The sequence below is a fragment of the Natrix helvetica genome, assembly GCF_964273705.1.
Source record: "Natrix helvetica genome assembly, chromosome: 7".
Taxonomy (NCBI): Eukaryota; Metazoa; Chordata; class Lepidosauria; order Squamata; family Natricidae; genus Natrix; species Natrix helvetica.
Genome location: NC_138558.1, coordinates 14,117,084 through 14,187,674, shown reverse-complemented (window position 1 = coordinate 14,187,674; position 70,591 = coordinate 14,117,084). Strand labels below are relative to the sequence as shown.

General features: G+C 40.6%; 1 protein-coding gene across 1 annotated transcript; it reads right to left on the bottom strand.

The window, feature by feature from the left end:
* Nucleotides 1-45,317: 45,317 nt before the first annotated feature.
* Nucleotides 45,318-68,364, bottom strand: LOC309395787 (uncharacterized protein; the record flags this gene model as incomplete). The annotated part of the gene is made up of 8 exons (XM_081960321.1): nt 45,318-48,080; nt 48,718-49,065; nt 50,753-50,800; nt 51,011-51,083; nt 56,595-56,664; nt 57,638-59,309; nt 62,342-63,259; nt 68,356-68,364. 8 exons carry the CDS (start codon nt 68,362-68,364, stop codon nt 46,395-46,397), a joined length of 4,824 nt encoding a protein of 1,607 aa, XP_081816447.1. The 3' UTR covers nt 45,318-46,394.
* Between the last annotated feature and the right edge of the window lie 2,227 nt (nt 68,365-70,591).

Sequence of the window (70,591 nt, the reverse complement as noted above, 5' to 3'; positions counted from 1 at the left end):
CTTCCTATCCAGTGCATGATGATCAGGAAACATTCAAAGTATGTTCTGGCAAAGTCATTTGTCTCCATATGAATCAGTAGGAATGAAGTAGGAACTAATCAAGGAGAGAAGCAACCTAGAACTAAGGAGAAATTTCCTGACACTTAGAATAAATAATCAGTGGAACAACTTGCCTCCAGAAGTTGTGAATGCTCCAAAGCTGAAGTTTTTAAGAAGAGATTGGACAACCATTTGTCTGAAATGCTATAGGGCAGTGATGGCGAACCTATGGCACGCGTGCCACAGGTGGCACGCAGAGCCATTTGTCAGGGCACGCGAGGTGCTGCCCTGTCAGCTGGCCAGCGCGCATGCGCGCACTGGCCAGCTGAGTTCACCTTTTTAAAAGCCATTTTTCGCCCTCCCCAGGCTCCAAAGGCTTTATGGGACCCTGGGGAGGGCGCAAAGAGCCTCCCCCGCCCTCCCAGAGGGCCTCCGGAGGCTTCAGGGACCGTCCGGAGGCTTTCCTGAAGCCTTTGGAACGCTTAAAACAACCCTCCGAGCAAACCGGAAGTCACTTCCGGTTTGCTCGAAGGGTCGTTTTAAGCGTTCCGAAGGCTTCAGAAAGCCTCTGGACGGTCCCTGAAGCTTCCGGAGGGCTCCCGGGCGGGCGGGGGGAGGCTCTTTGCGCCCTCCCCAGGGTCCCATAAAGCCTTTGGAGCCTGGGGAGGGCGAAAAAAGCATGTAAAAATGGGGGGGCGCATTGAATTATTGGTGCGGCATGCCTGCACACGACACCCCCCCCACGCTCCCCCCACTTGTGGCACGCGAGCCAAAAAAGGTTTGCCATCGCTGCTATAGGGTTTCCTGCCCAAGCACGGAGTTGGACTACAAGACCTAAAGGTCCCTTCCAAGTCTGTTATTTCAAGACAGGGATGTCAAACTCAAGGCCCAGGGGCCAGATCTCACCCATGGGGTGTCTAGATCTGGCCCCGTGGGACTGCCCTGAAAACAGAGAAGGACTGGCTTGCAGTGCCTTGGCCAGAGAAAACGGACCTTGGTAAGTCTGCACATGGCCCTTGCGAGCTTCATTTTTGCTGGCAGAGGGTTGCAGGAGGCGGTTGCAGGCAAAAATGGAGCTCGCGAGGGCCACGCGCAGCTCTCCCAAGCTACGTTTTTACTGGCAGAGGGTTGCAGGAGGCCGTTGCAGCTGAAAACAGATCTCGGGAGCCCGTTTTCTCTGGCAGAGTGCTCAGGCCACCGCAGGCACCTCCGACACGAGTGATGTTGAGCTGACCACACCCACCCTGGCCATGCCACCGCGGCTCCCCAAAGTCAAACACAACCCTGATGTGGCTCTCAACGAAATCGAGTTTGACACCCCTGTTCTAAGGGGATGGTTACCATTTGGTAGAAGAATTTTGGCAGTCAATCCTTCGCACCTAGGTTTGGTTATCTGGAAGTAGCCGAATCCAGCTACTACAGTGTCATATGAGGACTGCACGCTGCAGCCTTGGTTTCTCTCCGAAGAAACTCACTTTAAATATCTTGATCTTAAATGAACTACCCTGTCGGCAAAATCCATTTGGGAAAGTCATGACCTGCCAAAGTCTTCACAGTAACCTCTAGTTATACTCATTACAGAGCCCGCTCCATAAAATATTTCTAAAAATATTGCGTTTCTAAAAATAGATTCCTGTTTTTTATAGCGAGCCCAGGATAAAGGAAAGCAATTGCAATGGATGCTAAAAATGTGACTTTCTTTTTTTCCTTGGGATTTAGTGTCCAGTTCAGAGATGGTATTCAACCGGTTCTCTCCAGTTCAGGTGAACTGGTATCGGCGGCTGTGGGAGGTTCTGCCCATCTGCCCCAATGTAATGCGCAACCTTCTGCGCATGCGCACGTATGCTCCTTTTGCGAACCGGTAGGGAAGGTAAGTGAATCCCACCGCTGGTCCAATTGGAATAAAAGAATCTTTATAATAGGATCTTTCGTAAGCATTTTCATCTTGGGTGTTCTTCTCTGAACTAGATATAAAATGATGAGCAAGAAAGATTTCTTTCACACTTGAAGTGTGAAAGCAGCCATGTCCTTAGAAGGCTCTTGTAGAGAGCTCAAGTGCTCTCTTAGTTGACTGCATGTATATGAATGCACACTTAATACTTCTATTAGGATGTTAAGAGTTTATCTTAGTATGGTGCAGAACATAAGACACAAATACTGCATTTGTTTTATCTCTCTCTATATAAATGGCTGTTTGTGTGTGTGTGTGTGTGTGTGTGTTTCAGCATAACTCTGGAACGCCTCAAGCAATTTCAACCAAACTTGGTACACAGATGACTTACTCTCTGGAAACAAATACTGTGGGAGTAAGACACCCCTAACACCCCTCGGGGTGTGTGTTCTGTTACAATGCAGCCTGTTGTGCCTTAAAATGGCTTCTACTGTACAGCGCAGTGGAGTTTTCCATGGTAACGGCTTCACAGTACTCCACAAGGGGCCTCCCTCTGGTAAGGGAGAAAATCCAACATTAAAAATTACATTTGGTCCGGACATTTCCCCTTATAAATAAATAACCGGGCAACGCCAGGTTATCACCTAGTTATAAAATCAATTAAATTCCTGCCTTACTCTGCTATAGTTCAATTATTATAAGTTTACTACTGTAGACATGTACCAGGATAAATAAGTTTACCAACTAGCACAATGAGAAAAATACATATTCAAAACTTTTTAGGCATATGGAATTGGTCACATTATCTGTTAGATCCTGGCTAATGTTCGGTTTAATGGGAGATACAAAGTCAAATGTTCTGTATTCTAGTGAAATAGAGAAAATGATATAAAAGCTGACCCTGAAATCACCAAATGACCCAACAAAATATTAGAAAGAGTTTCTCTTTATTGTTTATGTTATTATGTAGATTCAGGTGTTGCTGGCAATTGGATGGATTTGTTTGTTTGATAGACCAAGGTTTTCTTTGCTTTTTATATTTCTTTCAAAGTTTCACAGAGAAACTTGAATAAAAAATAATTCTCTACATATTCCTTTACTCGTTATAGTAAGAAACATATTTTTGCCTTTTCTATAAACCCACATTGAGTAATCTAATTTTGTCAGCTCTAAACCAATCTGAAGGCAGATGCTAAATACTAAGTAGTCTTCATATAAAATAGCAGCTACTAGTTTACATTAGAATATCAGCTAACATTTTCAAGCATATCCTAGGATAGTTTAAGAGGTTTTTTTTAAAATCTGTCATTTAAGGTTATTGGGATTTTTTATGTACTGACATCATTACAATTTCTGCTTTACAAGAATGAAAAAATGTATTTGATTTGCATCTAATTCCTCCAACCTTCAATTCTTAATTATTGACAGCATTTGCAATACTGGTGGTCCTCATTTAGTGACCACAATTGGGACTGGCAATTTCAGTCTTCAAGTGAATCAGTCACTAAGTAAAACTAGACGGTTGTTATGATCTTACTTCAGTTTTTCTTTGCTTTACAGAACTGCAAAGGTTGTACGGGCAAAGACTGATTGCAAAATTACTATTTCATCACTATTGTAACTGGGAATGATAACCAAAAGAGTCAGTCATTAAATGAAGACTAGGAATAGCAATAGCACTTAGATTTATATACCATTTTCATAGTGCTTTGCTGTCCTCTCTAAGCGGTTTACAGAGTCAGCATATCGCCCCCAACATTCTGGGTCCTCAAAACATATGACCTGTATTTTACCAATTATTTATTTAAAATACATTCTTCTTATATGCAAATTTGTAAAATAAGTGAGAGAAGACTGCAATTATATAATATAATTTACAATTTTGGATAGTTATTTCTGAAGCCTCCAGTAAATTACTTTGACCAAAGGACTGCAGTATCATATGCATATCAGTGTACTAGCTGGATACCCATGCTTCGTGATGAAACTATGTGATTGGGCTATGCAGGAGAAATTCAGTTCACAATCTGTTGGTTCAGTGGTGGTCAGTGATTGAAACACATAAGGGAATATTGCTCCCGCCACCTTGAGTACAGAAGCAGTTCCATAGGTGGCAGGCATAGACATTTTAGTGAGATACTGACGTTTAGTATTGTAAGGAGCCTCAGACTGCTCCTGAGTGAAGGAGTGGAACGTCTGCCAGTTTGAACTGAGGTAACAGAATGTGAGGCAACTGGCAGTTAGAACAGAGTTCTTTTCAGGTGGGGAGGGGAAGTAGAATATCTAACTCCTTAGCATCAGAGCGTGTTAATATAAGGCAACTGGCAGTTAGAACAGAGTTCTTTTCAGGTGAGGAGGGGGAGTAAAACTCCTTCGCATCAGAGTGTGTTAATTACTGTATAAGAAATACTAATGTTCTTATGGTCATTTCAAAAAATCCTTTCTTAGCAAGTACCTAGGAGCCAAGAGGAAGATACGTGCCAAATTTCAAGTTTGTAGGCTTTACGGTTCTGGAGATTTCGTGATGAGTGAATGGCATTTGGCTTTGATAGATGATATAGATAGATAGATAGATAGATAGATAGATAGATAGATAGATAGATAGATAGATAGATAGATAGATAGATAGACAGACAGACAGACAGACCATTTCAAGTAAAATTACTTATCCACATATCCTCACAGAAGCCCTTTGTTGTTGATTAAGAATGATGGGGCCCAGTAGAGCATGGTGGGGATTAAAGAGTCCTCTTTTCAGAAGCTGAGACATCCATTTCCCATGCATGATCTATGACTTAAGGGAATCTGTGCATCCTGTCACTACAGTATTTGCTTCCTTGTTCATTTTTGGTTGCCAATTATTTGCAAGGAAGGCATCATTTCTTATCTTTCCCGCCAAGATAGTAATCTCTTAGTTTAGGTTAAAGTGTGGTTGTTTCCTCAAGATAATTTGCAGTGGAGTTTCCCCATGGTTTCAAAGCTTATTTGATGAATTTTATAAGCTGGGTAAGGGCTGCTTATTGCAATGCGTACAAAACCAAGGCCTGATTCTTTTTCAGAATCCTCTGCCAAGCTGTCTTTGCCATGCTAGTGTTAACAGTGATAATAAAGCTAAACCACTTGGATTTGCCAAGGCATTAACTTCAAAGCTCCTTGTGTTCTTGTGGAGAAATTTAATTACAAAGCAGGCCTGAAGCTCAGTTTGGATTTCGAATGAAGCTCCAGGGCAAAAATACCCAACCAAATCAAAAGTTGACATTGTCATATGATGCCAGCTCAGCACACTTTAAATGAAGATTCAAGTTCAAATTTACCCTGTTTCCCCCAAAATATGACTTCCTCAGATAATAAGCCCAATCAGGCTTTTGAGCACATATGCTAAAATAAGCCCCCCCCCTAAAATATTTAAATGCATGCGCAGCCGGTCCCAACCATTTCCTGGGTGGGAAGGAGGGGAACATGCTCCATGTGTCCCACATGCACCTGCCATCCCCATAGAACGGCCCCACAGAGGCCACTCCCGCAAACCCTAGCTATCGTGCCCCTTCTCTTAGTGGCGGCTGCTAAAAAGAGCAGCAGGCCCAACGAAACTAGGGCTGGCAAGAGTGTGGGCTGGCAAAAAACACAGTGCTCTCTTCGGTGAAATGGGGGATGTCACACAAGAAACAAGGGAGGGAGGGCTGAGGCTCTGCCAGTGGATGGGAGGGAGGATGCAGCAACTAGAAGACTCAGATCACAGAAGTGATTTGAAACATTATTGCAATTGTTGTTATAATGTAACTTTATGGAAGTGATACAAAATAAGATGATTGAAACATACTGATGATCTAGTGCAGTGATGGCGAACCTATGGCATGCATGCCACAAGTGGCACGCGGAGCCATTTGTCAGGGCACGCGAGGCGCTGCCCTGTCAGCTGGCCAGCGCGCATGCGTGCGCTGGCCAGCTGAGTTCAGCTTTTTAAAAGCCATTTTTCGCCCTCCCCAGGCTCCAGAGGCTTTATAGGAGCCTGGGGAGGGCGAAAAGAGCCTCCCCCCCCCCCCCGGAGGCTTCAGGGATCGTCCGGAGGCTTCCCTGAAGCCTTCGGAGCGCTTAAAAAGACCCTCCGAGCAAACCGGAAGTCACTTCCGGTTTGCTCAGAGGGTGGTTTTAAGCACTCCAAAGGCGTCAGAGAAGCCTCTGGACGATCCCTGAAGCCTTCGGAGCGCTTAAAAAGACCCTCCGAGCAAACCGGAAGTCACTTCCGGTTTGCTCAGAGGGTGGTTTTAAGCACTCCAAAGGCGTCAGAGAAGCCTCTGGACGATCCCTGAAGCCTTCGGAGCGCTTAAAAAGACCCTCCGAGCAAACCGGAAGTCACTTCCGGTTTGCTCAGAGGGTGGTTTTAAGCACTCCAAAGGCGTCAGAGAAGCCTCTGGACGATCCCTGAAGCCTTCGGAGCGCTTAAAAAGACCCTCCGAGCAAACCGGAAGTCACTTCCGGTTTGCTCAGAGGGTGGTTTTAAGCACTCCAAAGGCGTCAGAGAAGCCTCTGGACGATCCCTGAAGCCTTCGGAGCGCTTAAAAAGACCCTCCGAGCAAACCGGAAGTCACTTCCGGTTTGCTCAGAGGGTGGTTTTAAGCACTCCAAAGGCGTCAGAGAAGCCTCTGGACGATCCCTGAAGCCTTCGGAGCGCTTAAAAAGACCCTCCGAGCAAACCGGAAGTCACTTCCGGTTTGCTCAGAGGGTGGTTTTAAGCACTCCGAAGGCGTCAGAGAAGCCTCTGGACGATCCCTGAAGCCTTCGGAGCGCTTAAAAAGACCCTCCGAGCAAACCGGAAGTCACTTCCGGTTTGCTCAGAGGGTGGTTTTAAGCACTCCAAAGGCGTCAGAGAAGCCTCTGGACGATCCCTGAAGCCTTCGGAGCGCTTAAAACGACCTTCCGAGCAACCCGAAAGTCACTTCCTGTTTGCTCAGAGGGTGGTTTTAAGCACTCCGAAGGCGTCAGAGAAGCCTCTGGACGATCCCTGAAGCCTTCGGAGCGCTTAAAACGACCTTCCGAGCAACCCGAAAGTCACTTCCTGTTTGCTCAGAGGGTGGTTTTAAGCACTCCGAAGGCTTCAGGGAAGCCTCCGGACGATCCCTGAAGCCTCTGGAGGGCCTCTGGGGGGGTGGGGGAGGCTCTTTTTGCCCTCCCCAGGCTCCTATAAAGCCTCTGGAGCCTGGGGAGGGCGAAAAAAGCATGTAAAAAGGGGGGTGTCGCGTGTTGTGCACGCATGCACACTGGGGGGGGTCACGCGTTGCATTATGGGTGCGGCACGCCCGCACACGATCCCCCTGCGCTCCCCCCACTTGTGGCACGCGAGCCAAAAAAGGTTCGCCATCGCTGATCTAGTATTAAACTTAAAACTGATAATACTTATGCAAATGTTGATATTTTTTATTCTTGTTTGTAAAAGTTGTGAGACTTGGGGGGGCTTCTCCCCCCCGTACAATGTAGCTGTCAAAATGTTCTATAACCTTTTAACCCTTTTCCCTGTAAAATTTGTAAAATCAATAAAATTTGGACAATAAAAAAGAAAATAAGACCCTGTCTTAGTTTCGGGGAAACACAGTATGTTGTTTGTTGTGTAGAACATTGAACAAAGTTTATCACTTTGACAAATGCCCAGGTGATTTTAACTGTATTGTTTTAGGACCTTTGTCCACTTGTACCTAGTCCCAGAACAAACACAACCTGGCAATCTCTTTCTTTGTACCTTATAAGACCACACTTGAAATATTCCATCCAGTTTTGGTCGCCACAATGTAAAAAAAGATGTCGAGTGTCTCTATAAAGAGTGCAGAGAAGAGCACCAAAGATGATTAGGGGACTGGAGGCTAAAATATATGAAGAATTGTTGCAGGGATTGAGTATGTCTAGTTTAATGAAAAGAAGGACTAGCGGAGACATGATAGAAATGTTCCAATATCTAAGTGGTTGCCACAAAGAAGGGGGAGTCAACCTATTCTCCAAAACTTCTCAAGACACAACAAAAAGCAATGTACAGAAACTAATCAAGGAGGGAAGCAATATAGAACTAAGAAGAAATTTCCTGACAAGTACAACAATTAATCAGTAGAATTACTTGCTTCTAGAAGTTGTGGGTGCTCCAACACTGGAGGTTTTTAAGAAAAGATTGGACATCCATTTGTCTGAAATGGTATATGATTTCCTCCTTGAGTAAGGGGTTGGACTAGAAGATCTCCAAGGCCCCTTCCAACTCTGTTATTCCGTTGTCTTCATATCCTCCCCATGCAACAAGGGTGAAACAGTTTGATCTGTTGCTGTGTTTAAGTAGAGTTCCCCCAGAGTCTGACACCATACAGGGGCAGCTTTAAAACATTTTAAATTGGCTAGGTTTTGTCACTCATTACCTTGGAGGAAAATCAGGTGATTAGCAAGGCCTGAGGTGATAGAGACAAGGTGAGTATCCGGGAAGGCCAATTTGATAGGTGTATAGTTTTCTGCAAAATAAAGGATGGCCCTGTAGCACTTTAATTTAGGAGTGGCAATAGGAGCTAAAATGAAATTCACTTTACTACCTTATCCAATGTTTTGCAGCATTTATAAATGTACATGTGGTAGTATTCTGTAAGCATCATGAGCTAGTATTTTGTTGCCTTTGGGATCTTAGCTGCTAAATTCAGATACTTCAAAAATATTTGTTGCCTTTGGGATCTTAGGTTTTTGTGTAAATGTTTTTTAAATGTTTTAAAGGGATCCAGGGTGGGGGCTGGGTCTAGCCAGACCAGGAATAGGAGTAGAGCCAGGCGAACAGGTGGGGCTGAGGAGGAAGGGAGCGGAGCGGGGGAGGGGAGTCAGTATAACGTTCCTTTAGAGGGTTCCTATATTCCAACGGTCGCAGGAAGGGGTGGATGCGAGGACAGAAGAAGATCCTGCAGTCGGTTGGGAGACCGGGGGCGTTGGTTACGCCCGGTCGTTTGTACCAACCCCCGCATCCTAGGTGGTCAGGGTTTACAGAGCCGAGGAATGAGACTGATGTTATGTAACGCAAGGTCCGTTGTTAATAAGGCCCCCCTCATCCATGACCTGGTTTCTGAGGGGGAGCCGGACCTTGCAGGGATCACGGAAACCTGGTTGGGCCACGAGGGGGGTGTGCCCCTCGTGGAAATGTGCCCACCAGGATACCGTGTATTCCATCAGCCTCGTGCCCGGGGTAGGGGTGGTGGGGTAGCGGTCATTATACGGGAAGTCCTGGCACCGAGAGAATTCACCGTACCTCAGATATCCGGATGTGAGACTCTAGGTGTGAGTTGGGGCCCAGGGAGTCAGTTGGGCCTGCTGATTGCATACTTGGCTCCTCGCTATGCTTCAGCGGCCCTGCCAGAGCTCCTCGAGGTGATTGTGGAGGTGGCAGTTGAGACCCCTAGACTATTAGTCATGGGGGACTTCAACTTGCCATCGACGGGTGAATCATCCGAGGTAGCCCAGGAGTTCATGGCTTCCATGACAGCCTTGGACCTGACCCAAATAATTCAGGGCCCCACACACGAGGGAGGACACATGCTGGACCTTGTTTTTATCTCTGGTCGATGGAAGAGTGATCTGGGAATAGGGGATCAGGTGATCACTCCCCTGTCATGGTCAGATCACTCACTTCTCCGGCTGGACTTCCCTGACGCCACCCCCCATCGCGGGGAGGCGGAACCAGAAGATCTTAGATGGTTCTGCCCCAGGCGACTGATGGAACCAGATAGGTTCCAGACGGAGCTTGGGCCACCTCCTGTTGCCCTGACCTGCTCCCGGACGGAGGACCTGGTGGCCGCATGGAACAGTGCGGCGGCCGGGGCCTTGGACCGGGTAGCGCCCTTGTGGCCTCTCCGGTGGCAGCGAACCACCCTGGCCCCTTGGTTTTCCGAGGAGCTGAGGGTGATGAAGCGCCACAAGAGACGCCTAGAGAGCAGATGGAGATCCTCTCGTGCCGAATCTGACCGAACACAGGTAAGAGCCCATTTACGGACCTACCTTGTGGCACTAAGGGTGGCTAAACGTCGATATTATGCCACCCTTATTGTGTCTGCAGAAAACTGCCCTGCCACCCTGTTCCGGGTGACCCGCTCCCTCCTTTCACAGAGGTCGCGGGAAGCCCCTTTACAGGGGAGGGCAGAGGAATTTGGGGAATATCTGCAGGACAAAATCGCTCAGATCCGGAGCGAATGGGTCCCCTTCAGTGATCGTGAGGAGACACCGGAGGCGAGTCTTGAGGTACCTATCTGGGAGGAGTTTGACTCTGTTGCCGCCAAGGATATGGACAGGCTACGCGGGCGACTGCGGGCCACCACATGTTTATTGGACCCGTGCCCCTCCTGGCTTGTACTGGCAACCTGGGAGGTTACACGTGACTGGCTCCTGGGTCTGGTGAACGCCTCGCTGGAGGAGGGGTTCCTGCCAACCGCCTTGAAAGAGGCGGTGGTGAGGCCCCTACTTAAGAGGCCTTCCCTAGACCCAGTTGAGTTAGCCAATTATCGTCCTGTCTCCAACCTTCCCTTCTTAGCGAAGGTTGTTGAGAGTGTGGTGGCGCAGCAGTTCCCTCGACACCTGGAGGAAATTACTTATCTAGACCCGCGCCAGTCCGGTTTCCGACCGGGTCACAGCACAGAGACGGCTTTGGTCGCATTGGTGGATGATCTCTGGAGGGCGAAAGATGGGGGCTGTTCCTCCATCTTAGTCCTGTTAGACCTCTCAGCGGCTTTCGATACCATCGACCATGGTATCCTATTGGGTCGTCTGGAGGGGATGGGGGTGAGGGGCACCGTTTTGCGGTGGTTCTCCTCCTTCCTCTCTGGTCGGATGCAATGTGTGTTGGCGGGAGAGCAGAGATCGACCCTGAGACCGCTCACGTGTGGAGTGCCACAGGGGTCGGTCCTCTCCCCTCTCCTGTTCAACACATACATGAAACCGCTGGGCGAGATCATTCGAAGATTTGGGGTTGAGTGCCATCTGTATGCAGATGACACTCAGTTGTACATTTCTACCCCGAACCACCCCAACGAAGCCGTCGAGGTGATGTCCCGGTGTCTGGAAGCCGTGCGGGTCTGGATGGGCGACAACAGACTCAAACTCAACCCTTCCAAGACGGAGTGGCTGTGGCTACCGGCGCCCCGCTTTAGCCAATGTGTTCCATCTCTGGCCATTGGGGGGGAACAACTGCCCCCAGTGGATAGGGTACGCAATTTGGGCATCCTCCTAGATTCCCGGCTGTCGCTAGATGATCATGTGACGGCCGTGGCTAGGGGGACGTTCCACCAGGTTCGCCTGATGCGCCAATTGCGTCCCTTACTGGAGCGGGACACCCTTTGCACAGTCACCCATGCCCTAGTGACTTCTCGCCTTGATTACTGTAACGCTCTCTACATGGGGCTCCCCTTGAGATGCACCCGAAGGCTCCAGCTGGTCCAGAATGCAGCTGCGCGGGTTATTATGGGGAGTACTAGGTACTCCCATGTAACACCTTTCCTGCGCGAGCTGCACTGGCTACCTGTGGCCTTTCGGGTGCGTTTCAAGGTGTTGATCGTCATCTTCAAAGCGCTCCATGGCTCGGGACCTAGTTATTTGTGGGATCGCATTCTACCCCATACATCCCTGCGACCAATCCGCTCTCACAGAGAGGGCTTCCTCCGGGTACCATCCGCTAAACAGTGCGGGCGGGCGGTGCCTAGGAGTAGGGCCTTCTCTGTGATGGGCCCAACCCTCTGGAACGACCTCCCCCCCGATATTAGAACCACCTCTGATCTCCGCTCCTTCCGCAAGAAACTCAAGACCCACCTGTTTCGAGTAGTTGGTCTGGCCTAATTATAATTATAATCGTAACTGTATTTAACATCTATTACTAACTTTCCTGGATGACTTTTTAAATTTTATATTGGGGTTTTAAACGAGTTTTAAAAATGTTTTTTAATTATTTAAATTGGTTTTGGGGTTTTATATACAGACAGTGTGTGTGTGTTGTTTCTGCTCTGTCTTATGTTATTTTCTGTTGTTTGGATTATGAATGGTCTGTACACCGCCCCGAGTCCCTACGGGGAGAGGGGGCGGTTTATAAATTAAATAAACTATAAACTATAAACTATATTGGCAAATAAGCAAATTTATTGCACTGAGTTTTACTTATATCCAGTGAAACTTTCTTGTAACAACCCTATGGTAAAAACCAGTTACATAAAAGATTCACCAGTAAAGATAACATTAATAAAAATGTGGAAGTAACTATCCATTTTGCAAGAAGATTACAGTGACTTATTTAACTTAATACATTTGATAATGAAAAAATTAGTTCAAGCATATTACAATCTATAATGAAACAAACTAATCGTGGCCAATAACTGAAATGAAATATCTTATTGATTTTGCTGAGTTTAAATAATAAATGTACTCTAATAACACAAAAATGAAAAACCTGGGGAACCTCCAGATCTTACCGGACTACATCTCCCAAAAATTATAACCAGCATTGCATTGGTGAGGATCTGCAGCCCTACTGCATCTACTTTTAGGCTCATTATCTTGATATGCTTCCCAGCCAGTTTTGTTTTAATTACTTGCTTAATCCTAACAAAAACCTTGGGAGTGGGAAGGGATGGATTATGGGGTGAAATGTACAGCAAAGCTAATAGTTAAGAGAAAAACCCAGACAAAAATCCAGCTTGGATGTTTCCAATAATAGTTTAGATCAGATGGTGCAAAAATATCTTTGGACTCTCAAAAGTTGCCAAACCATTGTGCCGCTGGTGGCATTCCCAGAAAACAGACCATTTTTAGCTCCTGCAGGATATGTTCATGTACTCTGCATGTAGCTGTATTCCAGGCTGAAAATGTACAAATTCTGGTTAGCTTGAAGGTAAGAATTTTAGTGTGAATTTTAGGACAGGACAGGAAAGATAAGGAGTTAGTGTTCAAAGTTCATTCTTCTGTACAAGATCAACCGTCTCTAATTTAGTGCCCTCCAGATGTGTGCGATTACAGTTCCCTCTGCAAAATCCAATTTAGAATCCTTCAATGAGAATCAGTTCAAAATCTCTAGCCAATCAACACTGTAATATGCCCAGGTTTGCAATATTGATGGTATTTGGTGATAAAGTATATTATGGATGGTTGTAGTTGATGTATTTTATTTAACTATTAGGCTAAAGATTTTTTTTACCATGTTTAATAATGAATGATGGACTTCTGATCCCCATTTAAAGGTTTCTAGAGTAAAAGAATTGTGCACCAGGTAATAAAGTTATTTCTTTTCCACTAAGCATTCCCAATGGATGTTCTGTACTGCGAACAGAGATAGAAACATATTTTCTTCATGATTTTGCAGAAGTTTGTAATTTGGAAACCTTTCATCGTGACCTCTTTTAGTTCCTTTTTTTTAAAAGGAATTTTGCCTCCATTCTGTGACATATTGGTCAACTTATCTGTTTCCTGGATCATTTTGTTAGTCAGGTGTACTTTCAGTATGTAGCTTTTGATTTGTTTTGACATTTAGTGTTTCAGCATAGATCAGCATGTGTTTAATCGTAGCTGGGATTTCACTGTATAACTAGAATTAGGACTAGAATTTATGTTGTTAAGCGAGGCAGTCATTAAGTGAGCCTCCCCCAATTTTGCATCCTTTTATGCCACACTGGTTAAGCAAATCACCGTCATCATTGAGTGAATTACACAGTCATTAAGCAAGTCTGGATTCCTTTGTTGTCTTTGCTGGTTGGAAACGGGCTGAAAAGATTGCAAATGGTAACCACGTGACTCTGGCATGCTGCAACCATCCAATACCCTACTTGCCAATTGTCAAATGTCCAAATTTTGATCACATGGCCACAGGGATGCTGTGGTGGTCATAAGTGTGAGAACCAGTTGTAAGTCACTTTTTTCAATACTGCTGTGACTTTAAACAGTCGTTAAATGAATGATTGTAATTCAAGGACTACTTGTAATGCAACGATTAGCAGGCACTTAAGTGAGCTGGTTACTACTTATAGTCTATAACAGGGCTGTCAAACTCAAGGCCTAGATCTGGCCTGCGGGGCCACCCTGTAAATAGCAAAGGACTGGCCTGCGATGCCTTTGCCAGTGAAAACGGAGCTCAGGAGGGCCACCCGCGGCCCTCCCAGACTCTATTTTCGGCCGCAACGGCCTCCTGCAACACTTTGCCAATGAAAATGGAGCTCGGGGAGGCCGTGCACTGGGAGGTCTGGGCTCTGTTTTCACTGGCAGAGAACTGCAGGAGGCCATTGCGGCCGAAAACGGAGCTTGGGCAGGAAGTGCACGGCCTCCCCAAGCTCCGTTTTCGCTGGCAGAGGGCTGCAGGAGGCAGTCATGGCCAAAAATAGAGCCTCGATGAGTGATGTCGAGCTGGCCATGCCCACCCTGGCCACGCCCTCTCCCCAAGAGGTCAAACACAACCCTGAAGTGGCCCTCAATGAAATTGAGTTTGACTCCCCTGGTCTATAATATGTCCAAGATTTAATAGAATATTTCTTTATTATTAATAATATTGCTATAATATGTATTAAGCACGTTGGAAGAGATGTTGGACCCTGTTCTGCCAGCACATCTACAGCACAGCCTGAGCTTTAAAGAACCTTGACACACTAGCCTTGTGATGCTGTCAAGATTCCACACCCTAGTTCTATAATAAGAAGCCACAATCCCCCAAATTAGAAAATAAAATAAATGTCAAATAAAAGAGGGGAAAATCGCAGAGAACACAAGAAAGGAAAGGTTTATTTACTCTAGCCTTCCTCAACCAAGTGCCCTCTGCACGAGTTAGGACTGCATTTATCAGAATTCCTAGCCCGAGAGCTAAGAATTTTAGCAATTGTCGTTTAGAGACATCTAGAGAACATTAGATGAGTAGAATTGGCCCCACCATTTTCAGTTTTAACTGTACATCACTTTCTGTCTGTAACATTTTTTTTCAATACTTAATTATGTGTCCCTATAGATCTGGTAATGCACCATCTACTTGTGCAATTTTCTTTCTGTATCTAGGGCAGCACATCCTATATTTCTAATTGTTAGATCCAGTGACGTGCGGTGAGGTTTATGGCTGGTGAGGCTGGTGACGTCATCAGGAAGGCGGGGAATGGGACCACGTGTGCTGGAGGCTGAGGCTGCCTCAGCCTCCCGCACACGTGATCCCATTCCCCGTCATCCGGGAGCGCCGACAACATTTCTGCCTCCGCAGCTCGCGGGCGCGGACAGAGGGAGGTAGCCAGAGTGGCGCCGAGGCAGTCCAGCGGTCGAGCGACCGAGGATCAGGCTGCCTGATCCTCCATCGCTCGCTCGCTCACTCGCTCTTTTGTCCGCCCGGACCACCTCGGCGTCGCTCTGGCTACCTCCGTCCGTCCGCGCCCGCGAGCTGCGGAGGCAGAAATGTTGTCGGCGCTCCCGGATGACGAAGCCACGAAAGCGACAACATTTCTGCCTCCGCGGCTCCCGGGCGCGGCCGGACAGATGTATATAATATTATAATACTATATATATATACTATTATATCATGAAGAGAGGTGAGGCTCTGCCTCCCCTGCCTCCCCTGACCGCACGTCCCTGGTTTGTGTTCGTACAATTGTTCAAGCCATACATCCCAAAGTCTGGACTCACATATTATGTTAAGTCAGACATTATGGTAAGTTCATAAAAAATGAGTGCACATTGTGACAGTGAGTGCAAGGGGTGAACAAGCAATTGGTTTAGTGGACCTTAAATATTGCGACACTCTTGAAAGAATCACGAGGCGCTGTATTCACATATGTGCACATGTAGAACTCTAGTTTCCAAATGAATGTCTGGAAAAAGTATACTGTTATTAATTCAAAATGCACCCATTGCTCACAAAACAGTTTAAAACCAGTTGCATTTTTTATTACTGGAGAAATCTGAAACTTGCTTAGGGCTTGTAGTAGGTTCTTTTTAAAAAAAGAACTCTGTATTTTATTGTAATTGTGAATATTTCTTTTCATAGATAGTTATCTTTTTTGCAATAGTGAGGTCAGTACAGCAGCCAAAATAGACACCAAGTGTTGCATAAAAGAATTTTAAGAATTTGTTACTTCATTGAACTTCCCTGCCTAATACAGTGAAGCAGTTATCAAAATAAGAGTGAAATGTACTATTCACACTTTTGCCAACAATGCTACCATTTTGACTTATTATATTCATACGTGCAGCTTTTTCCTACTTTTTCGCCTCTCAAATAGTTTATTTTGAACCACTGGAATTACTAGAATTGCCAGAATCACTGGAGCTGCTATTGCCATTAGAATCATCCGAGGCATCGGAAGCACTGGAGCTGTTGGAATCACTAGAGCTACTGGACTCAGAAGAATCACCAGAATCACTAGAGTCACTGGAATCATTTGAATTACTGGAGCTGTTGGAATCGCTGGAATCACTGGAGCTGCTAGAAGAGTCACTAGAATCACTGCTAGAATCTCCAGAATCACTAGAGGCACTGGAGCTGCTTGACTCACTAGAGGCACTGGAGCTGCTTGACTCACTGGAATCACTAGAACTTTTGGAATCACTGGAGTCACTGGAGCTGCTTGAATCACTGGAGCTGCTTGAATCACTGGAATCACTGGAGCTGCTCGAGTCACTGGAATCACTGGAGCTGCTCGAGTCACTGGAATCACTAGAACTTTTGGAATCACTGGAGTCACTGGAGCTGCTTGAATCACTGGAGCTGCTTGAATCACTGGAATCACTGGAGCTGCTTGAGTCACTGGAATCACTAGAACTTTTGGAATCACTGGAGTCACTGGAGCTGCTTGAGTCGCTGGAATCACTGGAGCCGCTTGAGTCGCTGGAATCACTAGAACTTTTGGAATCACTGGAATCGCTGGAGCTACTTGAGTCACTGGAATCACTGGAACTTTTGGAGTCGCTGGAATCACTGGAGCTGCTTGAGTCACTGGAATCACTAGAACTTTTGGAATCACTGGAGTCACTGGAGCTGCTCGAATCACTGGAACTACTAGAACTATTTGAATCACTGGAGTCACTGGAGCTGCTTGAATCACTGGAGTCACTGGAACTGTTTGAATCACTGGAGCTGCTTGAATCACTGGAGTCACTGGAGCTGCTTGAATCACTAGAGTCACTGGAGCTGCTTGAATCACTGGAGTCACTGGAGCTGCTTGAATCACTGGAGTCACTGGAGCTGCTTGAATCACTAGAGTCACTGGAGCTGCTTGAATCACTAGAGTCACTAGAATCAGTTGAGTCACTTGAGCTACTGGAATCACTAGAGTCACTGGATTCTTGGGCCCCATTGGAACCACCTGGGCTTCCAGGATTTGCTGAGTGGCTTGATTGTTCTGATTCCTCATCATTTGAATCGCTTGAACTACTTGGTGCCCCAGGTTGCTGGTTGGAATTGCTCTCATCGGAATCAGAGTCATCAGCATATCCAGGATCATCTCCTTGCATGTCCTCATCATATAAATTGAAGCTGTCAAAACTGTAATGATCATTAGAGAACACATCAACATCTTTTCTTGACTTAAGACCATTCCTGGTATGAGAGTCCTCGCTATATCGTTTTTCAGCAAAGGAATCTGTCTCGTGAACGTTGGGGCTTCCGTTTGTGGATGCTGGACCTAGAACTGCATTATTCTCTCTCTTATCCTCAATGTAATTTTCTTCCACATGGCTGGTCTTTTTGAGAAGATCCACCTGAGAGCTTTTAAGGTATTGACCCAGATTTTCCTGTGTATTATACTGGCTGTTACTTGTGGTTTGTGCAAGTCCCCCTATGCCGTCCTGAAGCCACTGCCTCTCACCATCTCTGTTTTGCTTCTGCTCAGTTTTATGGGCAGGATTAACTAATATTTTTTGATCTACATTAGTAGAATTAAGATTGTCCCTGGAGCCTCTTCTAAGTACATCACTCCTCTGGATCTGTCATGAAAAAGCATGAAATATTAGCATGTGAATATATTTAGAGACATGTTACACAAAAGTGTGGATTTTGGAGCAAAAAAACCCTTTATTTAATCTGGGCTATATCCAGGGGTGGGATCCAGGGGTGGGTTCCTACAGTCGCTACTGCTGGTTTGCTTGTGGGCATGTCCCGCTTTGTGTGTGCTGCAATAAAAATTGCTCTCTGCATTGCCAGAAGCAAAAAACAAGATGGCGGCGCCTATTGCACCACCCAGAGAACCGGTTCAGGGGGGCAGGCCTGAGTCGCTGTCAGTTCCAGCAACCCAGGACACCAAACCACTACTGGTTCAGCCGAACCAGTCTGAACCGGTAGGAACCCACCACTGGTGGGATCCTGCCGGTTTAACAACCGGTTCAGTGATTGCGTGCTTCACGCATATGCACAGTTTTAACAAAACTTACCTTTACTATTACTGTTTGGGGAGTAACACAGCTGAGACGCAGCAATCCACTCTGCTGCGCTAAACAGCTGAGAGGATATAGGTAAGTAAAGTGCAAAAGCGGGCGGACAGGCCCATCTGATCGTCTGAGCTAACCGGTTTGCTCTCAGCTGATTGTCGGAGCTACCGGTTCGTCCGAACCAGTCCGAACCTGCTGAATCCCACCCCTGGTTATATCATAGGGTATATGTCCATAATTCCCTCGTTCTCTTTAGTACAAAGAGAACAACTATCTGAACAAATTTGTTTTGTGCTGGTGAGTCTCTTTATATCCATACTAAAGAATAGTTGACCTCCTATATTAAGGATCAAAATAAAAACAAACTTGAGAAGGTTGAACAAATGGAGAGAAAAGAAAGAGAAGATTGAGGAGGTCGAAGTTAGATGAAGTTGATGAGATCCTCAGAAAGAGAGAAATTGCAAGAATACAAAGCCATGTCTGACACACTAGATAGAATAGAAAGCTAGTTGACTTGCAATGACTGCAAGTCAATCATTGCAAATCAACTAGCAGAATGTTTTTAGTGTAAACCAGATTTAGTTACATTTCCTTTTCTTATCTCATATTATAATTTCTTTATCTCATTATTTGTTAGACTTCTTTTTTACACTTTGCATAGTGAAAGGAAATAGCATTATGGGAATAAATATAAATATAAAGCACCTTTCGGAAGGCCCTGAAGACCTGGTTTGCCAATGGGTCTGGGGATCCCAGAGTGAGATTGAGCCTATCAACTGGCTTATTTGATTGATTGTTGTCCCCAGGAGGGTGGAGGCTATTGATTTTTTTTTTTTTTTTTACATTGGCTGTGTAAGTTTCTATCTTTGTAAGCTGCCCTGAATTATTGAGAGTGACGGGTGATGCTATAAATTTTCTTAAATAAGTAAGTTTTATTATAGTCATAAACCAGCACATAGTGCACACCAAAATTTGCTATCAATCCAATAAGGGCAATTTTAACTATAAGTAGATAAAACTTTATAAAACCAGAAAACACAAGACTACAACTAAATATAACAACATATAAATGAAATTTAAAATTTCTAGTAATTTAGATAAATAACACAAATAACAAGATTGTTAGAAGGAAATGAAATATTTTTTAAAAAATCAATATGAAATGAATATGAAAACTGTAAGTCCATTGATGTTGCAGGGAAACTCTGCCCACAGCTATGAGTTCGATCCTGACGGGACTCAAGGTTGACTCAGCCTTCCATCTTCTGAGGTCAGTAAAATGAGGACCCAGATTGTTGGGGGCAATATGCTGAGTCTGTAAGCCGCTTAGAGAGGGCTGTAAAGCACTATGAAGTGGTATATAAGTCTAAGGGCTATTGCTATGTAAGGTAGATAGATTTATTAATGCTAATTTACTTCTCATTTCTTTATTCTTTCCAATACTGTGCCACTGATTTTCAGCACAGAGTGATCTGTGAAACTGTCAGAGACTGCCCCACCACAAAGTCTGAGGAACTTCTTATGCCCCAGGGCCACAAGTTGTCCTTTAGGGGAGGGGACAGAAAACATCATTAACCAGTCAACACTGGAGTGGCATAAACCATCTCCATTACTGACAGATTACTTAACATCTGCTGAATGATGATTACTTAACATCTGCTGAATGATGCATGAAACAAACAGCCAATGAAATAAGAAGAAAAGCTGAATTTCCAGTCTTGTATTAGTACTCATGTTTTTTTTTCAAAAATGTCTGCGAAACATAGGACGAGACCTAATCAGTTATTATGTGCCACAAAGCCATCTGTTGTCAATATAGAAATTTCCCACATTTTAGATATATAGTCATTACCATTCCCAGAAGTCCTAGTCAGCATGTCCATAACTACAAAGAACATAAGCAAACATTCCTATTGCAAGACATGTGAATTTTGGGTGACTCAGAATGTGTGAATCAGGATTTCAAATTTGTTTGAGTCTAGAACTAATTGCCTTTGATCTTGCAGAGATTTTATGAATTAACATGGTTTTCACCAATTCCCCAGAAACTTCTTTTCTCCTTTTCAGTGATTTTTTTCTAAACAAGCCATTTTGCAGGTTTGTTCTGGATCTTGATCATCAGGCTTATTTAAACTGTCTACTACATCTAGTAGACCCTTTTAGTTAATTTTTGTTATAGTTCAGTTCACTTACAGGAGAAGCAACAGCTAGCCCAAGAATACTGATAAGGAGAAGCAGAGTCTTCATATTTGGTATTGTTACCTATGAAGAAATCAAAGTACATTTTAGCAATAATACCAAGAAACTCATTTCATAATACAAATGTTGACAGTATTTATTTCACTCTACATAATGTTCCTTCAGAAGCAGAATGTTTACTAAATTCAGTCAGCAATATTATTTGAGCCCCAAGAGTCGTTCATAGAATGAACCTTTGAGGATTGGTGGAGACGCAACTGTGTACAAGACTGAAGTTCCATTTATCATTGTTTCATCCCAGAAATAACTGATGTCTACTGGACTTTTACTCTGAAAAATTCTCTTTTATTTCAATAAATTTACTCATCCCTAAAATATAAACATTGGCTCAATACTTTATTAGAGATGCATACCAGTATATCCTTTCCTGATCTAATATCTTTCAGCTGGGATTTGTATTATTTTATTTGTTATATTTACACACGCACAGAATGACTTACACGGGAGGGAGGGAGAGAGAGGGAGGGAAGGAGAGAGGGAATGAGGGAGGGAGGGAGGGAGGGAGGGAGGGAGAGAGAGAGAGAGAGAGAGAGAGAGAGAGAGAGAGAGAGAGAGAGAGAGAGAGATCTTCACTGTTCCAAAGACATCAATGAATTTTCATGGATGAAGATGGCCTTTAGCATGCATCTCCCTGAATAACCTGTTCCTGTTTACCAAGCACAGTTTCTAATATCTAACACATCCTCCCCCAACCTACTACTCTCCTAGGTTGGGACTGCATTTCCCATAATTCCATAGTCAACATAGGTATCCTAGAACCAAATGTGGGCGTGGTGGGATAGCAGGTTGGGAAAACAATGGCAGAAGTGGCAGTTGTCATTTTGTTCCCCTCAGAAGGCTGAAATTCTCCCCTCAGAAAAGCCTCAAATAGCACATTTGAGACATTTAGGGAAAATAGACAGTTCCTTATGTAATAAACTGTTTATATAAAGTTTATTTTATTTTATTATCATCAGAGAAAAACTTTAAAATTATTAATAAAATAGGTCCTTGGGGATACAGCTAAAATAATATACCAAAGCATATATAAAATTGTATTAAGCTGATATAACAATGCCTCCCTTGAAATTATTTATAATCCATCATAGTCAGGATACTCAGTTTAGCTTTACTTCCTGAAATCTCCACCTCCTGATTAGTTAGTAGGAGACTTAGTCATCCTCAGTGCTCTCTAAATATCATGTTGAAATTGGGACAATACTCATATGGCATGAATAGGTCTATAAAAAGACACTGCAGCAATATATAATAAGGACTTCTTGTTGTTATTTTGGTCTCTCTAGGATAAAGTAAGGCATTTTAAAAGTCAATCACTCAACACATTGTTGAAAGAATTATCTAGCCCAGGGGTGTCCAAGCTTGGGAACTTGGGAGCCATGCTGGCTGGGGAATTCTGGGAGTTGAAGTCCACAAGTCTTAAAGTTCCCAAGTTTGGACCCTCCCCCCCCCCCCCCCATCTAGCCATTGGGTTGGTACAAGTAAGTGAAGGTGGACTTAAGGTGCAATGAAATTACTTTCACTAGGAAGGCTGTTATTTATCTTAGAATCAGAGCAGTCAAACCATTTGATTTGAAAATAATATAAACCAATAGCTAACTGCTATCTGTCCTCCCATCTCAATGCAAAGAATTGTGTTTGGGATGCACAGAGACTCCCAAAATGTCCCATAGAAATCCTGATTGAACAGCTTCTAACGGATCCATGTCCTTATAGGCACATGCTGGTAATTCTTGCTTAACAGACCTAAATAGGACTGGGAACTCCGTTGTTGAGTGAAACGGCCATTAAATGAATTCCCACATGACCGCCCTGCTTAGCAATGGCAGTTCCAGCAGTCCTGGTTGCAGACGTTAAGCAAGACATCATCTGATCACAACTTGTGATGTCCTTCCAGCTTCCTATTTACTTTCCTTGCCGAATGCTGGTTGGGGAGGCTGCAAATGAAAACCTTCATGGCAAACTGTGATGGTCATAAGTGTGAAGACCAATTGTACGTTCCTTTTTCAGTGCCACTGTAACTTCAGTCACTAAATTAATGGTAATTAAGCAAGGACCACCCATAAGAAATGAGGTACTCTAGCTTCAAACACTTTTAGTTCAGCTGGTATACATAATCACCTCCTGTTGTATGGTAAAAAAAAAAAACTTTAACACGGCAGCTGTGGCTTTTTACCAGTTCTTTCAAAGCTGAACTTAAGGCTGTTGCATGAAAAATAATTCCAAGATAATCAATGGCCTTAACCTGTTCAATAACATTCCTGTTATTTTGCCGTATTTTTTTAATGGTTTCTTTGGAAACCCCCCCCCCCACCTAATTTATAGTTAATAACCAGGTCATTATCAGAGCAATGGGAGGCAGACAGACCTAATGCTCTCCTCAGTCCAAGAGCTTAAATTGAGAAATTGATTTCATAATCTGCATATAGAAATAAGAGGTTTGTCCACCAGCCCCTGCAGGAGATGCTCCAGTTTTGTGACTTTTTCCACCATAAAATAGATACAAAAAATTAAATAGGAAATGTTTTAAAATGTACCCTTGTCCAACACTCTGGAAGTAAGGCACTAGAGCAGAAAACTGATCTTAGGTGTCAAACTTAATTTAGATAAAGTTATTATCTTGCAACATTTTAATAAGGAATGTCAGGATATGCACCTATGAATGGATAAGAGCTCCAATTTGTTCCCTAGTTCTCTAGAAAGAGTCAAAAACAGCTTTGAAGTCAACAAATGTCATATGTATACGACTCCTCTGAAGGCTGATAAGTATTTTTTTGTATAATGTATAATGTTGTAAAATCTAACACTGATCCATGATTGATCTCCCCATCCTAAACCCATGTTTTTCTGTTCCCATCCAGTCCACTAGTTTGTAAAATAAGATGACTAATAATATTTGATCTGACAATAGTTAGAATAGCTATCAGAAGGGAATCTAAAGGAGAGTAGAAAGAAGATTCACTGAAGATGCTGAGAATGAATTAAGGTTAAAGGTTAAACTTTAACATTAGACTGTCTACTGTCGACCTCACCCCATTCCTAAGAGGTCTTTAAGAGGCATGCCTAAGCGCACCAAAGTCCTTGTCCTAATGTTCCCTTTTATTTGTATCCATTTCATGTATTAATAATCATGTTTATACTTATATCTGTTATCTAATACATGCTTGATGAAATAAATAAATAAAATTATGAACTCTTGCCACAAAAATTTTGCTGAAGAATTTTGTACTCTCATGACTCAGATCAAGGGGATGTTAGTAGTTCTGGTTCAGTGGTGGGATACAACCAGTACGCCCTGGTACGGGCGTACCGGTGCCTGCTGGGAGCACCAGGTATCGTTCCGGTATGGTGCTCTGGAGGGTCCACCCGGCTGCCTGCCCTCCTTACTGGTATTTGAGCCGATTGGGGCCTCCGCGCATGGAGCGTATGGTGCCTGCGCAACGTGACGCTGAGCAGCTGGAGCGCCACAAGCAGTATGTATGCATGTGTGCACTGCGCGCGTGCTGTGCACATGCATGTGGTGGATGCCCGGCCCCGTTGCACCGTACCAGTTGCACCGGGATCCGGAACCCACCACTGTTCTGGTTTCAAACAAGAATGTTTCTGTTTAGGCAAATTATATTTCTCGTGCAATATTTTTGAACATTGACAGCTTTAAGATATCTGGTTGATTGGAGAATTCTGGGAAACATCTTAAAGCTGTCAAGGTTGTAGGGATAGGATAACAGAGTTCAGAAGGGATCTTGTAGGTCATCTAGTCCAATTTCCTACTCAAGCAGGAGACCCTATACCATTTCTGACAGATGGCTATCCAGTCTCTTCTTGAAAGCTTCGAAGGATGAAGCACCCACAACTTCTGAAGGTTAATAAACACTACTCTATGGAACGACACTTGTTTTAAAACTGTTCAGCTTGACTGAACAGGGGAGAACTACCTGCTATTCTCTTCACAGGTCTTCCATTCATATAAAATTGGCTCAGGGCCATTGCAAGATGCTAATAGTAGACTACCCATGAGAAGTCTAAAAATATATTGGTTTTTGCAAAAAGACAGAAATCTGGGCGTTATGATAGGTTGCTATATTTAACACAAAGCCTTTGCAATTACATAATTGCTTGCTTGTGCAATATAAGGCATATAAAGAACACAACTCCATGCTAGTTTAAATTCTGCTTTGAGTTCCAACAGCTCTAACCTGTTCTCCCCCCCCCCCTTCTTTTGAGGGACTCACTTTATGGATATTGGAGTTAGAATTGACTTTGGATAATGATAGAGTCTTTGTAGGTAATGTTATAAACATCGTATTTGACTAAATAGTCTCAGTAAACCTCCCAAGGAAAAAAACACAATGAAATAAACACACAATTCCTTCCTACCTAATATTGTTTCTTACATTGATGAGGTGGTCATCAAGACAAATAAGTCATATTTACTGATTTGCGCACATAGATTGCATTCTCTCTGCATTCTGTACATTTGAAGAACTTAACAGGAACATCTGGAAGTTATTATTGTGACCACTATAACCGGCTGAGGGTTGTTGGGTTTTTTTATTCTCAAAGGCATGGCAGCAAATATACTCATGTAGGCTTTAATTATCAACACCAGCCCTTGGGCTGATATGCCACCCAAGACCAAAGAAGCCACATGAGTTGTTAATCATCTCCTCTATGCTGGTCAAATGATTCTGTGCTATGAAAAAGCTATCTCAGCGGCTATAAAGGTTCAGGCACTGTAAAACCACTAGAGAGAGGTGAGTACTCATAATAATAAGTTTCTAGCTGTCACAAGATGGGCCATCCCAATTTAGGTGGGGGAAAAAAAGCTTCAAGAGAAACATATAGAATAAATAGATGGGAAAGTCCAGTATATCATAAGGTAATAAACCTCAATGTTCTTTTTTTAAAGTACTTAAGAGTTCATTATTGTGCTTGGTTAAAACCAAGGTATCTATTGAAACATTCTTCTCAAACCACTTGGGTTTTAAGTTTTCCACAGAGAGATGGAACCAAGCAATTGCCAAGAGAATAGAGGAGGTTCTCTCAATTTCAAATATTTTCAGAAAGCATTATTGTAATGGTGAGAGAAATGACCAGAAGTAACTTTCAAATAAGAGCAAGAGATTAAAATATGCCTATTCTTTAAAAAAAAAAGCAATTGAGTCTTTCCCATTAAAAGAAAAAAGTGGTCATCTCAGAGACTTATAAAATTGTACATAGTAATGTGAAGAAGGCAGAGTGGGCTATATTTTTCTCTGCTAAAGTTAGACATTTATTGGCAATAAATTCAGTTCTGGTAAAAGAAAATGCTGCTTTGTGGAATGTGTTAATTGATGGACTCTATTGCTCCAAATGATGCAATGATATTTTTTTTCAAAGTTGATGTCATAAAATTGATCCACCTAGCTAGCACTTCTATTCAAGAACAAAGATGGGGAGTTTAGAGTCATTTAGCTGTTGGCCTTCTCAATAATTTCTGTCAATGGGATAATTCGGGAACACCTGGTTATATAATTTTCCCATAGCTGCTCGAAATGGACATATTGAACCATTAAGCCAGTAGATAATGTGCAACTGAATCCCAGTGAAGACAGAGGAAGAGGCAATGGTAGAAAAAAAAAAAGTTGTAGCCTTCGTACCTTGGTTGTGAGCTATCCAGAAACAAATGTGCTAATGTAGAGGAAGGACTAGATGGTTAGTCTCCTTGAACAGATTTTTACTTCTGTAATTGTTCAAAAAAAGGTATTAACACCAGAAGAGGACAACCAAACCTGATTAAGCTGTGGAAAGAAACCCCAAAAGCACATGAGAGGAATATTAACATCATCATTTTTCTGTTATCTTTTCATCCTAGGTTTCAAAACAAGTAGAAGGGTAAATAATGATAAGGAGAAATGGAACCAAGGCAACCAAACAGAAGTGTACCTAATACTATCTGTCCAAATCAGGGATAACTTCTCCAATAAATAATATTTTAACATGGTTAAAACAAGGAATTCTCCTAACATCTTAATTGCCTTCTAGCAACTTATAGGGATTTCAACCTGTAGCAAGCCAACTTATACATTGTTATTGCTTTTATTACAGTTTCTTTCACTCCATTCTGGGCTAAATGTCATATTATCTTAAAGGAGCAGATCATGTTCTAATTTTTATCTGTCAAATTTTGGAAGAATATTCAGATAGCAATAAAGATGATGATGATCCTTTCCTTGTGCATAAATTCTGTCAAAAATCTGTTCAGCATGTGTCATTTTCCCAAAAAGCTAATTTCATCTAGATATTCCAGAAGAAGAATTAAAACCCCTTTATGAAAGTCCAAGCTCATAGTCTACATTCTAATCCTTTCCAGTTGCTGAAAGAACAACCACAAAGCCATCATTATCTCACCACTAAATTCATACAGCTGCTGAGATAGCATCTCCCCAAATTCAAAATGCAGCTGCTTAAGGATCAGGTTTGACATTAAATTCCCTCTCTGCTGAAGTTCCGGTAATTGCTAGCATTCCCAGCTTAGATTATTCACATTTTGAGAAAAAAACTGCACATTAAAACCAAATATGCATTTCATACCACATTCAGTTTGGTCCTAGCTAGAAGAGTGCCCTATTTAATCCTAAAAGTTTTATTCACACTATGTTATCAGCATGTTAGATTCTGCAGACATAACCATAACTGCTTCAGTTCCCTGAATTTAAAACAGAACATCCTCAGTTTTAAATTTTACGGTACTGTTGAGTACTATACCGAAATTAAATGAAACCATTTGTCTGAAATGGTATAGGGTTTCTTGCTTGAGCAGGGGGTCGTAGCAGGAGATCTTGGTCCCTTCCAACTGTGTTATTCTGTGCTGAATGTGACTATATGCAGCCTATTAATGTTTTCTTCCACCACTTTTGAGAATAATGGAAGGACAAAGATGCACATTGCAACTTCTCATAGTTTCAAATTTTTCCATTCATAAATTCAGTTGCTCCTATTGCTCTGCTTTTTTGAGTTTCGAAATTTACATATTTGCATGCATCATTCTCCATGCTTTTGGTTTGAAAATGTAAAATTGGTTTTGTTCATATTTTGAGATGAACAAGTCAAAATGGAACATTTGTACTTCATCAGGAGTTGAACTCAACTCAACGGTACCTACGGTACTTAAGAAAATTTAACTGTACTCTTGTCCCTACTGAAAACAATGTCATAGAAACTACTCTTTCTATCACAATTATTTAGGTTATTTTGTTTTAGCTTTTTCACAAATGGCAAAAATACAGCAGACAAGATCACAACATTTCTGAATGAAAAAGTGCTCTAGTTATTTAGATTTCCACTTGGAACTCTGTCTATTACATACAAACTTATGACATACAACTCTGCGCAAATACAGAAAGCAGCTTTCGTGCAGCAGAATGATGCTAAATCACTTTTAGTCTTTCTCGCTTAAATTTTCTTATTTGCTTTTAAAATGAACAGCCAGTGCAAGAATTTCAAACAGCCATTTATTTGGAGAAAAGGTATACTCAATAGTCTATATATTCTACCCCTCCATATTTTTTTTAATAAAGCGATTATATGGGAACTTTTGTTTTTCCAATTTAAAAAAATCAACTCACCTTTTTGCTGGACACCTGTGAATAGTTGAAAAATCATTGGGGTACTGGATGCTTTTGTGCCTCGGGTCTTTGAGATGAAGACCCAGAATGGTACCCTGCAAGAATATAAACTGTGGTTTAGTTTCTAAGCAACCAATTGGAGCTTAGCAACTTCGCATGGTCTTAAATGGAAACCCACTAATCCCTCCTTTTGTCCTTGAAATTATTAGGTACCTTTGCACTAAATTGAACTTCTCTTTATCCCACACTCCTGCAAAATACTAGATAAGTATATTTTATGACTTGTTTGTGGAAGATAATATATATTATGAATGCCAGATAAGTTCCTGGTCTGTGATTATAGTTTTATTCTCCTACATTTTCCTTTCGAGATGTTCAGGAGATGCTTTCTAACCAAAAGGTAACATTTTAGTGACACCTAGATCCGGCTATCTGTTACACCAGTTTACTCTTAATAACTATTTTTATGATGCTTCTAATCACATATTCTTGCCTGCCTATTGTCAAAGGCTTCTATTTATTCATACTCAGGTTTTCCTTACAAGCTTCCAAGTACTGATTTTTGCTATAATGAAAAACGTATTTATTCAGCATAGGCATCACATACCTTCTTCTGACTCAGAGATCTGGATCAGATATCACAGTAAGCCTGAATATGAACAAGAAAAATATGGATGTGCTACACTATCTGTTTATATTCTGGCACATTAAACCAAATTTTGTGATGTTCTCTGACATTGAATGTGGCCAAGAGTCTCTGCACATAGACAATGGACATTGTATAGAGGTTTTTTTGCTATGTGTTTTATTATGAACAGGAGTAAAGCTTTTCTGTAGAGGTCCAAACCATAAGGAATAGATTGCATCTTGAAATTTGTACACATCCCCAATTCATAAGGCTATGGCTTTTTTGAAGGATAAAATTGTATCACGTAATTTTTATTCCTTAAAGATTTTTTATGATGTTTTAGTTGCTCAAGCTGTGTTATATGTATGTGGTTCTTCTTTTTGATCATATTTTGAAAACTCTCTGGAGCTTTGGGAATTAGCCAGTTTACCATTTTAGCAAATAAAGAAATCTTAATTTTTGATTTTAAATTAAGTTGTATAGAGTTGGTTTTGTTTTGTTTTGTATTTTGTGCTTTTTAATTGTTCTAAGCTCCCAAATGCTTATAGAAATGTCATGATAACGAAAGGAGATCTAATCTTTTATTATTGAATGATATAAGCTGGCAAACATCTGGAAAACTTTGTATGCTTAGAGGAGTCAACAAACAGTAAAATGTAACTTCAAAATGACCATGTGCTTTATTAATAGGAACTCTTTTATCAATTGCAAAGGATGTCAAATATTTACCGGCCCTCAAAATCTACAAATAGTAGGAATGTGAATGTGAATTCTTCTTTTATCAGTCATTCCCAGAATTCCTCAGCAACTTCAATAAAAATTCTGGAAGCTGATGCTTACTGTTCATTGGATAAGTGTAACATATGTGCTCACTGCATCAATCTATACACCATTGGTCACTATTTCTGAAGAGCTGCTGCTATTCTGCTCCAATTCAGTTCATACTGGTGACTAATTTTCACAGTCATCTGCATCATATCATGTTGCAGGTGGCTGAATGGCAAAGCAATATTTCCTGCTGCCACAAAAGGGAGACTAGGATGTAGTAACTGTTAAAAGGACAAATGTGGAAATTTCTGCTCAACTTCTGCTTTCTGGTTGCTGTACTGTACCTCCTTTTTCGTGAGAAAAAGATTCGTTCGTTTTCCCATCATCTCTGAGATGATGGGAAACCTACTAGAGACTTATTATACAACCTATTGTTGATTTTGCAGGTATACAAATAACTGGCACTTTTGCTTGGCAGCAGTTATTATTGTATTGACCCTATTCATTCAGTTATGTGGCCATTCTAGATTTGCTTTCTGAGATAGAAATAAGCCTCAGGTAAGAAGGGAAGTTTATCACTTGCTCAGTGGACAAGAATGCTTATTCATAAGCATTACTTCTCTAGCAAACAACTATTTTCCATATTCTACCAATATGGAAAGCAATTTGGACTTTGCTTGGTCTAGGATGCCTAGTTTCCAGTTGAAGCTATGGTTAAGTCTGTCCATGTGTTGTGAAATTAAGGAGTTTTCACCATGTCTTCTAACTGCTACTTCATGCTCATGGATACAATCTGCTAGTCTTCTGCCTATTTATCCTACACAATGGCTGTTACAACCCTTACATTGTACATCAGTGGTGGGTTATGACCGGTACACCCTGGTACGGGTGTACCGGTACCTGCCAGGAGCACCAGGTACCGTTCTGGAACAGTGCTTCAGAGGGCCCGCCTACCCACCTGCCCTCCTTACCGGTATTTGGGGCTTCTGCATAGGTGCACGGAGCATACGGCTCCTGCGTGATGCTGTGCCGAGCAGCTGGAGTGTTGCGGAGGCCTCACGGAGCATTGTGGGAGGTAAGTACGCACATTCATGTGGTGGGCGCCCGGCCCCGCTGCACCGTACTGGTTGCAATGGGATCCGGAACCCACCACTGTTGTATATATATTGTAAATGACTTGGTTTTTTCTTCTTCTTCTGGGACTGCTGTATCTTTGGGTTTACTTAGGATGTTTTGGAGGACTTTAGTGGGTATGTGTGCTACAGTGATGCCACACTGTAATAGTCTTTTGTTGGTTTCTGAGATGTTTTTTTAATATATGACAGTGTTGTCCTTTTCATAGCTTCTTGTTAATTGCACTGTAGTGGGTTGAGTGGTCAGGCATTTTTTGATAAAGTTCTGTGGGTATCTATTTTGTTGGAAAATGTTGTTTCCTTTTCCTGATGTTCAGGGTTGCTGCAATGTGTTTGTGCTCAACTAAACAGTATTCTCCCACAGTTTCTCTTGCGGGGAGAGTAGAGTTGGTAATGGGACACTTAGTTGGTGTGAGTAATTTCCATATTCTGTGGTAGCAATGCAAGGCCAACTATTCTAGTCTTCTGCTGTTTTAACTGGGGACACTGGGAACTAATATCATGCCAAATCTGTGGTTCCCCAGATGTTTCTAAATTACAGCTCTGAGCAACTCCACTCAGCAGGGACAAGTACAGAGGGTTCAGCAATCTTTGAAGGCCAACTCTAAGTCCAGATGTTCATCTAATCCAGTATTGTTTTTTCATTCACAGGATTGCTCTTCATGTGTTACTAGCGATGAGTTTTTGGTTTTTTTGGCTTACTTTCTTTCCAGGGTTTCAAGTGAAACAGGATTGTCTGTTTGCATGCATAGATGCCATAGTTTCCTCTAGTCTCCACATTTAGGAGTTTTACTTCTGTATATTAAGAGATTTGTGCAAGGAAATAGAAATAACTCTTCAACTTCTCCCTTAGAGGATGTTCCATTTTTCCCCAGATTTGTATCCATTTATTTGCAGTTTACTCAAATACTTTATAAATGACAAGTGCATTTTCAGGAGTGGTTCACAGTGAAAGAAAAGCTTAGGTCAATCTCACTAATAGAAGTAGTTCTTAGTCTTATACACAGCTTCATAGTGCTTTACAGCCCTCTCTAAGCAGTGTACCGAATCAGCATATTGTTCCCAACAAACTGGATCCTCATTTTACTGACCTCAGAAGGATGGAAGGCTGAGTCAACCTTGAGCTGATCAAGATCAAACTGCCGGCAGTTGGCAGAGTTAGCCTACAATACTGCATTCTAACCACTGTGCCACTATGGCTCTAACCTCGTGAAGTTAGCGAATATATTTGTGTGTGAGAGTGTGTGTGAGAGTGTGTGCGATTAAATAGATTCAGAACTCCAATTCACGCCATATTCCGTTGATTGAAAATGAGACATTAAACTTTTCCCCTTTGCAATTGTGATCTGGTTTATGGGAACTTTCTGTCCCATGAAGAACATTTCTGAACTACTGTAATGGTGTGTGGGAGTGACCTTGGGAAACAGAGGAAGAGGCATAATCAGGGAAGGATTGGACAAGAGGAATCTCAACAGAAGGAATGCGGACATGGTAAATGTCACAGACAGGACCTCCCTAGTTTCTTGGCTTGTAAAGGTGATGGAGGAGAAATCAACTTTCAGACTTGCAAGATTCTGATAATGTAACCATAAAGTAGAAGTAATTCATCTAGATGTGTACTTCCTGTTTGCCCTACCTTGTAAGACTGATAGCAGCTTCATTAAAAGGGGACATGCAGAAGTAAGTCTACTGGAACATCTCTGTGTGATTTGCAGGAAATGAGTAAAAGATAGTGTTAAACAATAGAAGAACCTCCCTCCATTAGGTTTCTGAAATCAGGAAAACTTGGAGACAATAAAAATGGCTTCTCTGTTCTAATTCTGCTACGATGAGCCTTAGCTATGGCAATAGAGTTGGTAGCAGAAACATGACTTTTTTGATTCTCTGCTTGTTTTGTGACTGGCAGTTGTTTGCTACAGAAAACAGCAGCATACAGTTGCAAGAGTTAAGCGTGGAGAATAAAACTGGGGTTGCATGCTAAACCATTACAGCAATGCTGGAAAATAACTAATAAAGAAATCTCATCATGTACTTTCATCTTGAATCAGTTTTGCCTCTTGCCCCAGCAGTGGGTTCAGCAAAGGGCAAACATGGATTCCATAGGTCTAGTCAACCCACTCTTCCTTTAAAGAATTTATCTGATGTGAGACAAGGTAGTGTTTTAGGAGCCGGTGTTAAATTTGCTTAAGCCTTTTAAATATACCTTTCTAAGCTCTAGGTTGTTTCTCCTAGCTGGCAAATATTAATTCAGGATAAGGACTTGCCCAGAAGATGAGTACAGCAGGAATTAAAATATTTGAATAGCCTTGGGGCCAAACCCAAAAGTATATTTTTGTGCGTGTTTAGATGTTCACTGCAGTAGGAAATAGCATTTTATGTAACTGTCCCCTCTTGAAAGTATTTACAAACCAAATACAAGTGATTTTTTTAAAATAGATGTGTCTTAGGGATGGGCATTCATTAGTCACATCTTATTCGAAGCTCCCAGCTTTAGTCCCTAGATTTCCTTTATTTTGTGCTGTTGCAGTTAGGTGTTTATTGAATAATCTAGAAATTATTCTAGAAGTAATTTCAGGCTAGAAAAAAGGAGCAAAACAGGCAAACTTATTCTTCAAATTTTGGAGATTACAGGTAGTCCTCAACTTAAGAGGAAATTGGACCCAAAATTTTCTGTTCTTAGACAGAAAGACAGTTGTTAAGTGAGTTTTGCCCCATTTTATGACCTTTCTTGCAGTTGTTAAGTGAATTACTGCAGTTGTTAAGTTAATAACATAGTTGTTAAGTGGATCTGGCTTTGCTTGTCAGAAGATCAGAAAAGGTGATCACATGAACCTGGGACATTGCGACCGTCATAAATATGAGTTGATTGCCAAGCGTCCAAATCAGTGGTGGGTTCCGGATCCTGTTCCAACCAGTACGGTTGGAACGGGCCCAGCGTCACTCACATGGACGTGCACAGTGTGCGCATGCGTTGTAGCTGCAAATGATGCTTCCGCAAGCCTCTGCGACACTCCAGCTGCTCGGCAGAGCATCGTGCAGGCGCTGTACACAACATGCGCATGCGCAGAAGTGCCGAAAGCTTTAAAACACTTTAAGGAGCTCATGCGGGCAGGTGGGCCCTCCGGAGCATCGTACCAGAACGGTATCTGGGGCTCTGGGCAGGCTCCGGTACGCCTGTACCGGGGCGTACCACCTGCAACCCACCACTGGTTCAAATTTTGATCACATGACCATGGGGATGCTGCAAAAATCATAAGTGTGAGAAATGGTCATAAATCACTTTTTTCCATGCCATTGTAACTTTGAACTGTCATTTTAAAAATGTTGTAACTAGAGGACTACCTGTATTCTTTAACATTTGATCTACTGTAAGAACTCAAACACCAAAAATGTCTACTGCCGTAACCTAAAAATTAATTCTTTCTTTCTTCTGATGTTACAGTGTCACTTCCATTCACCCTTTGGCCCTTGGGATAAAAACAAATTCCCTTTGAGTCGAAGGTGATTCCTCGCGATTTTCCATAATTTTCTTTGCAACTGAATAGAATGGTTTGCTGTTTCCTTTCTATAGTTTTGGGATTTCCTAGATTTTTTTTAATATGACACAATATTTACTTTTGCACCCACCCCACCAAAAGCTACAATGAGGCCAAAGAGCCTCATTTAGAAATAGACATAAAATTTTGCTGCCTCTGTGTTTAGATTGCAAATATATGGGAATCTTCTACAAAGTAAACTCTTTAAAGAGCCAATGCTTAAATGTGACATGGAAAGGCAAGCTGTGGACAAAAATAGAACAGCAAACAAACTTCAGAGAGCACTTGCTCTTTAGATCCAACAGAGGGGACACATTTTTTTTTAATGAAAGCAGTGCAGTTCTGGAAGGAAATAACCTTGCATGGGCAAATAGATGTGCAAACCACCAAAATTGTTGATGGCCATATAATCACAGCTTTGCGATTTGAAAATGTGTGGGTGATTAGCAGGTCAAGCACTATGAAATTGCTTAAAACTCACCAATAATATAGGTGTTGCTTCCCCTTTATACATAATAATTGTCTAGTATAATATAAATGGAAGCATGTTCATCCTCTAGTCTGGCTCCCAACCTCAGCCACGTCTGCAAGGAATAATTTTTGTGTGCATAAAAATGAGCTTGAAGCCTTGTAACCCTTCTTTGATTGTGATTCAACAAAGAAAAAAAGCCAGCTTATACTTAAAAGTGGAAAGAGAAACGGTCATTGTATGTATTTGAAGTACAGATAGTTCTCCACTTGCAATCAATCAATCAATCAAATCAATCAAATTTTATTTGATTAGCCGCACCCTCTCCGGAAGGACTCGGGGCGGCGTACAATTAAAACACATTAAAAAAATACAAATATAAACAATACATAAACATATACATATACATGTGCATGGAGGAGGTAAACAAATGAATAAAACAGCATTAAAATTTCGATTTAAAATCCCCTCAATTACAATACAAAATACACAATTAAAAAACCCGTCAGGAGCGATATGATAAAACTATGATTGAGCCAGGCCAGCTACTTGGAAGAGGTGGGTCTTGAGCTTTACGCGGAAGGAGCGGAGGTCAGAGGTGGTCCTGATATCAGGGGGGAGGTCATTTCACAGGGCTGGGCCCATCACAGAGAAGGCTCTGCTCCTAGGCGTCGCCCCCCGACACTGTCTGGTGGACGGCACCTGGAGAAGTCCCTCTCTGTGTGAGCGAATTGGTCGCAGGGATGTATGGGGCAAGATACGATCCCGCAAGTAACTAGGTCCTGAGCCTGCAACAGTTGGTTTCTTTCAAAGTTACAACAGCACTGAAAAAAGTGACCTAGGAACATTTTTAACACTTGCAACTGTTGCAGCATCCCCAGGGTCATGGGTGGGATTGAAAATTTTTAGCAACTGGTTCTCTGCCTAGGTGAGCATGGCTATGGGGACGTGGCCTAGTCAGCTTCCTGCACCATGGCAGGGGGGGGGCTTTTCTTCCTCCCCAGGCTCCGGCAGCTTTCCTCGAGCTCTGGGAGGGTGAAAATAGCCTCTCCCAGCCTCCGGAGGCCCTCCAGAGGCCGGAAACAGGCCAGTTTCCAAACTTCTGGTACTTCCAGTAGGCCCATTTCTTGCCCTCCCAAAGCCTCTGCGCGGGCCCTGCACTTACCTGGCATCCAAAATGGGCCACGTGGAAATTCCTGAGATGGGAGGGGAGGGGTGGGTGTGGTCAGCCAGTTCTTGTAACTACCGGTTTGGTGAACCAGATTAAAATTAATATTTGGTTTGCCCGAATCAGTCCGAACCAGCTGAATTCCACCCCAGGTCATGGGATCAAAATTCGGACACTTGGCAACTGACTCATATTTATGAGGGTTGCAGTGACCATGGGCTATGTGAACCCCTTTGTGCAACTTTCTGACAAGTAAAGCCAATGGGATTCATTTAACAACTATGTTACTAACTTAAGAACTGAGGTGATTCACTTAACAAGGGCGGCAGGAAAGGTCATAAAATTAGACAAAATTCATTTGACAAATGTTGGGCTCAATTATGATCATAAGTTGAGGACTACCTATACTCGAGAGTGGGAATGGAAGGGAAATGTTCATTGCATAAATTTGAAGTATAAACTGTCAAAACCTGGTCCATTGCAGATTAGGCCCCAGATTGCTTATACTTTACAATGATGTGTATGTTTATCTATACACATTTTCATAGACTTTCCATTTCCTGTGGCACAGAGCGATTTATAATCAAACAATAGGAAGCAATTAAAAAAGAATTATAACAATATCCCCTAACTTAACTAAGGTAAGGTGGTCATGTTCCAAAGAGTGGGCAACTATGAGAAGACACTTCCTCTACTTACATCGGATGTGAAGCCCCATCATGCCTGCTCTCAAACAAAACACACAAAGTAGGTAGAATCTAGTTTGGAAGGCAATCCTACAAGTACCTGGATGCCAACTTTGTAAGGCTTTCAAGATAATCACCAACATTTTGAGTTGGATCCAGAAACTAGAAACTAGAAGATCCAGGCACAAGAGATCTCAGAAGGAGAGGCCAAAGTGGACAAGAGTGACAAACTTCCTACATTTGACATTGTGGATGCATCCACTTGATGTGGGGCTTTCTCTGGGGAGCCATGAGCTTTGTATGTTCTGTATTGTACTGTGTCTTTAATAAGCTCTGACCTTTACATCTGCATTACCTACAGTATAATAAAGGGTGCTGAGAGCTCTAAAGGCAACTCTGGAAAAGGAAGTTAATTGTGACATTGAAAAGGTGAGTTGTTAATCCTGAGCACAAATTTATCTATAGGAAAAAAGGAATTCATGCCTTTGAGTTCAAACCTATTGCTTAAAGGTACTTTTATTCTTGTGTGCCTGTATCATTTTTTTTCCGTTTCACTGATTATACCGTAATTTCTATAAAGTGGTTTTGAATAAGAACAGAATTGGGAGGGACCTTGGAGGTCTTCTAGTGACTCTCTACCATTTCATTTGTTTTTACTTTGGTTATTTGTAATTTTTTATTTTATTTTTATTTAGTTCTCTAAGCTACCCCGAGCCACGTATTTGAGATGGGTGACTATATTAATAGAATAACTAAATCAACATTTCTGAGCTACTGGTTGAACTCAGTAGAGAGACAAATGAAATGCAAACACAAGCAATTGCAGATGTTAAAGTAAGAGCCAACAAAAGTAAATCATCCATTTGTCTGTCCAAAAAGCCAAGTTTCATAGGTGAACTGATGCAGAGTGGAGAAAAGCAAAAGAAACAAAAACATTTGTTCTATTACCTTCAAAGAGAAAATCCATAAGTTGAAAGTGAACATTCAAAATCAAGATGATGCAGAAGATGTCAAAAGCAGTTTTGAATAGTTGTGGCATGTTACTCACAAAAATACAATACAGATGATAATGAGACATGCATTCCAATAGTTAAATACACAACAATCAGAATGCTGCTAAGCCTAACGACAGCAAATGACGCAAATGAAACATCTGGACATGAAAAGGCCACTTCTACATTGTGAGCTAAAAGAAGACATCGTTATGGAAAAAAGCATCAGATTCAAAGACTCAGCAAGAGAAAGTTATGAGTGCAAATTACAAGAGTATATATGGATTTAAACAAGTCACCCAAGCATGGACCACAAAAATTAAACAAAGTACTCCCAAAAGAAATCACTCAAATCAAGGCCAATCCATGTCTATACATAAAGAGATTGAATAACAGATGGAGTTTTATATTACTTTATATTCCTGCCTTTGTGAAGCATCTATGGCCATCTCTGTGAGGGAGAAGGGCAGTTTCTAAATGTGATAAAGAAATAAATTTGTTTTTCAAATTCACAAGACCGAAAAGGATGACTGCCTCAGTCCAGTAGTTCCTGCAAGAATCCTGGAATATTTGGTACCTCCCTCTCTCTCTCTCTTTTTTCTCGGCTACAGAAAACTTTTTTGATAACTGAAGATGAATTAATTTAAAAATAATAATAATAAAGTTGGAAGGGACTTTTGACATTTTCTAATGCAACTCCAGGCATGAAACCCTACACCCGTGATGGCGAACTTGTGACACGCGTGCCCGAAGTGGCACATGGAGCCACTTTGCCTGGCACACATGGCATCACCCGTTCCTCTTCCAGGTTTGTGGCACACATGCACACATGACGATCAGCTGGCCTTCGTCCATGCAGCAGTGCTGGAAACTGGAACATTTTCCACTGCGGGCATGCATGCTGGCCAGCTGATCGTCGTGCATGCGTGCCAGTAACTGAAAGACTAGGTGGCTCATGCGCATGCAAGTGCCGGAAACTGGAAGTTCATTTCCCCCTTTGCATGCCCCCTTTGCAGCTCTCCTTCCGGGTTGTGCGAACGCACACTCCTTTTTGGCATTCGATGCCAAAAAGGTTCGCCATCACTGCCCTATACCATTTCAGACAAATGGTTGTCCAATCTCTTTTTAAGCATTTCCAGTGTTGAAGCACCCCCAACTTCTGGAGGTAAGTCATTCCACTGATTAATTGTTCTAACTGTCATTAAATGATAATAAATAAAAGGTAGTTCTAGGTGGGATCTCTCCTTGATTAGTTTCCTTCCATTACTTCTTGTCCTGCCTTCAGAGGCTTTGGAGAATACATTGACCCCCTCTTCCTTGTGGCAGCCCCTGTGCACATCCCGAAAACAGTACTTGAAATTATATAATGTGCCTGGTTGCCATGATTCCCACATCTTCTCACAAGGTGTAGCAGCAAAGGGAGAGCTTGAGGCTGAAAAAAGTCCCTTTTAAAAATAAGGCCACATTCCTGTGGTGTTCCCAAAATATAGTTCTCAATGAAAGGCCAAATGAAAGAGTGGTCTTTTGTACAGAATGCTTTGAAATCCTTTTTCCTTTTTTTGTTGTTGTTCTTGGTGGTGGTATACTATTATATGAGCGGGGAGGGCAAACAGGCATTAAGGATACATTTGTCTGCATAATTAAGCTTGAAGTTTTAATATTGCATTTTGGTGTCCTAAAAAATACAGTCCTGGTTAAATAAAAAATACGGGAAGGGCCAAAAGCATGTATTTAAAACAAAAACAAAACAAAAAAATGACCGCAGGACTGTGGTGAAAAGCAAGAAAACATATTTAGAACAGCGAGAGCCCTTAGAGAGAATGAACATCAGTGAGATACTGGTATTTTTTTCATCAAAATAATCCAAGAGATAATATTTTGAGGGGTGGGGGAGGAGAGAATAGAAACGGAAGGAGAGGAGAACGTAAGGGTTGCAGAAGTGTGATAATTAAAAGTAGCCTTTTCCGTTTTGACATGTCAAAGTTTGATTTTAAAAAAATCCATGGATGTATTTCTGAAAGACTCTATTGTGCCACTATCATAAGCATCGATAAATATATGATATGATTATTGTTAATCATCAGGAGAGGAAAAATCACCAGGAACCAAAATCCTGGAGAAATTGTTCATGCCTTGCTTTTTCTATCTGTTAAGATAGGGGTGTCCAAACTTGGGAACTTTAAGACTTGTGGACTTCAACTCCCAGAATTCCACAGCCAGCATGGCTGGCTGGGGAATTCTGGGAGTTGAAGTCCACAAGTCTTAAAGTTCCCAAGTTTGGACACCCCTGTGTTAAGATATTGAATTTAGTAGCTGGAACAGAAAAGTGTACAATAGGTCAGAACACACAGTTGTAGTTGATTAGATAGAGAGTGCTGACTCATGCATGAGGCAATAATCAACGCTATGATTGGTTGCCGTAATTATAAAGGGGGCGTTTCCCTTTTTTCCGCCTTTTTCTTTTGCGTGTTCTGCATGCTGTTTAAATTTACCTCATGAAGCTCCTGTGTCCCTAACTATTTTGTGTTCTTTCTTTCTGGATAATGACAAAAAAACTGCTGTAACTTTGAATGTTAAACATATTTATGCATATATAAAAGACCATAAGTTTATATTAGTGGCTCTGACTTCATCCGGACAGCTGCTATGCAATTCCACGACACTATCCAAAGTCCCACATTTTAAAAAGGAACATTTGTTCTCCCAGCAGACGCAGTTCACCTAAACTGAAGAAGAACACGAAATTTGACATAAGGATCCAATTTTGTATTTTACCCATTATATCTTTAAACATGTTTCTTTCTAGTTTTAGAAAGAAGAAAGAAAAGCTTAAGCTTGGAGGTTGTTTTTTCTTGAATAATACAGCAAACCATGGTCTTTTTTTTTTTAATTAACCAAAAATGGTCCCAATTACAAAATGTATCAACTGATAATAATGTCATACTGCTACCTCTGAATTGATATAAATATAACAGTATCTAGGCCCAAATAGTTGGGAAAAAAATTTAGATGACTGAATTCAGCTCCTTGGTCCTTGCTTAAACACAATACAATACAATACAATACAATACAATACGATAGCAGAGTTGGAAGGGACCTTGGAGGTCTTCTAGTCCAACCCCCTGCCTAGGCAGGAAACCCTATACCGTTTCAGACAGATGGCTATCCAACATCTTCTTAAAGACTTCCAGTGTTGGGGCATTCACAACTTCTGGAGACAAGCTGTTCCACTGATTAATTGTTCTAACTGTCAGGAAGTTTCTCCTCAGTTCTAAGTTGCTTCTCTCCTTGATTAATTTCCACCCATTGCTTCTTGTTCTACCCTCAGGTGCCTTGGAGAATAGTTTGACTCCCTCTTCTTTGTGGCAACCCCTGTGATATTGGTATACTGCTATCATGTCTCCCCTAGTCTTTCTTTCTATTAAACTAGACATACCTAGTTCCTGCAACCGTTCTTTCTATGTTTTAGCCTCCAGTCCCCTCATCCTCTTTGTTGCTCTTCTCTGCACTCTTTCTAGAGTCTCCACATCTTTTCTACATCGTGGTGACCAAAACTGAATGCAGTATTCCAAGTGTGGCCTTACCAAGGCATTATAAAGTGGTATTAACACTTCACGTGATCTTGATTCTATCCCTCTGTTGATGCAGCCTAAGACTGTGTTGGCTTTTTGGCAGCTGCTGCACACTGCTGGCTCATATTTAAATGGTTGTCCACTAGGACTCCAAGATCCCTTTCACAGTTACTACTGTTGAGCAAGGTACCACCTATACTGTACCTGTGCATTTCGTTTTTATTGCCTAAATGTAGAACCGTACTCTTGCACAAATTGTGCACAAAACACAAATTAAAGCACTTCTTTTGAAAATATCTTGTGAAGCAGACAGCACCATGTGTGTTACTGAGTAACTGGTTCCCTGACAGTGCTTTTATAGTTTTCAAGATTTTCTACATTTCATTTTAATTTAAGGACATTCGTCCATGTTGCTCATTTTGGAATGACTGAAGATATGCCTCAGCTATCAGTGTGATGTTTTTTTCAGAAATTTGAAGAATACAGTACTATCAAGGAGTCATGTTTGCTCAAGGCTAACTGCATCCAGCTCCTTTGTCTATCCAGTAGGATGGGCATAAATCAGAAATCAATATGGCAGCATTCAAAAACAGGTTCTTATTTTCTCTTGGAGGGTTTTTTTTTGGGGGGGGGAGGTTCCCTTCAAGTCATCTGATGATTGCCTGGACAGCCATGGTGTTTTCTTGGCAATATTTTTCAGAAAGTTTTGCCTTTGCCTTTTTCCTAATATAGCTAGTGACTGAAAAAAAGTAAAGGTTTCCCCTCTTCTGTTGTGCCCGACACTAGGAGACAGTGCTCACCTCTGTTTCCTAGCTGAGAAGCCCAATGTTGTCCAATGAAATCCAAATGACTTCATGGCTAAGACAGGATTTGAACTCATTCTCCAAGTTTCTAGCCCACTGCCATTAACCCTACACCAAACTGGCTCTCTTCAGAAACTGTTCTAAGACATTGTCATTCTAGACTTGGAAGTCCCATGCTTTGGGTGAGGAGAAAAAGAAAGGTTCTCTTGTGAAATTGACAAACTAGAATGCTTTCCCAAATTGATGCTATTGAGTGAGGTCTTAATAGAAACTATACATTCTACCCTGTTACAAATGTTAAACTGATGAATGGCCATAATTAGGGGCATCTGTTTATGGAATGGAACAACTTGTCCTGGCCAACTCGCCCCAGCTGTCCCTCCTTGACTGACTTGCCATGGCTGACTTACTATAACCAACTCACCATGGGATCATTTGCTGCAGGACAATTCAATGCAGGATAACTCAACAGAGGGAAGAGTAAAATTATAGCTGGCTCCAGCGTCAAGGACTTCTAACTTGAGAAGGTTCAAATCTAAAACAAGGCAAGGCCACTGCAATTCACTTGTCCCTTATCTTGAGTTGAATTGTCCCATGATAAGTCAGCCAGGGTGGGATGGCCATAGCAAATCATCCACAACAAGTTGTCCTAGACCCATTTGTCTTGAATACAGTAACTTACAGGTTCTGGCTCTTAGCATTCTTTGAAGAATCTGATGCCAGGATATAGAAAGTTGTCTTGTTTCTGGATACGCTGGAGAGCATGCTGGAGAACGTCTAGTCTGAATAGCTACTTGTAGGATAAATGTACAAATAGCTTAACCCCATTAAGATGTTTTTGATTCTCTACCAGTGTAGCTGAACTACAAATCTAGGAATTTGGTAATATATTGTCATCAAATAGCACAGATATTTTAATCATTATATGGCTACAGTTGACAAGAAAGTTAGAAAGAAAGTTAAGTTGTTACCCTCCAGAAACTGAGGATTTTGATTTCAGCCTACACTATGACTAGTTAGCAAGGCATTATGGGAGCTAAACTCCAAATCTTCTGAAAGGCACCAAATTGTCTCGTTCCTCCCCATTTCCAATTTTACTTTTTATACCAAATGACAGAAGCTTGCACTTCTGACATTTGAAAAAAAATCTCCAAAGTGCATGGTATACATTTGTTTGTCTTTGGGGTTTTTATTTTGCTTTGGGTTCCTTTCAATGTCATATATTATGGAATTGTACTGCAATGACAAATCTTCGACGACATTTTGCATAAGCCACAAAGAAATTCCTAGGTTAAGGATCAGTGAACTGAATTGGACTGCAGGAAAATCTCCTGATTGATTGTCCACATCAGTCATATCCGTATTTATGTGGTTTTGATCCAACTCTAAAAAGAGTCAAAGCATACTCAAGTTCACCAAGGAACTCTGGAAAAGTCTGAGTAAATGGAAGTGTCCTTATTTTAGCAAATTGCTAATAAGTGCCTATGAAACAAGTGGTAAGTTTCCTTTCAGAAAATTCAATGAGACTCTTATTTCATTGATCGGACCAAATTGCCACAACAGCCAGGCATGCCTCAATCATTCAGGAAGAATCCCTGAAGTCATTAATATTATAGCCGACAGCATCCCGAGTATTTAATCTTCTGTGCTTGCCAAAGAAGGTAGAAGAATCCTGCTATATTCATCTGACCGCCATAGAGACCAATCTAGGAAGTTTTCAGGAGTCAGACCTGACTTGAAGGCACCAGAAAACAAACAAGTAAATAAAATCATTAAACTGTGACACAAACTCTAAGATGTATCTTACCACAGATATTTCCTGAGGGATGGCAGTTTTCAAGAAGAGATTGGATAGCCATTTGTCAGGAATGGTATAGGTCGTCTGCTTGAGCAGGGGGCTGGACTAATAGACCTCCAAGGTCTCTTCCGTTATTCTACATTCTAAACTTCTATGGAATGTTTGCCCAGCAAATATTCAAGTCCAGCCAAAAACAGCTGGATAGTTACAATGCTTGATTTACACAGCAGTGCCACTTTCTGGCTGTTTGCAATGTTGCAATTTTTACAAGTTTCTGGTTAAAGTTAAAGTATAGGCTTGTGACAGTGTTGTTGTCCTCTCACAACACTATGACTTTGTGCCTTGCTCTGAGGAAGAATCCATTACTCAGAGTTGAATCCATAAAGGAATACTTGATGGGACTCAAGCACTGTGATAGGAATCGTACTTATATGACAAATATTTTGAAGAACTAAACAATGATTGGGTTCATACAACATACTAAAACTTAAACTCATATTAACTAAATACAGTTGCTCTGCTAATGTAACATGCTATGCCCAAATAAAGAAACATTATTGGGTTTCTACCTGCAAATGTTTCAGGTTTCCTAGACGGGAATCTCTTTTGGCCAAGGGATATTGCCATGTTGCATGGTATAGAAAAAGAAAATGGTGGCAATTAATTTATATGAGCTCAGAAATACACCAGACTGTTTTCAGTGAGTGGGGAGGAAGGGCTAACCCTTTTTGTTTCAGCAGATATCCAGATATTGTGATATAGCAGTTTTCCCCCAACCTGTTCTTCTCCAATGCTGTTCAAAAATTACCACTAGCACAACTAATGATTTGCTGGGAAATTTGGACACTGCTCTCCCAACATATCAGAAAGGTGCCAAATTGAAAAAGAAAAAGCTGTGCTATCACAAAACTTCTAGGTTGATTGATGTCTATGAAGATTCTCAATCATCCAGATCATGGTTGTCCAGGTATTTTTCAAATAGCAACTGGACTTTCTTTGTTTTTCCTTGAAGACGTTTCTCTTCTCATCCATTCGCTTCTTGGATGAGAAGCAAAACGTTTTCAAGGGGAAAACCAAGAAAGTCCAATTGCCTTTTGAAAAGTACTGTTGGAACATTCTACGTTGCTTGTTCCAATAAATTCCAAAATGTTATCTAAGAGAATTAGATCTGGTTGCAGACCTAGTTATGGGTGTATAATTTTTGAAAACCTGTTTCTCTTGAATTTTCATAGAATCATAGAGCTGGAAGGAACCTTGGAGGTCTTCGAGTCCAAGGCAAGAGTCAGGAGTCTTATGCCATCCCAGTCAAATAGTTGCCCTGTCTATTTTTGGAAACCTCCAGTGATGGAGCCCCCGCAATCCTGGAGGCAAGTTATGCCATTGATTAATTACTCTATAAAAAAAATCTCCTTACTTTTTTCCAAATGTTTTTGCTTAAAAACTAGTGTATGAGGATGAAGCATTTCTATTTTTCAAATACCTATGTATTCTGCTATTATTGTGATACACCAGAATTCAAATCTTAATACATATTAAAGTGCCTCTTAGCATAAATATTAAAGCAGGCAATCAATTATTTGGTTTTAAAAATATTTTTATTGCTAAGAAAAGGATTGCTTTATTTTTTTTTTAATTTAAATCCACTTGTACAAAAAGAAGGGATTAAAATATAATATTTTCCAATACAGCTATACATTTATTACAAAATATTACATACATCCCATATTATTATTGATATTTCTAAGGCTGCAGACCAGCTGACGTGAATTGGAATTTAACATAGGACATATATTCTCTTTGTCTCCTTCTGTGCAGTCCCTGTAGTAACTACATTTCTTTAAGTGCCACTTAATCACAAACCATTGAGTCTAATCTTAATACACAAATGTTGTACCTATGTCATTAACATGTTATTCCTCTTCTTCCTCCAAACCCATAGGAAGTGTACTGATAATCAGTTGACATCGTGACAAAGAATTGGGACTTTGTCCCAAAGATTTGTTGTTGGATGGTACCTAGTATGGGAGGGTCTGTATTGTGCCACTAGATTTCAGCAATGCAAATTAGGAGGCAGGGGCATCCATGCATCAAAAAATAACAATAATGATGGGAAACCCTGTGTATTTAAAGGGAAAATTTCCTATTAAATTGATCATAGAAACAATTGAAAACAGCAGTCAACCACATGTCTTTGGATTGTTGTGAACATGTATGTGTGTGTGTTTATAAATTGATTTTTTTAAGTAGGCCTATGTGAAAAAAATGAATATCAGCCTCTAAAAAAGTATTAAATGACAGCTGAAAGAATTTGTGAAGGAAATCATTGGCAGCTGCCACTACTATTCTGTTATAACAGAATAACAATGTTATTCAAAATTCAGTTACTGCAAGATTCCTCAATTGTTTATTCTGAGAAATTGTCACCCAGCTTTTACTGATATTTTTCTTTGAACTTAATTCCACAGTAATCAATGAGCGTCAAATCTTGCAGAAACTGATTTCATCTTCTTTGACATTTCTCAGGTGCATTTGTGCTACATTGGAGCCTCTGGTTCTTCTAGAATTATCATTTCTACTCATCAACTTTCACATTTCTAAAACAATTAAATAAATTAAAAGAAAGAATCCTGACCTCTGACTACTATACAAAATTGAGTTTCTTTGTTTTTTGTGCATTAAGTTAATACCCATCCTGGCAATCGTTATCATCATAATCATTAAAGGGTTTGTTATGGTAAAAGTCAAGCATTAGTTTTCGGCTTTCAAGCTCCTTGCTTCTTGACCAACTGCTATCTTCCATGCTGTCAGATTGGCTCCTAGTATCATCTCTGGATTGACTGGGTCTTTCAATAGAATTGCTCTCTTCCTCTTTGGATTCACTGGACTCTGATGATCTGCTTTGCTGATCTTGCCCTTCATTTGAATTACTGTCATCACTGCTGGCACTTTCTTCAGACACTTTGCTGCTCTCAGATGATGCACTCTGAGACAATCTGCTGTCATCCTCAACGGATTCTTTTGTGTCTTCAGCTGACTCTTCACTCTCTTCCATAGAAGAGCTCTTCTCACTTGATCTGCTGTGATGCCACTTGAATTCTCTGGATTCAGCGGATCTTGGTGGCATGTTTTCTGATTTTTCAACAGAGTGACTCTCCTGAGATTTGCTAGGATTGTGCTCATTTGATTCCTCTTCTGTCTCTTTAGATTTTTGCACAACTTTTTCTTGGGAGCTTCTGGTATTTTCAATGGAGTCACTTTTTACATCTTCTTCAGATACTGTGTCTTCATTCTCTCTTGATTGTCTAGCGAGTTCTATGGACTGACTATGAACATCATGTTCCTGCAATTGGCTATGTTTGTCTTCTCTGGAATGGCTGCTCGTGTTTTCTTTAGACTGGCTCTGACTATGCCCTCTGGTTGCATCTTCTTTGGACCAACTGTGCTTATCTTCTGTGGACTGGCTATTCTTGTCATCTTCCCCGGACCGGCTGTGCTTATCATGTTCCCTAGACTGGCTGTGCTTATCATCTTCTCGGGATTCGCTATGGATATCTTCTCTAGAATGGCTATTGAGGTTCTCTCTAGATTCTACCCTGGATGAGCTCTCTACAGACTTCCCAGAATGACTGGTTTCATCTTCCCTGGATTGACTGGGAACATTTTCTGTTGATTGACTAACATCTTCTACAAGTTGGCTGTCTACCTCAGAATTATCATCATCTTCTTTTGAGGATTTGTTCTGTTCATGCTCAGGGCTGTTATCTTCATCTGAATCACCATCAACATAATAATATGCTTTTCTTTCAGGATGTTCTACTTCTTTGCTACTGCTATGGATTTCTTGGCTGCTTTCTTTTGAATGAATAGCCTCGGGAAGCATGTGGGAATCACTGCCGTGGCTCTCAAAAGTCATTGGCTCGTCTCCTTGCATTTCTTCACTTTGAAAATCGTATCCATCCTCTTGGCTGCTACTGTAACTATCACCTCCATGCCTTCTGCCATAATCAATAACGTGGTTGTCCTCTCTCTCAAGGTTTCTGCTTTCACTGCTGCTACTGCTACTGCTGCTACTATCATCAGAATGTCGACCTCCAGTATGGCCACCATCCTGTTCTTCATGAGTTGCTGGAGGTTGCAGAGCATCTACTTCACTTGGAGATATAGTGTGCCCTGGATCTTCATCATTATTTCCATCTAAAGAGTCATCACCACTGATATCTTCTTCAGCTGTTAGATCACTTCCCCCTTTCTCCATGAAAGAATAAAGGACTTGTTCTGGGGTATAAACCATGCCATCATTCTCAACATCAAACTGTTCTTTTGATATTTTGTTAGCTCCAAAAAGGCGACCTTCACTTTGGTCCTCCTGTGCCAGAAGACAAATAGGGGGGGAGGGGGGAACAACATAGGCTCATTGTAAGACTTTATAGGCTTCATAGAATAATTGTAGCTCCGGCTTCTATCCAGTTTCATTCATAAAAGTGCATCTCATAGCAACGTTTTTTAAATATATAACATTATTTTCTACATTACTGAAGGGCCTTCCTAAAGCAATGGTCATAAAATTTAATTTACGATTTATAGTCATAATAATGTATATTTAATATATTTAATAGTATTTTTATTTCTGAATAGCTGGCAGCTGCTTTCACTTCTGTAATCCATGGTATCCTTGAAATCTATGTTGGCCCTCTAAATCTTTCACAAATCAAAAAATAGGCATTTTAATTTTCTATCATTTAAAGGTAAGAAACACATCCAAGCTGAACTCTGGCCCTTAAATCGGGTTTTAGGCAGTTAAAAATGCAAAGAATCCCTGCAATCATTCATCAGACCTTATAGTCTTCCATAGACCTTTGGTCTCCTTCCCCATGCCCTAAATTAATAGCATTTTGTATTACTAAGCGCTGACTATTCCTAGCTTCCTAATTTTTTTTCCTAATGTCAAAATAAACCCATCCATTGTACTTCGGTGCTTATACAAGAAAGTTTTGAAGACCTACCAATGACGTTCTGCCAGCAGACTCATCATCAGAACTCTCCTTATTTATTTCCTTTCGATGATAGTGAGAATCCTTGTTGTCTGCCCTTTTCCTATAGGCCATCTGATGTCCGAAATAACCTCCATCTTCATTGTCCTGAGTGCTCCGTTCATGATCATCTTCTGAAAAACTCTCAAGGCTACTGCTGGAAACCTCCCTGGGGAAGCTGTTGCTTTCACAACTTTCACAGCTGTTGTCACCAAGATCTCTTCTGTCTTCTGTGCTTGAGCTTAGTCTGTTTCCTGCATCTTCTTCACTAAGATCTGTAGAGTCAGCTCTCCTGTTCAAGCTTTGTTCAACTGAAATAGACTGAAATAGAAATGGAAATAAGAGGATGCGTTGCTAGATATATCTTGCACATATTCATATTATAATATAGAAACAAGATAATCTTATTGTCATCCCAAGAGCAAGTTAATATCAGATGTTTCACGGAATTTAGCATCCAGTGATATTCTATTGGCCAGACAGAACTCAGAAATGAGATGTTTTTGCCATCTTTTCTATGTAAAGAATCTTATCTCATTGCTTACAGTGGGAGGGAATGTATCCATAGTATCTGCAGAGCTGATTAAGAATCTTGACACAGCATAATCCATTGGATTTGCAATGCATCCCCCATGAAGAACAAATCCAGGTCACTGACTCTCCACGTTAGCCTCATTACTACAGTTTGCAGTCCGTGAGCTGGGAGACAGGAGGTGAGGACTCTTTAACAATTTTCCTCTATGTCCACTTGGCTGACCTTACAAGAAGCACTAGTCAGGCACTGTGGGATTTCTGAATCTATTATAATCAATTAATTAACATGCCACCTCTCCCACTATCTCAAATGACTCTGGGCTGCTTATGATAATATAAAAATATAGATATACAAAGATTAAAAGCATTAAAGTTAAGGTTCAAAACAATTAAATAAATAAAAGGTTAAAATCAAGAGCACGAACATTATGGGATGGGTGGACTATTTTATGTCAGTCAATCCATCACCTCCAGCATAGTGTGCCCTCATTGGGGCCCCAGGCCAACCAGCAGAGCCAGATTTGAAGGCCAGAAGGATTGAGGCAGATGTCACCTCAGGAGGTAAAATTTACATGGATTAGATGAATTCTGTTTGATCAGCAGCTTGGACATTGGAGCATCCCTGGCAGAAGTAGGACAGCCCACTCCCTAGCAACTGTCAAAAGGCCCCACTGCAGCTTCAAAAAAAAATGAAGGAAAGCAAGGTAAGGCTGCACGAGAGGAGAGGATGAATTGTTGTGTAACAAAGAGGATGAGTGAGATGTAAGTTGTGGAGTGAGCAACGAAGCAAATAGAGCAGGTGACAGACTGTGGGAATGTGGGAACAAGCAATGGAGCAGATAAGTGACAGAGCAAGAGATAGATCAAGAGCAATAGAATGAGAGCGAGGGAGCAAAAAAGCCCAAGAGAACAGGTGAAGAAGAGAGAAAAAATTATGAGTGAGCATAAGAAAAGTAGCTGAAAGTAGACAAGAAAGAATGAGGGACATGAAGAGTTGTCTATGGAGATTTTCAATCATCAGGTCATGGCTGTTCCAAAGATGTTTTTTTTCCAAAAGGCAACTGGTCTTTCTTGGGGGTGGGGGTGTTTCTCTGAAAATATTTCACCTCTCGTCCAAGAAGTCGCTTCAGTTCTAACTGAGTATAGGAGGAATGGAAGGATTTATATTCTTTGCAATCATTCGGGGGGGTCAGTCGTTAGGTTTCTGAGAGTTGCTGAGGCCATTGAAAGGACTATGTTGTAGAAAGGAGATTGGTTGTGTTGCATCCCTTCCTTTCTGTTGAGGGAGGGCTGTTCAATCCTAATATTGGGGGGGTGGTTGGTGTCAAAGACACCATCTATATTAAAACATGGCGGAGATACAACACCACAAAGGTTCCAAACCTATTTACACTCTGATTTTGCACAGGTGTTATAAGGACAATTTCTAAAATAATCTCAGTTTGAAAACAAATATTGAAGTTGGTTTACTTACCCAGTGTTCTTTGGAGTTGCTGTGGTGTGCACCTGGGTATCTGGATACCTGAAAATATTAGAAAGGGGAATAAGTATTTTTACCATACATCTATTTTGAGCTACTCAGAATCTGGTTTTTAAAAAGGTGGCTGTACAAATGTTATCAATAAATCAATAAACCTCTTAAAAAAGGAACTCTTGGCTTAGAGGGGCAAATGTCATTTCAAGCTTTTGGAAGAATATTTTGAGTCACCTTAAAACATTAAAGACAACTTACAGGACGAGCCCAGCAGAGACTCCATAATGAGATGAGCAAGAGACCAGCTGTCTTCATTTTTATTTTACAATGTCTGTAACAATAAAAGATAGGTGCCCAAATCAGCGACAAACTCTGATTGTTGCTTCCTTTTGATTGTGTTGAGATACATCTTAGCTCATTCATAGCAAAAGGCTATTGATAGGATGGCATAAGTAAATGACAAGATAGATTTGATCCATAGGCTGCCAGATTTAGCTTTCCAGGACACAATTTTCAGAAACAATGTCTAATTTGATATACCATAGTTACCATAGGAAGACAAGGACTTTTCCTTCCAGATCATTATTTGTAAATTGGGAAAGTTGTCTTTTTTTATTTTAAAAAAAACCCTGATTTGAAATAGGCAGAAGGTGCAAATGACTATGACACAGCTATTGAAAATACATCTGTGAGCAAATTTCCATTTGCTCTCATAGACCTAGAAAATATGTAGAACTATCAGAGTACTGATTGTACTGCCATGACCATGGCAACAAAGGAGATACCATCATAAATGCCTATATGTATATACGTTTATATGTACATGGTCTTTTCATAGTGTATTGAGAGCAATGTTTAATGACTGATTATATGCATTCTGATGCCATAAATTAGACCTGCTCTTTCCCTCCACAGTACATATACAACCACAACAATTCAGAATGTTTGGTTTGCTTGAATTTTGCCCAACTAAAATTAATGAATCTACAAGTTTTTTCCTTGTCCAATTAATTGATATCTAGGAATACATTTTCCTGCTTTTGAAAATTTTGTAGAGAAATAATTCGTTAATTAAATCTAAGTAAATCTTATTCACAAAGGTGAAATTAATTTATACTCAAAAATTATTTGCTTTATTTAACATTTTTAGTTTTTTAGAAACACATAATGCATATTTTAATTATTGATTATTTAAAAATATTTTAAATTTTACTCTATTAGAGCACCTTCCTTTAAGGCTCTCATTCTACACTTTTACATGTATACATTTGAAAGATGAAATAATTAAAGCTGATATTTAAGATTTATAGCCTTTACAGGTAATAATAATAATCTTCTTACTCTCTAATTTCTTTCACTATCACTACATATCAGCAGGTGCTTTTTGCATTAGTTTTTCATTCTTAACAATTTCAGAACAAAATAGAGAAATATTTTTTACCTTTACTAATTCCAATGGCTCAATCCAGAAGTCCTTGTCTTAAGAAAAAATAACTCCCCTACAGCATAAAAAAATTGAATCCTACTTTCAAATCCCAGGAATTAGTATCCCCTATGACAGTGCATGAATTTAAACTCTGCCGCAGTAAAGAGAGGACCAATCAGCTGCTTTGGGAAAGAGAGTGATGTCATCACTTGCCACCATCCATCTAGTCTGCCTACGCTTCCCTTCTGCCCCCAGAAGGATAGTTTTCCTAAAAATAAGCTGTGGTTCTCAAAATGACTAGACTGTCTTTTTTTTTTAATGAACGATCTCACTAAGGGTTCATTTGGAATTCTAAAATTATGGTGTTTCACATGAAGGCAGGTTTGTGACTATAAACAATTGCATTATCACCCTTGTATAGTGCCTGGATGCTCTCATACCTGAAACAAGGATGCTTCCTGCTAACATAAGTGTTGTACAAACAATTGGTTTGTCTCAAGAGCTGCTTTCAATGACATTATTTGAAGGCTAATCATGTCTTCTGGTTTGACAGCCATTAGGTAGGAGGTTGCTTGGAATAGCTTTTAAATTAAAAGGCAATTTGCTGGTTTTTTTTTCTTTTTGTGGTATTAATGCAATAAAGCTGTATGTTTGCTGTAGACAGATTTGGAGAAGTGGGAACTTCAGGTGGGATTTTTATCAATATTTCCATTACAGCTGTTTTTATTGCTGAAGACTCAAGCTATTTTGGAAATCTGGCTTTAAGGCTTACTCCAAAAAGTAGCTTACCTTTTTAATCTAGAGGAGACATATTGAATGGCTGAATAATACAGGTAGTTCTCTACTTACGACCACAATTGAACCCAAAATCTCTGTTGCTAAGCAAGACGTTAAGTAAATTTTGCCCATTTTACGACTTTTCTTGTCATATTTGTTAAGTGAATCACTGTAGTTCTGAAGTTAGTAACACGGTTGTTCAATGAATCTGGCTTCCCCATTCACTTTGCTTATTAGAAGGTCAGAAAAGTTGATCACATGATCCCAGAACACTACGACTGCCATAAATATGAATCTATCGCCAAGTGTCTGAACTTGGATCATGTGACCATGGGGATGCTACAATGGTCATAAACGGGAAAAATGATCATAACCCTCTTTTTTTCAGTGCCATTGTAACTTTGAATGGTCACTAAATGAACTGTTGTAAGTTGAGGATTACCTGTATTTGGAAATGAATCTACAACTAAACAAACCCACTCATTAATGAACTCCATATTATTTTTTTAAATTACAGGAGTATCTTGAAATTTATCAGACTACAGGTCCCAGAGCTCTCAGTGTGGTTAGTAGGAACAGGGAGACATCTTGAAGTCATAGATGGGGAAAGGTCACTGCTATAGTTAAAGTGATCTTTATTTTAATTGATCTCCCACATTCTCCAAACGCTCATTCTTAGGTTAATAAGTACACAGTAAAGAATGGTAGTAAGAAACTTCAGGAATTTAAAATGGATGCAATCCCACTTTTATGGCTGAATGAGTTACAATACAATACAATACAATAGTAGAGTTGGAAGGGACCTTGAAGGTCTTCTAGTCCAACCCCCTGCCTAGGCAGGAAACCCTATATCGTTCCAGACAAATGGCTATCCAACATCTTCTTAAAGACTTCCAGTGTTGGGGCATTCACAACTTCTGGAGGCAAGCTGTTCCACTGATTAATTGTTCTAACTGTCAGGAAGTTTCTCCTCAGTTCTAAGTTGCTTCTCTCCTTGATTAGTTTCCACCCATTGCTTCTTGTTCTATCCTCAGGTGCCTTGGAGAATAGCTTGACTCCCTCTTCTTTGTGGCAACCCCTGAGATATTGGAACACTGCTATCATGTCTCCCCTAGTCCTTCTTTCTCTTAAGCTAGACATACCTAGTTCCAGCAACCGTTCTTCATATGTTTTAGTCTCCAGTCCCCTAATCATAATTTTGAGCTGTTTCATTAAAACTAATAAGAATCCACAAATGTTGAATGTCTCCTACTGCTGAGTGTATTTTTAGCTATGTTTAAAGTTTTAAAAAATTAAGAAGTAAAGATTTAATGTGGAAATAGGATGGGAAAGAATGAACTGATGTGAATACGAAAAGACCCTTCCTAGAAGGTTTGCCCATGGTTATGAAGAAACATTAAGAAGCTTCACATCACCAATTGCACTCAACTGGACTGAAATAAAACTTGGCCACATCCTGTTAGTGAGACATGAGCAACTGAGGCAGAGAAGCACTTAACCAAGTAGAAGGAGAACTGTGAAAGGAACAAGCAGTTTCCTCAATTCCCCACGCATAGCTCAGCCACTTCCTTGTAACACCCACAAAGAATGTTAGGAATAGCTTCCAGGAAGGGCTTCTCCCAAGCTCATTTGAAAAGCCAGGTTTTCTGACACAATATGGAGACAAGCTTTCAAAAACACTTTTAAAAAATCACTAATAGACTTCAGAACAGATATTGCCTCCAAAATTGGAAGTGGTTTCTCTTTGGCCAGCTTGCAATTTGAAAGTCCTTCTCCATTACGCTGCTGCTTGGGTTTTTTAAAAATCTTATCCAATTTTATTGACTGTTGGTTCTAATAGGGTAAAAGTTGACTATGCTGCCAGATCTTTTTTGGTTTTTTGTCTTACTGTTTTCATTGTTGGTATATATACAATATTTCATTGTTTCATTGTTGGTAATTTTTGCTTTCATCCTTGGATTGTGAGTTGCCCACAATTTAATTTAAGAAGGGCATGTTAAAATTTAATTTAAGAAGGGGATATTAAAAGTATTGTTTATTATGAGAATAATGCTACAAGGTAGCATTATATGCTACAAGGTAGCAGCTTGATGATTGAACTATGCTTGGCATAATAAATAGCCTTGGTTCAAATCTTAGTATTTCTGGTTTTTGAAGGGCAGATATGAGGGATTGTTGCAGGATGAAATGGACACATGCCTAATACGGCAAGAAGTTAACCATGTTTGCATATTATTCTATGTCATATTGTGGATTGTTTGAAGTTAGCTGTATGAATTTAACTAGTTTATGGCTTAATCTTCTATGTGATCACAACTTTATTGTGGTTCATTGAACGAGACTTGGGTTTACAGATGCTAAATCATGTTTTAATTACGACTTGTTGAATAGTCACAATTGGGCGAAATACTTGTTTAGAAGGCCAGGTTAGAGTCAATTTCAAACCACATTTCATCATGGAATTGGCACCCATGTGATTTATGCTTAGTATCATCAAGATTTCTTCAAACTTGCAGTTTACATATTGTGCCCATTGTAGATCTACTCTGATAAATAAAAGTGGCTTATTGCATGGGTTTGCGTGCCAAAGAGAGCAGACTCATTTCCGCAGTTGTATGTTTATCCGGTTCTGATAATTATGAGGTTCAGAATATAAAAAGAACAAATGCTCTTAAAATATATTTTTCGTATCTTAATGTGGTGCTCAGACACAGACTGTTGAATCATTTTTCTTCAAAATGAATTTCCCAGACACTTCTTTAGGCAATAGCATCAGGAACTATACGTTAGCCAGGCCAGAGTTTCAGAAATATGTTGTACCTATGGCTTGTGGTATTTTTGAAACATATTCCCTGCCCTCCAACTATTTTCAATTTCAGATCAGCTCTGCAGTTCTAGAAAGAAATAGCACATCGTGGAATAATAAACCCAATAAATCAGTGACACCCCCCCCCAACCTTTTGGGCACCAGGGACTGGTTCCGTGGAAAATATTTTTTCCATAGACTAAGGGGGGGGGGCATAGTTTTGCACACTACGTAGATCTGTGCATGTGCAGACACATTTGTGTGGCCAGGTTCCTAATGGGCCATGGGCCAGCTCCTAATGTGCCATGGCCCGGTACTGGTTTGTGGCTCAGGATTGGGGACCCCTGAGACTGATTATGGATGATCAAATCTGCCAATCTGAATTTCTCTATCTAAAAACAGATAGTTTGATTTCTCCCAGACTATATTTGTTCACTGACAATGTGGTTCATTCTATGCCTATATTAGGCTGAAAACTCTATTTTTGTAGCCTTATTTTGAATATTTGTATTTTTGTATACAATAGTGCCCAACATGCACTTTTTACCAAACAAAACCCTCCAACAGGATATATTTTAACATTACTTTCATTTGAGATTGATGCTTCACTCTATATGTATTTTATATTTTTCACAATTTTTGAATATTTTGAATATTAAATATTTTAGAGATGAAATATGTAAGCTTAATGCAAAATACAATATTAGATAAGCTGTATTGAAAAGCAAAATAAGCAAACTGCACCCACCCACCCCCCGTTTAAATGAAGCAGTGTCTGAATTTAATTGTCATCTGAAAATGTTCCTTGTAAACAAAGGGACTATCTAGCAAACGTTTGGGGGATCTTCAGGCAAAAGGCATTTTTCAGCTTTTGTTTCCTTTTTTTCTTCATAAGAGTTTGCCCTAAGAAAAAGAGGAACTCCAGAAAGCTTATAAATAAAAGATTATGCAGTATTGCATGCTAACTCACTGTTCATTGTCAGGAGTTTGATCCTGACCGGCTGAAAATTGACTCAGCCTTCCATCCTTCCAAGGTGGGTAAAATGAGAACCCAGATTGTTGGGGGCAATATGCTGACTCTGTAAACCACTTAGAGAGGGAGGGCTGTAAAATCACGAATTGACAACTTCTATTTAGGATAAAAATCCTGTATGCAGAGAACACATTATAGCCTCTGCCCAAAGATACATGCAGCTTAGGAACATCCTTTATCTATTTTGAATCTGAGAATAAAAATTGGGTGAACTATTCCTAAAAAATATTCCTGAGACGTCATGAAAAATAATAATTTATTTTACAGTTTACGCAGGGGGATTATGTAAACATGTGATATTGGAACCATAATACTAAACAAATAAATAAATCAGATCCACATTGGGTTGCTAAAAGTGGAGATATATCAGTAAAGGCTCATTCACGCTTTCAAGTCATCACTTCATGTTGCAATCAAGTGATAAGTATGCTTATGTAAATCAGCCCCACCCTTTTGGGAGCAGATATGTAATATGAAGAACTGAACCTGAGCTTTGATTTTATTTCCTATTTACTGACAATCAAAATTCCACAGGTGAAGTTACATATTCATGGCAAGCAAAATGGCTCTACTTAGAAACAAAAGCTCTGAGCATTGTTGGCTCATCTCTACCAAAACCTGACATGGTTTTTTCCCCCTCTTAATGGCTTCCTAGTTTGCCTTAACTGCACTTATTCTGAAGTCTGATCTTTAGAAAAAAATAACTGATTTAAGGATTATTGACTTGGCTTCTACAAATAGACTTTGTATTCCACCACCACCACCCCTCTCTGCCATCCCAACAGTTCCCATTACTATAAATGTATTTTCATCTGCTCATTCTTCTCTTGGGTTAGTAATCACTAGTTAAATCATTGCTCTTACTTCCTTGACTTAGAGAGTCACTGTCAGAGGCTGCGCTGTCTGAATGAGTGCTGCTGGTATTATCCTCACTTGCTTCAGATTCAGTTTCATTTGAATCCTCCGTTGTATCTGCAGCACTGTCGCTGCTGGACTGGTTTGCTGAATTGCTCTCATTGTCACTGTTGGATTGGCTGTCACTTTCACTGCTGTCTGCTTGATTGTTATCTTCATTCTCACTGCTATTCTCACTCTCACTGCTGCTGCTGCTTTCACTGCTGCTGTCAGATTTGTTGGCACTCTTGCTGCTGCTGCTGCTTTCACTCTCACTGCTGCTACTGTCACTCTCACTGCTGCTACTGTCACTCTCACTGCTGCTACTGCTATCACTGTCACTTTCACTGCTGCTACTTCTATCACTCTCACTGCTGCTTTTGGATTTACTGTCGCTCTCACTACTACTACTGCTATCACTCTCACTGCTGCTGTCAGATTCACTGTCGCTTTCACTGCTGCTCTTGGATTCACTGTCGCTTTCACTGCTGCTCTTGGATTCACTGTCGCTCTCACTGCTGCTCTTGGATTCACTGTCGCTCTCACTGCTGCTCTTGGATTCACTGTCGCTCTCACTGCTGCTCTTGGATTCATTGTCACTTTCACTGCTGCTCTTGGATTCACTGTCGCTCTCACTGCTGCTCTTGGATTCATTGTCACTTTCACTGCTGCTCTTGGATTCAGTGTCGCTTTCATTGCTCTTGGATTCACTGTCGCTTTCACTGCTACTGTCGGATTCACTGTCGCTTTCACTGCTGCTCTTGGATTCACTGTCACTTTCACTGCTGCTCTTGGATTCACTGTCGCTTTCACTGCTGCTCTTGGATTCACTATCACTTTCACTGCTGCTCTTGGATTCACTGTCGCTTTCACTGCTGCTCTTGGATTCACTGTCACTTTCACTGCTGCTCTTGGATTCACTGTCGCTTTCACTGCTACTGTCGGATTCACTGTTGCTTTCACTGCTGCTCTTGGATTCACTGTTGCTTTCACTGCTGCTCTTGGATTCACTGTCACTTTCACTGCTGCTCTTGGATTCATTGCCACTGTCAATACTGCTTTCAGATTTACTGTCACTTTCACTGATGCTCTCATTCTCACTGTCATTCCCACTGCTGGTCTCAGACTGGCTCTGGCTGCTGTCTGGTTGACTCTCACTTTCGCTGCTGACAGATGGGCCACTATTGTCACTGTCATCACCGCTTGGATGCCTGCTATTTCCGTTGCTTTCCTGTTGGCTTTCATTGTCTTCACCTTTGCTGTCTGATTGCTCACTGCCGGCATTAGTGCTTTGCTCCTCTTCCTCTCCTAAAGATGGGCTTTCCCCATCACTGGCCTGACTGGGGAGATCTTGCTGGCTGCTGTTTTCTGAGCCTTCAGAATCTTGGCTTTGGTTGGGTTCATCCCCTTGCATCAGTTCATCACTGAAGCTGTACACACTGTTGCTCTCATTTTCACTGGTGTCCTCATGGCCACTGCTACCTTCTCCGTCACTTCTCTGTGGAGTCTGGATGGTATCTTGATGGGCGGTTTCATGGTTGGGTATATTCATAACCTTATCATGCATGTTAGCACCATTTGTAGTGCTATTGTTTACAGCTTCAGTGTTATTCTCTGTGTCCTGACAAAAAGTAAAAGAAAGCATAAACTAAGTACATCAAGGAGCAGCCATTCACACAGCCCAGTTTCCTTCTCACCCCCACCCACACAGGCCACCAAGCTGCAAAGGTTGGGGACCATTGCCCTACCATTTCAGACAAATAATCCTCCAACTTTTCTTAAAAACCTCCAGTGTTGGAGCACCCACAACTTTTGAAGGCAAGCTGTTCCATTGGTTAATTGTTCTCACTGTCAGGAAATTTCTCTTTAGTTCTAGGTTGCTTCTCTCCTTGATTAATTTCCATCCATTGCTTCTTGTCCTGCCTTTACGTGCTTTGGAAAATAGGTTGACCTCCCTCTTCTTTGTGGCAGCCCATTAAGCATTGGATATCTTTTCTTCCCCAAGGCTTATTCACTAGATTTGGCATAATACTTTGGCATGGTACTCTTGAGAGATATACTGGCCTTCTATTGTAAATTGCTGTAAGACTTTCAGTTTAATACAATACAATACAATACAATACAATACAATACAATACAATACAATAGTAGAGTTGGAAGTGACCTTGGAGGTCTTCTAGTCCAACCCCTGCCTAGGCAGGAAACCCTATACCGTTTCAGACAAATGGCTATCCAACATCTTCTTAAAGACTTCCGGTGTTGGGGCATTCATAACTTCTGGAGGCAAGCTGTTCCACTGATTAATTGTTCTAACTGTCAGGAAATTTCCCCTCAGTTCTAAGTTGCTTCTCTCCTTGATTAGTTTCCACCCATTGCTTCTTGTTCTACCCTCAGAGGCCTTGGAGAATAGTTTGACTCCCTGTTCTTTGTGGCAACCCCTGAGATATTGGAACACTGCTATCATGTCTCCCCTAGTCCTTCTTTCTCTTAAGCTAAACATACCAGGTCCTGCAACCGTTCTTCATATGTTTTAGTCTCCAGTCCCCTAACTTACTCTGTCTTTTCAGACCTTTTCTTACTCAGCAAAGCAACTAGTGACTATTAAAGATAAACAGATAGGCAGCTGTGGGTAATAATGTTGGAGTTGGAATGAGAGAAAAGTTGGCTTATGTTTGTTTTTTTGAAATAAAGCCCGAAACAGCCTAAGGCAAATAGAAAGAGAGGCTGTTTTCCAACAATAGGACACACAAGAACTGGGGAGGAGTGGTGTAGTGAGCAGTAAGTACTACCCCCTGAGTGCTTGTGTGGTCGTATTGTTTCTCTTGAGTCTGGGTATACTGAAAAGAATGCATGACAAAGTGGTGGCAGAAGTGGGATAAACAACACAAGGGAGAAACCACACAAGTGGGGATGGCTTAAACTCAAGCAGTTTTGTTCACACACTCACAGTATAAAAATCAAACAAGCTTTGGCTTAAAAAGGAGCTATAAAGAAGGAAGGGTCCTTTGCAGAGTTCAGATTTTGCAGGAATTAACCAGCATCCTGGCTGCAGAAACTAGGTCTCTTATCAGAGCTTACACCAAACACACTGAAAAAGGAAAAAGTAACAGATTCTCCCTCAGAAAAGGTGCTTACCTTGATAGAGACAGGTATCTTACCTGTGGTAAAGCCAAAGCAAAAGGTAGACTAGCCAGAAATGGGTCTAGGCCCAGATACTTGGGCTAATATGATTACAGAACTGATAAGGCAGAAGCTGGAAGAAAGGCTGTGGTTAATCAAAGAGGGAGAAGAGCTGCTTTGGAGGGAGAAGGAAAGGAAAGATTGGCTGGAATAGAAAGGAGTGAAATAGAGGTAAGAAGGGAAGAGTTTAAGGGGCTGATGGACCTATTTAAAGGGATACAGTAACCAGAAGAGAGAAATTCAGTTCTGAAGTTTCCAGAACACACACTGAACTGCTTGAATTTAAGCCATCTCTTCTTGTGTGGTTTCCCCTGGAGTTGTATGTCCCACTTATTTTTATGGATATCCGCCAAAACATAAAAATTTCCAAGTTGTCGGAGGAATACAACAGAGAAGCCTATTTCACAATGTTTCAAAGAGTAACTACCTCTTGTAAGTGGCCTGAGAGTGAATGGGTGGTCAGACTAGCTCCATGTTTAATGGGGAAGGCTTTGAGAGTTACAGTCATCTTCCAGCAAGAGAAGTAGATTGCTCTCATATCGAAGAGATAATCCTATACAGATGTCACTCCATCTATAGGATGAGATTTAGGAGTTACATACATACGTGAAGAGATTCATGAATAACAGGCAAGGCTGGAAGACCCAGGAAATGCACTACCATTTGTCTGAAATAGCATAGAATTTCCTGCTTGAGCAGGGGGTTGGACTAGAAGACCTCCAAGGTGTCTCCTAGCTCTGTTATTCTGTATTTTGAAATGGTTGAGGCCAGAGCAAATTTCCCAGAATCCACAGCTTATCACATCCTGAAGATTATGAATATCAAAGAGTTCCAATTTGAATATAGTACTTCTGACAACATCAGAGGGGAGGGAAACTGACTTAACGGTTAAATATCCTTCAAATCGTTGAGACTGTAAGCTAATTTAACCTACGAAATACAGTAACATTGAAGGAAACTTTCCTTTTCTTTATTTCTTCCTCAATCCCTAGTGGCTGTTTACATGTCTGGAAAATTTGTCTGAAGTAGTGTAGGGTTTCCTACCTAAGAAGGAGGTTGGACTAGAAGACCTGAGGAGAACTGAGGAGAAACTTCCTGACAGTTGGAACAATTAATCAGTGGAACAGAAGTTGCCTCCAGAAGTTGTGAATGCCCCAACACTGGAAGTCTTTAAGAAGATGTTGGATAGCCATTTGTCTGGAACGGTATAGGGTTTCCTGCCTAGGCAGGGGGTTGGACTAGAAGACCTCCAAGGTCCCTTCCAACTCTACTATTGTATTATTGTATTACCTCCAAGGTCCCTTCCAACTCTGTTATTCTGTATTCTAAAATCAGTCTGAGGAAAACAAAGTATAGCAAAATTGTATATGCCATGATACAAACACCACTATCATCTGTAAATTGATGATGGTTTGATCTTTTCTAGCCACAAATAGTAGGCATATCTTTTGGATAATTAAATAAATAGCTCACCTTAGTATCGCCATTTGAGTCCAGTCCATCACTTCTTTTCTTTTCAAGGCATGTCACATGCTTAGTTTCAGGGCTTACATCACCACGACCTTGAAAACCTTCTTCATTATCAGTGTTGAGAGAATCATCCACAGTGTCTGCATCACCATCTCCTTCCTTGTTTGGGCTGGTTATTTTTGTATCACAACCCTGAGTGTTCTTCCCATCGTTATGGGTTTCTGTCTCATTTTCTCCAAGTTTTGTTGTGCTTTCTGAGGTTCCATCTCCCCAACCATCACTAGAACCTTCTTCATTGGGATCTCCACCAGTACCACTTCCACCTTCATCAATGTATGCCCAATGAATACTTTCCCCCTGGGCCTCACTTTCCATCAGTACATTTGCTGTGTTATCTCCGGGCCCATAAATTGCATATCTATGTCCGTCCATGTCAATAAAGCTTTGGATGTGATCGCCCTGGAGTCCTCTACGGTCTCTGAATTCTTCTCCAGTTTGATCATTAATTTGATCTTCGGTGCCATGCTGCTTATCATTTGGATCACTCTCAAAAAGTTCTCCTGGTGCTCTGTAGTTAATATTCTCTTCTGCAATTCCATAATTGGAATCACTGAAATATTCACCTTCTAGAGTAACTTCTTTTCTTTCAGTAGCATTTGCTTCTGAGGGTATATGTTCTTTGTTTTCATTTATTCTCAGATTATCTTCAGGTTTTCCACCTTCATTTTCACTGACAAAATCAACAGCTCCTTTAACTCTATCTGTATCTGTAATAGATTCTTCTGTTTTGCATTCTTCATGTCCAGGGCCGATACTCCTTCCATATACACAATTAATATTTCCATTGGTATATCCTAGGTTGTTGAGTAAAACTCTGAGGTCTTCTCCGCCGTTGTCATGATGAACGGCGTTTGATGTATCCTATAAAGGAGTGCAATATTAAGAACAGGAGTAAAAAGAGAGAAATGAAAAGCGTGACATTTTAAAGGTGAACTTAAAGGTTGAATTTGTGTTCCATTGCTATCTCTGGTGGTAGCATAAAAACCTAAGAAACGGGTGAAATCCAGTAGGTTCTGACAGGTTCTGGAGAACTGGTAGCACAAATTTTGAGTAGTTCAGAGAATTGGCAAATGCCACCTCTGGCTGGCCCCAGAGTAGGATGGGAATGGAGATTTTGCAGTATCATTCTCCTACCACGCCCACCAAGCCATGCCCACCAAGCCACACCATGCCCATCAAGCCACGCCAACAGAACCGGTAGTAAAAAAAAAACCAATGTCACCACTGCTAAGAAGAGTCTTGAAGAGTCAACTCAAAGCTGAGCTAACCAGGTTTCTGCTCTCAGAGTAGCAACATATGAGCCTCCCATACACCAATTTGTAGTTGATGCATAAAAGAGATTCAAAACAGGACCACAAATTAAGTAGCTGAGAAATCTCAAACAAAATATATGTTTCCTGATAATAACTATCTGATTAATCTGAATAAAATAAAATACTAATAAAAATAATAAAATACTAACAAAAAAATCATCCTCTCCCCCCATAGCACCTATTGTTATGTAGCCAAATCAGCATTATCCATGTTCAGGAAAGAGATATTATGAAGCTTGGGAGGACCCTAATATTTGCAAACATTTGAAATATTTTTTAGAAAGGAAGGAAAAGGGGAGAGAAGGCAAAACTATTAAATGGGAAATGAACATAGCTTAGAATACTAATTAACTATAGGAAGAAAAGACAGAAAAATGAATAGAGGGCCAATTCAATTTTTTTTTACTACCGGTTCTGTGGGCGTGGCTTGGTGGACATGGCAGGGGAAGGATAGTGCAAAATCTCCATTCCCTCCCCATTCCTGGGGGAAAGATCTTGCAAAATCTCCATTCCCACCCCACTCTGGGGCCAGCCAGAGGTGGTATTTGTCAGTTCTCCGAACTACTCAAAATTTCTGCTACCGGTTTCCCAAAACCTGTCAGAACCTGCTGAATTTCACCTCTGGCCTCTAGGATGAAATATTAAGAGAGTGAAAGAATGATTGAAAGATTAAACATGAACATCTATCCTGAGTAGGGGTATCTGCAAGGTATGGTTGAAAAAGCAAGTTGATGGCTGCTACTGCAATTGAAGCTCTACCTTGTTCTTTTTTTAAATATGTGAATCGAAACATTTTGCTATAGTCTTGCTTACATTCTGTTGTTATCAGGTTTCTAATCTGCAAACTATACCTCAATTCTGGCACAAAGAGCTAAGTAGAAGAGCTAATCAGATCATGTTTACTTACTGACCTGAACAATTAATTGTCTTTTGTCTTTGCTTGTTTTAGTCAGAGGGGTTGATGGCACTATTAAATTGCATGTGGACAATTCCCCACTTATAGGTTGGCTTTGAGATCTTGCTGTCCCATGGATGTTTAGTTTTCCAGTGAGAAGTTTTCCAGGGCTTCACATTACTAGCAGCGTATAACAATTGTATGAAAGAAAAGTTGTTTTGCTCACTTTTTACAAATTAGTACCTCACTTTTTAATAAAACCTGCTCACAAGAGGATATATATATATATATATATATATATATATATATATATATATATATATATATATATATATATATATATATATATATATATATATATATATATATATATATATATATATATATATATATATTGTATGCCAAAATCAATAATAACTCAAACACAAAAGAGCACAACTGTCTTGACTGACTTAAAAAGAAGAATATTTTAAAGAAAAGCTTGGCAGGCTTCCTAAATTAAAATTATCTGCAAGGAAGGATGATCATGAGTTCCCATAGAAAGGGAGATGCTGTAATTGAAACTCGTGACAAAAAGTCCCCCATCTCAGCTACTAAATATTTTTGTTTAAGGCATAAGAAGCATTCTGGCCTGGATTTTATTCCCTCTGCGTGACAAAGGGAAAGTCACAAACAGGACCCAAGTCTGAGATAAAGAATATTGGGGAGCAGGGACTGAAATGACAAATATAAGCAATTCACCTTTTTAAACAACAACAGATCCAAACAATTATAATTAAGACCCTATTTTATTAATCATGGTGATTCTCTCTGCCACATTCTTTACTTTTCAATATAATCATTACATTGCTTTTTAAGAAAAGTCTCTTTAATAATATCTTTACTAACACTTTTTAAAACACTTGTAAAGTTCATTCTCCGTTAAAAGGATTTCCCATCTTCCAACTGATAGGGCTCTCTTGCTTGATCTGAAGGCTGACAATGGCAGATGGGCAGAGTGCTGTTGTTAGGTTTGAGCCAAATATTGACACCTGTGTTAGAAACTAAAAACAGGAGCTTAATTTGGCACAGACAGGAAAACCACTGTTCCTTAAATATTAGTTTGTCAGGAAGTACCAAGTTAAACCTGGACAGAATGTCAGAATTCAAAGGCGTGCAGGATCAAAACGACGCAGTTGGGTGTAAAGATAGCATCACCTGTTCCTTCTATTTCTGTCATGAAGAAAAATGCCAGAAGAATCATTGCATTATTTGCTGACCTTTCCCCACCCACCCAATCCGCTTCTCTTATGCTACAGATATAGCCCAGCTAAGAAGCCTTTGATTCTGAAAAGGCATTACACAATAATCAGTTTCTACAGTGAATGGAGAAAATAGTATTATGGTATAGTGGTACTATGAGCCTCAAGGTTGGAAACCATTGGTGGTCCCTGAAAACCTAAACCTAGCCATGTTTATGTTTGTCACCAAACTGCATGAATTCTGATGACAATTATTAAATATACAGGGAGAACGAATGTTGTACCCTTAGCAGTGACGTGCAGTCAGGGGAGGCAGGGGAGGCGGAGCCTCACTGCTCTCATCATGAAAAAAAAAATACTCCAGGAAGCCGTGAAAGTGGCTGGGAGAGGCGCGCGGCTTGGTTTAGCCTCCCTGGACATCTCAGCAGCAGCCCCAAGTGTGCCGATCTCGCCATTTTTTGCATCGGGCGAGCCTGGGATCCTTGCAAGGGGAATGGGACCACATGTGCAGGAGGCTCCTCAGCTCCAGCCTCAATCAGTGCTGCCGTGGTCCCCTTCATGTTGGCTCAGGAAGGAGGGGAATGGGAACACGTGTGCAGAGGAAGGGGATCGCGGCTCTGCTAATCTGAGGCTGTGCGCTGAGGAGCCGCCTGCACACGTGGTCCCATTCCCCTTGCAAGGATCCCGGGCTCACCCGATGCAAAAATGCCTAGGTAACATCATCAGTGCTAGAAGGGGTGGGGAAGGAGGAGAAAAGAGAAGTTTCTCTTCTCAGAAATGTTCTCTCAGTGGAGCTGCGGCAGCCTGTCTGTCCCTTTCTGACATTTCTGAGAAGAGAACCTTCTCCATTTGGGCTGCGCCCGTGCGATCGGAGCAACCACGTGGTTTGATGACATCACCAGCCTCACCAGTCATAAACCTCACCGCACGTCACAGACCCTTAGCATTTAATGAACGTAAAACCATTTGAAAATATGGAAGAAACCATAAAACAAATACACTTTTTGTCCTTGTCCCACTCATTTTCTTGACTTGTCCTGCTTACTTTTGGATATTTCACCCTTAACATACCACTCAAAGGCCAAGATTTTTGAACAAATAATTTGACCTTATCCTGGTAGCAAACTCCTGTTTTTTAACATGTAACATGTCATATTAGGAGGTTTGCTGTCCCTCTTCCATCTTATGTATCACAATAATTCCTACTTTGTCATCAAGAAATTTTTGGTATTTGTTCCTATTCTTATGCCAGTCACCTCAGGATAAAAATTTTGTGGTTTTGTTGAATTATACAAATTATACTGCATAAACTATCCTGGATAGCACAAAGATAGTTTCTTTCTCAAGATTAGGAGTTATATGATGCCCAAGACTGAAAAAATTCAAAATGTCTTTCTACCAACCTATTAAATTTAAGTGACTGTCCTTTCATCAAATGACTGTCCTTTCATTATGATACTCCACATTCAGAGAATGTTATCTCACCCTTCATAATGGTTTTGTGCGAGAATATATTTTGTGCTATAGAAGATATTAGTGGAACAGAACTCCCAGTTTAATAAATGCAGTCCAAAAACTGTTATGTTTATTAAGCTGTTCCTCCCCTACTCTTAACCATATCTCCATTGTAATGTGACATGGCTAACTCTATTTCTTTTTAATCTGCTGAATTATTTGATAAATTGTATTCTGGAGAAAGGCATGAAAACAAATGATTCTAAACTATATTGGAATTCTTAGCAATGAGAAAAGCTGTATAGAAATAATGTCCAAAACCAATTAACTGTACACATATTTTAAAGGAAATCTGATATTATCATTGTTTAATTAGGTCACATACACATGCTGAAATTTTATAGAGATGTACTCACCACATTTTCCACAGTGCTAATAATATTCCTTTGTTCATGTTGAAGGAGCTTGTAAATCAGAAAAACAATTGAAACAGCAATTAAATTTTATTGAAAATAATAATCAGTGTAGAACACCCAGAATATTTATCCTTGATTTGTAAATGGCATTGCAGTTTATGCGATATGACATGACAATCTGGCAAAGAATGGAGAGGAAAAGCTTAAACAAAAGAGGTTGTGAGCACTCCATAGAAGTAATCTGTTTAATTTGTACATGCTCCAAGAAAGTTATTTGATTTGTCACTTGAATGAATTCTTTTTGCACTTTGTCATCAATTCTTTGAATATTTATTTTTGCCTCTTTCTGATATGATAATGATTGACAGAGTACTAACTTTCAAAATGGAGTACTCACCCAATATGAATAGTAAAGTAAATAAATAGCACACTACTGAATAATAAATTACCAGATAATTAATTGCTTCTGAGCAGGAGTTACGGTATGTTCTCTTTGACCACATGTGGCATGATAAAATCATTGCTTAACAATTGATTATGGAACATTTTCATCAAGAGATTGATGTGATCCATGAGAGCATAATGGAAATTCTGGGCCACATTGTAGTTTACAGAGTTGTGTATTTGTATGGTGTACCTTTGGCATGTTACGGAATTAATTATCAGACAACATCCTGGAGCCTTCTAAGCGTATTCATGATGGATGTCTACCTAACTATAGTTACAGCAATGGATTGTCAGGTTTTATATAAAAATATCCAATTTGCGTCTTGAGCAAAACACAAATTAGCACAACTTCCTTGGATTGGGCAATGTCAAATTTTATTGCAAATAAATAAGAGGACAAACTGGTGTTTTAAATCTGCAATTTTCGGAATTTCACTGTGCTGTTTGCAACTTGAATAAATGCACGTACAAGAGTGCAACATCAACAGAGAATTCACTTGAAAAATGGGAGCACGCTAGGAAAAGTAGTTTTAAAAGTGATTTTTTCAAAGAATTGCCTTAAAATATGCAAGCATCCTATGGAGTTTTTTTTTAATGAATTCTGAGAGTGATGTAGAATTAAACCAAAATGGGAATACCTACATCCTCTGTTCTATGTAAGAACAGTTGCAGGAATTGGATATATCAAGTTTAATGAAAATAAGAACTAAGGGTGATATGATAGCAGTGTTCCAATATCTAAAAGCTTCCCCAAGAAAGAGAAGTTAAGCACTTGAAGGCAGAAAAAGAAGCAATGGATGAAAACTAGTAAAGGATAGAACCAACCTAGAACTAAGGAAAAGTTTCCGGACAGTTAGAACAATTAATCAGTGGAATGGCTTGTCTTTGTCACTGGAGGTTTTTAAGAAGAGACTGAACAGCTATTTCTCTGAAATGGTGTATGGTTTTCTGCTTAATCATGGGGTTGGACTAGAAGACCTCCAAAGTCTCTTCCAACTCTATTATTCTGTTCTGTTCTAATAATCTTGCTTTCCTGTAGAAGAATATTCATTTCCCCCCATAAACTATGCAGTTCCAAATGTAAAGGTCTGTCATTAATTCTATGAAGCGATAAAAATGACTTACCGGGAGTGCCCAAGCTGTTACAACAATACAAAGAAACACAATTGTTTTCTTCATCCTCACCGACAGGCACAGCCTGACCTTGGAAACAAACTGCAAATAAAGAGATAATTCAATGAACTTGAAATCCAAATACACTGTAGAAAGGTATATAGTAATATATACTTGTTTCACAGCATGTGCTGTTCTGTACTATTCAGGACACAAAGGAAAATTGAACATTAAAGAAACAGTGAATGCATGTTTACTATGTCAATGCTCCGCAGTTCTTCTCTGGATAGAAATGAAATAAATAAAAATAAATAATACTCTATCCCGGGCTTTCCCTTCCCCAACAGCGGACCGGCAGTATTTGTTCATAGAACATGCTCTGAACTCTGGGACTTTTGTTGGATCTCTCCTCACCAACCGTTAACCCAAAGATTTTTTTTTAAAAGACCAAATCTATTTTATACTTTGCAAAGTTGGGGTGCCTATAGGTATGCTGATAACTACCCGTGTGGGAGGAGGACCTTATGGTTGTGGCTACATAGGAAATATGTTTACGCAGGCAAGCAACATTTGGTTAATGATGGGTACGTACTCTATATGAGTCTAATGATGCAAACTGGTTGTGGCCACCTCACCTATGTGGGATTAGCAATTTTTCTTGTTGGCTTCCACCATCTTCCCTCCCCCCTCCTCCCATTTTAAAATGCTGATATAGTTTATTTCAAAATATTCTGGTTTAGAGAACTGACTTTTACTGAGTCAAACTTCTGTTTGGTCTCTCTTTAATATATATAGGCTAACAATAGTTTGTTTTTTAAAAAATGGTAGTGAAGATAGATTATTAAAGGTAAAGATAAGAGACTAAATTACAAATCCAGTGTTGTTCCCTCTATAAACTGTTCAAGAGTACCGATTTACAGCAGATTTTTCTCAGTTGTATTGTGACCTAATCATTTCCATTTTCATAATCTCAGCAACCCCTTCTCAATTAGTTCTGTTACCCCTCAATTTCTGTCAACAACTTCTGAAAACACATTTGTCTTTTTTCTATTTATAAATGTGAAATTGATCAAAATAGCCATTTTGCTGTTGCTTATGCTCTAGCTGAACTAAAGCTTTAACATGAATCACAATTAATTAACTAAAACACTGTATTATATTATTGGGGTGCATTTTATGTGTTAACCTCTTTAGAAACATATTGGGTATAGAGGACAGATTGCTGTTATTATCATTGCTGCTCTTGCTATTTTCTAAACACTTTTCACTAAAAGACTTTAAATATTAATATTCTGAAGCCCTGTAAATTACTC